At 41.5% G+C, this 72,089-nt stretch overlaps 1 long non-coding RNA gene across 1 annotated transcript; it reads left to right on the forward strand.

The window, feature by feature from the left end:
* Positions 1 to 20,386: 20,386 nt before the first annotated feature.
* Positions 20,387 to 53,652, forward strand: LOC132114773 (uncharacterized). Its single transcript, XR_009425356.1, has 5 exons — positions 20,387 to 20,473; positions 29,665 to 29,779; positions 32,147 to 32,258; positions 48,569 to 48,721; positions 53,597 to 53,652. It is a non-coding gene; the product is annotated as an uncharacterized LOC132114773 (long non-coding RNA).
* Positions 53,653 to 72,089: the final 18,437 nt, after the last annotated feature.

Raw genomic sequence — 72,089 nt, forward strand, 5'->3', positions numbered from 1 at the left:
GCCGCAATCACTGGTACACGTGTGCACACACTATTTTGTGTGCATGTGTGTGTGTGTGGTCAGTATTAAAATTTCAGAACCCTGGTGATTAGTATTCTCAAGGTTCACCTTTGTTTCTCTTACGGATCAAGTGGACAAAAGCAGCAAAAAAAGTGTAATGCCTTAGTATGAGGAAGTGAACTTAAATTTTTCCTGAGATCGGTGGTGCTCTGCTTCTAAAGAGATGGTTTTTTTTGTCTTTTTTTGTGGCTGAAAAGGAAAATACAAAAGCTTCATATAGGCCCAAAGAACTCTCATTTGCCAAAGCTCTGGCTTGCTTAGAGACTACTCTTCAACATGAGATGAAGAGACGTCAGTGAGCGAGAGCTGAGTACAAATGCCAAGAAAACAAACTAATATAGAGTTATTTTAAATCTCAGATCTGAAGATCCTTCCTTGTTCTTCTGTAAGCCTTTTCATGCTCATTCCCATGAGAGAATGGTTACCAAGACTGAGCTGGGTGCTTTAAAAGTCTCCAGGTTGGTTTTGCCAGCATTATTGGACATGAATACTGGCTCTTTGGATGTCACCCCTGTGGAGGGATTAAAGGCAGCTGGGAGTTACATTTGCTAAAGTCGGTGCTTAATAACAGCAGTCTGAGGGTTTTGTTTTGAATCACTTGAGGATTTTTGAGTGGTGGGCCGTGTATGTATTTAAGTGTGTGTGTGTGTGTGTGCTACAAGAGCAGGGTGAGGGAAGGGGAATGAAGAGATCTTTCTGTAGTCACAAAGGCTAAAGGGATGACAAGAGCCGACAGAAGTGGCCTTGATTGGCCTCCCAGAGAAACAGAGAGAGTCTAATGTGGAAAGAGGGAACAACTAAAAAGCCTCTGTCATATTTTTGCAAGTCTGCAGTTAGCACGCCTCAACAAAGACACTCACTTGGGTTCAAAAACAGCTGGGTGGAATGCAAGAGAATGGAACATATTGCAGCATTTTTAAGGTGTGTTTAAAGCACCTTTTTAACAGCGTCTTTAAAATGTGTGCTACAAGATGATGTAAAACTGTGGGATGTGATGCAATGGCCAAAAAAGGGTTCAGTATTATGAATGATCTTAATTTGTGGATTTTTTTTCCCTGTAAATCTTGACATAAATGTGATAAATTGTGATTATACTCAATTAATAAGCATGCTGTTATTCTTTTGATCAAAAGTTTTAAACAGGGTTATAACTGTAACTTTGTCTTTTTCACTAATAATTTATAGATTAATTATAGTTTACTATTAATATAATTGAACACATACATATTTGACTAAGCTATTGTCTTCTAAAACAAATAAATAAAGGCTAATTTACAATAAATAAATAAATACAATAAAAAATGTATAGTGGTAGTCCAACAAGTTAAGGCTGAGTTTGTTTCAATAAATTTACCCTGTAATATATGATGTTAATAAAAAAACGAGTTTAAATATATAACGCAGCATCATTTGCTTCAGTCAAAAAAGCGGCAGAGAAAAGCCCAATGCATTTCAAATTTAATTTCCCTCCTGCTGCATATATATCAGAGGTAACCATTTAAAACAATCATCTTTCAGTATCACACTATCAAACCTGCTTGTGGTTGCCATGACAGGTGAATGGAAACTTTTGCTTAAATATCAATGAAATATTAGCATACAGTATATAAGGACCTGAAAATGACACATATAAGGACGAACACATTAGAGGATGGAGTTCATTTACGAATATGTGAGTAAATGTCAGATGGAATGCAATTCTGCAATTACAGGATTTTAACCGCGATTAAAGTCAGGTGTCGCGATGAGCTACAGCCAATGAGAGAGCAAGCCATGGGTTTAAACATTACTTTAAACGTTGGCAGTTGTGTAGTCTGAACTAGGCCGATAACACGTTATTTATTATCGAGGCAGTTTTATGATATCGAGGGAATGTTATTGGTTCCATCAATATTAATTTACATATTTCTTGATAAAAAAAAAGTGTTGCGTGTCATGTCAAAGGGCCTGAAATGGAAAGAAGCTGATAAAAGCTAGGAATTATGAACCGATGAATTAAAGAAAGAAAACCCATATGAAAATGACTGATAGAAAGAAGCAGAGATCGAGTGAGATTGAAACAGTGTGACTGAACCGATATACTGTGTCCTGCGGGGGGCCGAATGAAAACACAAGCTGTCACCTCAGGTTTTGTCACACCACAACACACACCTGCCTCCCCTCCCACTGCACAGGACAAAGTAATGTCCCGTGTTGAGAGCTGTCATTGAGGGCTACGTGCTCTTGTTACTGGGCCATCTGAAGTGCTCTGACTGCTGTATGTTCTGGAGGTTTCTGTGGTGTTGACATGCGGTGCTCAAGTCTTCAGTGCTGCTTTGGTCTCTGCTCAGTGGACTTCAGCGAGTGCAGGGTAAACTATGGTTTGCAGCCAGTAATAACAAGTAGTGCTCAATTATGACTGGAGACTGTAGAATTGGCTGCTGAAAACTTAGCTTTGCCATTGCAAGAATATTTAATACATTTTCAAATATGTTACAGTATAAAATAAATAAGTGTGTGTGTTAAACATAATTTATTTATATATATTTAAAAAAAAACACTGACGCTGGTTTCCTGGTTTCTTCATAGGAGTAGAGCTGGGTGTATGGTTGCTGTGATAATTTTACACTAGGGTTTGATCTCATGCATGTAGGGCTACAGCAGTGTTGTGGTAAACTGTATGTGAATTGCTAGGAAGTGAGAGTGGATTAAAACCCCACAATCCCTTCAATTACTCCTACAACTGTCCCGTTATGGAGGAGGCACTGTTCAGGGATATCTAACATATCTACATATCTACATATGAGTGATTTTACTAGAATTGACATAGCAATTACATCCACACAGTTTTGTTTTCCAGTACATAAGATCTTTTTGTGCAGCTTGCTGAGAAAATATCGCCCCTGATCATAGAGAGACACAGCAGAGGTTTGGATAATGGTCAATCGTTTTCTACATTGATAATAAGAATGTTTCTTGAGCACCAAGTCAAGTCAAGTCACCTTTATTTACATAGCACTTCATACAATACTGATTGAGTCAAAGCAGATTTCACATAGAGCAGCTGTTACTACACAGAGCCATTGTTAACTGAGAAGCTGCGCAAATCCACGTTCATTTTCAGCATTTATTTGCGCATCTTCTCATTTAACAACGGCTCTGTGTAGTAACAGCTGCTCAATGTGAAACCACGCACCTGAGGGAATTTACTGCTGATTAGCGAACCGGCTTTACTGATGAGATGCGCATTAACGATTGGCCGATCGTGATCGGAGCACCCCTAATTCTAGTAGTTTTAGTGAAGTTTGCAGCAGCCAAAAGCTTAAAAGCAAAAGCAAAAGTTTAAAGCTCTTTAAACGGCTCAGTTTGTCTCCCATGCAGACGATAGCTGCGCTGTGTGTGGCAGTCAGAGGACTTCCTGCCGGCTGATTGGAGGAAAGCTGTTGAGCAGAACAGTCATGGATCAGGGCAGGTCAGAATGATGTGTCCCAGCGGATGACGGGCGTAAGACAAGAGTCAGGGGGCTCTGGGGTTTCTTCTCTCTCTTGATCTCTCCCCCTCCTTCACTGTCGCGGTCCCTCTCTCTCGACTGACAGTAAAGGTCAGGGCCTCCTCATCCTGTCTGTCTCACTCTCCTTCTCCTTCTTCCTCAGTCCGCTGACAGGTCTTCCTGTGGGAACCGGCCCGGGCTCATCTCGCTGACACACACGGCTAATAATTAATATTTCATTAGTATTTTGCGACAGTCCATAACATGGCCTGGGCTCTCATCCTGAATGTTGTTGGGCTAAGCTCAGATTCGGAACTCTCTCTGCAGTGCAGGACAGAACATGGCTGGCGAGACCCCTGGAATGCTTTTTATTTGTTCAGTCTGAGTGCCTAAGATAATTACAAATTTTCCATTGACTGTACTTTAAACCACTTGCATGTAATCCTAAGTCTCTGTCCCCCTCGTCTGTAAAATACCTCCTGCATCCCACTGTTTACCTCTGAGACTCAGTCTCCACAGAACGCTCATGAGCAGATACCTCAACAAATTCCGAGAGAGCAAAGGGGGTATTCATTAGATGAGATGGCATTCAACATAGCTGCAAGTAGAGCGTGTCTGCTCCGCTGCTGATTATATTAAACTCTAAAACATTGGGGGTTTTAATAATACTTTATCCTATCTGATGTTCCCTCTATGCAACTAAAAGCCTGCCTTTCCCACATTCTCTGTGGACCATGGTCCCTGGAAACTCTCAACAGGAAGAAGGGGAGACGCAAATCCCATATAGCACTATTTATTGAGAAGAAGATGAAGCCACTGACTGTTTATTGTAGCGAAGGACCACAATTAAGTTCTCTGGTGAAATCGGACTCAAAAGGCCATGTAATCCTGCACTGTATGCTTTTGGTCCATGTGAGCCTTCAAAGCATTCTGTAAGACAGAATGAGTGAAAGCAGTAATTCTAAATCGAGAGCATACACTTATAATTATGCATTGTTTTCTTATTAAGTGTTAGAGGGGACCATGTTCCCTTTTTGTTTAAGAGTTTGCTTGGGTGTTTTTAACAAGGGAACAATGTGATTTTGAAGCATGAGAAAGGGGCAATCAGTATCCTGCCTATGCCCCACCCGACCTGTGACCCTGCTGCACTCTGTCCTGTCCTGTTTTGTTTTCCGCCATCCTCGGCTTTGTGATGGAGGAGGTTAGGGGCTTTGGGTCACACCTACAGCACTAAAGTACTTCTGGCTCTCTCGCTGAGATCTAATGGCTTTAGTGTGGCGGCACCTTGCATATGGAGTTATTACACACCACACACTCGCACACCTACTGGCAGTTACCAGAACATACTCAATCACACACCCACTTATAGAGGAAGACGCGTGAAGTTGGAAAATTTACACTTAACTGCACCAACATGTGCCAATCACCCATTTGCTTTGTTTTTCAATGACATTTTCTAGTGTTTTAAGAGTTCCTGAATGGGAAACACACACGTGTGTGCTATGTAAGTATTTACTCTACAATGAATTTCATTTGGCAGCGTTTTTGTGCAAATATAAGGCTGGCACGCATAAGAATGGTAGAGTCAAAGAACATCTGCTCCCTCAGCAGCGTCTTGTTTTTCTTCTCTTTATCCTTCCTTCTAACGGTCCAAACGGAGCTCTTTCAGTCTTTTTTCCCGCTGTAATCTGCATAAAAAAGTCAGTAATTATCGGTTGAGGGTTTTTTCTGTTCCCTTTAGAGGCTGAACGCTACTGAACAGATAGCTGATCTTTCTGAAGTCCTGTTTGTTCTTCAGGTTTGCCCTCACTACAAACATCTCCCTGATCAAAGCACTATGAAAGGACTTACCACTTCAAACGTAGGCCCTTTTCCGCCCTATTCCGCCCGACCTACCAATCGCTATGGTAACGCTGTAATCACCAAATCCATACCCTCCCTCTGTGCCTGCCATCTCAGGTAACCAAGGGAATGAGAGTATGAAGAAGATTCAAATTTTTTTGTTGGATCAACCTTTTTTCTCTGTGACTTTTACATTAGAAGGAAGTTGTGTAATAGTACACTGTAAAGGTGAGGAATTCGCTGTCTTATTAACAAACTGCAACTTTGCATTGTCTTGACCAGCTGCCTCTAATATGCAAACAGACATTATCACAAACTGGCAGCCCACTATGTGTTGCTCCATATGGAATTGTATTGCCCTTAATGCATATTCATGTGAATGAGTGAGCGAGGAGCCTAGCCTTTTGAGAAAAAGAACGATGAGTTAATAGCATCTTCCCTGTGGGAGATGAACAACTGTTAAAGCAAAATCCCAACTGTACAACTATCCCACTGTGCAGGCGGACCAACGACATTACCATTCTATCGACTCTTATTCTTATTAGAAGCTCATTTAAAGTGAAATCTGTGCAGTATAAACATAGGAAAAAGGAAACGGATGCACACATTAACATATTAATTTAAAATTTGTATATTCAGCACATTAAACAAACTGTAAAATATTTTATAAGTAAAAACAAATTCAGCGTAAGTTTGCAATGCATTGCATTTTAGTAAAATAAGGAAGAGCAAACTTAAGTTTTGATGCATTGACTTTTGTATTTTATTTTGCACTTTCATCATTCATCATAATTACTGCATGCTCCATTTTTTTTTTTCATTTTCAGACAAAGCTGTAAAATATGCTTTGAGATAAGAGCAGATGTTACCAGTACAAATATTCTTGTGTTAATACCACATAGGCACATTATTAAGAAATTTATATAGTGGTCCTGAATATTCATATTTGGAAATATATATTCATGATACCAGTTTACTCTGCCCATCTTAAACCCTGTAATACCATATACACTTGAAAAATCGCTGTTCGTGTAAACATATTCGGTGAGATGTAAAGCTCTCTCCTTCAGGGCCCATCTTTTGTAGAACAGCTTCAAACTCTCTGCTTGTTTTAAAGCCTTTAGGTTTAAAGTGAATCTGCACAGACGAGGAGCACAGCATACTCCTCAGAGAGAAAAACACACCTCACAAGAGTTCTTTCCTTCCACATTCTGTTTCCCGCAGAAGAAAGTCCCACAACAGACATACCATAAAGTGTGAGCATGTTTCATGTGCTGTGGGGAAAAGTGGCTCCTTGGGCTGAAGAGAAACTCAGAGTGAGAGAGGGAAATGTTGTGTAATTGTGACCCGGTCCGGCACGGTCAACAGTCAACTCTATCAATCACTTCCCAGGCTACATGTGACACAAGGGCTGAAATTGGACCCTCTTTCAACAAGCAAATCCCCGTCAATTAATCAACATTTCATTAATCTGTATCAAATTCAGACTGAATGCATCCCACACAACTGTTGCTGCAGTAAGCCTTGGAGGCCGTTATTAGATTTGCTTGTATCATTGTAGAGGAAATGGCAAACGTATTCGACTTAAAGGGCACCTGGCATCTGTCTCTTTAAAACCAAACTCGGCTAAATTAAAAGTGCACATTTGGACATGCTAAGCACAAATTGTGTCTGTGCCCTTTACAACCACTCTTAATCAATTCTTAATATTGTCTAGCCAAACATTTTTCTGTGCCTTCAAGTAAATGCTTTCTGCCCTTTGAATTAAGAACTAAACATCTCATATGAACCAGAATATCAAGTATGTTTGCTCAGTATGTTGCTTTTTTACAGTTCAATAAGCAAGAAGTTAATACTGAAAGTTTTGCTCATGTAGTGGTGTTCCTGATTCTATGTGTTTTTAAACAAATATGTTGGGTGAATGTATCAGTGGCTGAATCTGAAATTGCATACTTCCCTACTATACAGTAAAACAGTATGTGTCTGAATTCACAGCTATTCCAAGCGAATCATCTGTGTGAATAAATGACTCAAAGTCAGTGACTTGTTCCATTTCTAAATAAATCAGTGTTTTTGATTGAATTATTCAAATTAATGATTCAAATGATTCACTCACTTATCAGCAACTACTGGAATAAGTATATAATAATAACTGGAACTTATATTGAAAATTCCCTTTAGAGTAGAGTAACAAGCCCACATGAATCATGCACATTTGTATGAAAAGGGTCAGTAGAGCCAGTTTTGATTTCATGTCTTAAATAGCAGCATAATGTTATTCATTTACATTAAGGGTTTGCAGTCAGAGCTGGAGTGGGCTGGTCAATTGCAGGTGTGAAGAGGTAATGTAAGTAGGTGAAAATGAGAGCTATTAAAACAATGGTTTAACACTCCTGGAGTGTGTTATTTATCTGTGTAATGTGCTTTGCTGATCTGCTGTTTGCCTGCAGTAATGGAGAGAGTATAAAGAAGTGTTAATAAAAAACTATAAAAATAACCAGCACTCTCTTCTAACCTCAATACCATGACTGAGGTGAGACCTTGTGCAAGGCACCAAACCCCCATCTTGTTCCCGAAGCCGCTGCAATTTGACTGCCCACTGCTCTGTGTGTGTGTGTGTGTGTGTGTGTGTGTGTGTGTGTGTGTGTGTGTGTGTGTGTGTGTGTGTGTGTGCACTTGGATGGGTTAAATGCAGAGCACAAATTCTGAGTATGGGTCACCATACTTGGCCACATGTCTCTTCAATTCACTTAATACTTAAAAGATGGATTTACTTAAAGTAGTGAACACATTGTGGGGACCAGATGACAAATTCACAAAGTAAAAACTTTTTTATATGTGTAATAACATGTTTATTATTGTTATTATTATTATAAAATAATAAAAAAGAATAAAATAAACTATTATTATTATTATTATTATTATTAATCAATTGTATTTATAATGTGATTTTCTAAGACCCAAACTGTAAGAAACAATAGCAAATAAAACAAAATACAAAGGTACAAAAATAATACAAGACAAGGAAACTGCAAGTCATAGAATATCATTACAGTGCTACACAATAGAATACTAATCATGACAGTCGATATAAGCAATTAATTTTGTATATTTTTAAGTTTTCAACAACTTCTTGAAACTTCTTATTATAATATAAATAATATAAATTCCAAAATTAGCAAAAGGTCTTTAAAATCATATTGTATAGGAGAAAACGTCTCTAGGTTACGTATGTAACCCTACGAGCCACGAGCCGCACAGCTGGCGTCAGCTACGAGTACCAGCAAGCGCCGGCAGGGGTGCTGGGGGTATGGCCTCGAGACGCAGCGTCTCGTTTCCTCGAGGAACTAGGATAACATACGTAACCTAGAGACGTTCCTCTTCAGGAACTCGAGCTGGGTCAAACAATGCTTTGGGGAACGAGTACCAACGCTGACAGACTACCAAACCCCTGCCTAGTGTGTATCCGAAGAGCACAGCTTAGGACGAGAGGACTGAGAGGGGGAAGTCGTGGCCTAATGGTTAGAGAGTCGGACTCCCAATCGAAAGGTTGTGAGTTCGAGTCCCGGGCCGGCAGGAATTGTGGGTGGGGGGAGTGCATGTACAGTTCTCTCTCCACCTTCAATACCACGACTTAGGTGCCCTTGAGCAAGGCATCGAACCCCCAACTGCTCCCCGGGCGCCGCAGCATAAATGGCTGCCCACTGCTCCGGGTGTGTGCTCACAGTGTGTGTGTGTGTGTGTGTTCACTGCTCTGTGTGTGTGCATTTCGGATGGGTTAAATGCAGAGCACAAATTCTGAGTATGGGTCACCATACTTGGCTGAATGTCACTTCACTAAAGTGCCTGGCATGTCTAAGCCATAGAATCTTGCAAAAGTAGAAGGCGTGGACCACCCCGCAGCATTGCAGATGTCCAGCATGGACGCACCTGCTAGAAAGGCCTTGGAGGCCACCATACCCCGAGTAGAGTGAGCCTTGGCTCCCGACATCGGGGGACGACCAGAGGACTTATAGGTGGCGTTGATAGCCTCGACTATCCAACAACTAATAGTCACTTAGAAGCAGGAAAACCCCTCTTGGGGGGACCGCAGCATACAAGCAATTGGTCCTTTTTTTCTCCACAGGGCAGCTCTGTGGACGTATGCATCCAGCACTCGAGCTGGACACATACAGTTTTGCTTCGTTTGGTCGGGTCCCGAAAGGGTGGAGGACAGAATTGTGTGACAGAGGGAACCTTAGGAACATATGCCGCTCGAGGGTATATGAACACTTTGGTCATGCCAGGTGCAAAATCAAGATAAGTAAGGGCCACTGAAAGGGCCTGCAGATCTCCTACTCTCCTCAGAGAGGTAATAGCCAACAGAAAGGCGGTTTTAAGCGTCAGATGTCTGTCTGAAATATCTTGAATAGGTTCAAACGGGGGTTTGCACATTGCCTCTAACACCACAACCAAGTCCCACGGGGGAATACGGGACCGTACTGGAGGTCTCAGCCTCAGTGCACTGCGGAGGAAACGTGTAACTAAGGGGTGTCTTCCCAAAGACTGGCCATCGAGAAGGGCGTGGTAGGCCGCAATGGCCGCCACATAAACCTTCAATGTGGAGTGGGTCGACCCTGCAGAGAGCCTGGCCTGTAGGAACTCCAGAACTGTACCAACTGGATAGTTTGCTGGGTCTAGCTGGCGGTCTCTGCACCATGAGGTGAAGAGTTTCCAACTCAAGGCATACAGTTTCCTCGTTGAGGGAACTCTGGATTGGAGGAGGGTCTTAACAACCTCGGTTGAGAGACCAGCTGCTAATAGTTGTGCCCCCTCGGGGGCCACACCACAGCTTCCACAACTCCGGGCGAGGGTGAATTATCGTGCCCTGCGCCTGTGAGAGTAGGTCTGTCCTGATCGGTATCTCCCATGGAGAGCCATCGAAGAGCTAGACCAGGTCTGCGAACCATACTCGGCCCCGCCAGAAAGAGGCCACTAATAACAGACGGACCCCGTCCCGGCGTACTCTCGCCAGAACTTCACTCGGGGGGAAGGACCGCAACACTCGGGCTTCCGCACCCGGAGATCGGGCAGATCTGGCGGGTGAGGTAGGAGATAGGGATGCGCCCGTCTCCATACCCTCCAGCAGATCTTATCTGCGAACCCAGCGAGTGCAGGCGCCGCTCCGTCTCGGCGAAAGCGGGACCGACACCGTGAGGAACGCTGGCGAAGACTCCCCCTCGAGAGAGTCCTCCGGGATCGAAGCGTCCACACTGGCTTTTACCAGTGCAGGCAGTCAGCTTCCTCAAGAGCCGAAACAGCGTGCCTCGATCCCAGGCAGACCGCGAACAGACCGTGTATTCCCACTCGTGATGAACACACAATCTGAAACGCGATCTGGATTCGCCTTTCAGATCTCTCGTCTTAGCTTTGCTCTTTGACTATTGCTTACTCTTTGAGGAGCTAATAGTGACAAACAACAATAAATAAGACTGACAAGACAGAATGACATTCACACACAGAGCGCTAGCTGAAATACGCAAAGCTGAAGCCAGCTGTGCGGCTCGTGCCTTTATAGCTTCCTGGTCGCTTACGTCATCCCGCCCGTGACGTCACGCTCTTCTATAAGACAGATTGGATATGATTTTCAGAGTCGCTAACGCTAAACGTGTTCCCCAAAGCGTTGTTTGACGCAGTTCGAGTTCCTGAAGAGGAACTATCAATGGAAAATCCAGTGTGACTGTTAGAAAACAAATGTGTTTTTGTGTTTTCTTATCAAAGTCCTGTCTTGTTCTGATCACTGACACCTGAGAAATGACAATGCTGAGTTTGTGCTTCATCCAGAAGTGCTCCCTCTCTCCTGATTAGTGTGGAGAGAGATCTGAAAGAACTTCTTCTCTCTGCTTAATCAATAAACCACTGACAACCCAGTGAGTTAGACAGCAGAGAAGAGAGAGAGAGAGCTCTCACGAAAATAGTTTTGCCATCTACAATTGCTGCCCCAGGATAAAAGCGAGGCCTGTGTTTGAATATATTTTTAGATAGTATTAGATTGAGATTGACAGAGATGGTGAGGCTGTAAATTGAGTGTCAGGGATCTCACTGTGTAGTGAGAAAAAGGAAAGAAAAAAGAAGGAATAAGAGCAGAAAAAAATCATGAGAGAAATTAAACCTGGGAGCTGTAACCACATAATAAAGTTTGATGCAGAGAGAGGTTTCCCGTCTGGACTTTTTTGGCTTTCAGAAATTGTTTAGAACTCTATGGGGGGTAGGAAACTAATAACCTACAGTATATTTAAAAAAGCCATCTTTCTTTTAAACTGCGCTTACAGTCCGTGCTTTTTCGGGAATCCGAGTGGGTGAAGTGTGTAAAATGACTTGCTTTGTCCCAGCCGGAGATGTGTTTCAGTGCATTTGTATCGAGCCTGACTAAAACCGAGTGACCTTTTGAGATTGCAGGGGTTTGTTATTGCATGCACAATGTTAGTTATGGCATACATAGTTTTAGACGGGACGCCCACTGTCTGTTCACTGACCGTCTGGTGCAAATATTGCTGACTAAAATGGCATGAACTGTTTGAAATCACTAGCTAAAAAAAACACCAGTGCAGAGGAAATATCATACTAAAATACTTTGAGAGTGTCCTGCAATATGCATCTAACAGCACTTCAAGACCATGAACACATCCTCAACCTGGAACTGATAGTAAGTGCAGTAGGTTGTTTGCAGAGTGACTCTTATGAATTGGGATCTTTTTGTGGATCAAAGCCATACAATGCAACAACCATTGCCATCTGACTCCTGAACCACTGACTCCTACGAACCAGTTTTTTTGTTGATGTTATTTTTTCTTTTTCAGCACAAGCAGTGATTTTTCTTTCCAGTGAATGAAGCACATAACCCATATTACTTGAATCAGTGTAGTTACTGTCTTGTTGTATTGAGGATTGTCTGTATTATACCTTCATTCTCTCTCTCTCTCTCTCTCTCTCTTGCAGGTATGCTGTACCTCAGCCTTTAAAAGTTCTTGAATGTCATGCTAGTTTTAGCCTTGTGGTTGCTCAATGCTTGTTTCAATCTAGGCTTGTTTCAACGGCAGCACCGGACTTGTTTCCAGGGTAGCAGCAGTTGGCTATGAAGTGGCGAGCAGTTCTCCACCACATGCTCTTCTAGACCCCACTGTCACATAAAGAGGGGGCAGCACAGTTAGGGGCATGTCCCAAAGAAATCACAAGTTTTTTTTTCTTCTTGTTTGTAATTCATCCTTTCAAAGCAAGGCAGCCATAAAGTTCAGTCATGCCTTCAAAAAAAAAAAACATTATGGCCTCTGTCTGATTCCCTGTCATTCAGAGAGCAGACCTGCATCTCTTCTTTCTTCTCTGTTTTTCTGTTTTGAAGGGATGAGACAGCAGTCGGGGAGAGCAGAGGAAGACTATGACCAATGCTTCCAAATCGAGGGCGAGCAATTTGGCAAAAGGGCTTTAAGCATGACAGATTTCTCCCTCTCTGTCTGTCTCCCTCTTTCTCTCTTGTTATTCTCCTTAATGTCAAGAGGCAGATCGCTGTTTTCTGTTTTCTTTCTTCTTTATTTTTTCAAGTCGCAATTTCACATGGTCTGTCATCTGTGAAAGCTCATATGTTAAAAGGATAGAAAGATGGTATTGGATTTGTCAGTTGACGCCAAAGGACATTTTTTAGCCACAATCATCAAGCCACTTTCTGTCTCTCAATAGGGCCTTTCTCACCACTTTAGTTCCAGAACTAAAAGTACAGTATTAAAGTACTGGGACGATTTTGCTTGAACTATTTCCCAGTATAGGGTTGCATTCGCACCAACAGCATGTACAGTCCTAGAATGTGACGTAAGCCAGTCGACTGCGATGTCATTTGTGCGCGGCGTTCAACAATGGTAACAAAGAAGAATAACGTTAACAACAGGAGGATGGAGGATGTGTTTTTGTTGTGTCTCACGGGTTTCACAATAATGGACATGTAATATCGACGTATACGTAAAGTGATTGAAAGAGCGGAAAGGAGGACCAATAATCTCCAATGACAACTATCAGTGCAACATTTTCTACAAGTGCTTGCACTTCAGCGTTCGTACATTTATCACTGTTCATCATAGTTGTGAAATAAGTTGACACAATGTTTACAGTATGTTACGCAGCATTTTAAATCATGGCATGTGAGAGTGTTTTCGTCTACTTATGTCACGGGTAGTGCCAGCTGTGCTGGTTAGACCCTGCACCAGAGTAGGAGCTAATTTGGTTCTCGAAAAAGGCAGACCAGCACCTAGTTCTGGTGGTGCGAAAACGCCCAAAAGTGGGTAGTTCCACAATTAGTTCTGGTACTATGAAAAGGTTAACCCTAATTAACCTTTGAAGATCAGGGTTAAAGAAAGCTTAATTTTATTTTTTATTTTTTTTAATTTTTTTATTTTTCTTAATTCGGTAAATTTCCACCTCCTGCCCTTTCAATTTGAACTTCCCAAAATTCATCCTCAAGAACAGGGAATTCTTCTTTTCTGAGTTTGCAGAACCTCAGCACAGGTAGTTCACTTTAACAGCAAAGTTTCCCTTTTCTCTTCATTTTAAATAGTATATATATATATATATATATATATATTGTTTTGGTATTTTTGAAACCTTGTAAACCTGGTTTATTTCAATGCAAAGACATTCATACATTTTAGAGCGTTCAAATTTTTTTTTTTTTTTGTTTGAATGACTCACTCTCAAAGTCCTCCATCTCTGCCAAAGGGGCTGGATTGCTGGTCGACCTTTCCTTTTTAACCAAATTTGTAGCCGTTTGTGCAACACAAATCTTCTAAAGATCTTTGACTAAATACTAAAACAAGCAAAGATCAGTGACCACCCACTAAATTTTTCTTTCTCTCGCTGCTTGATTCTCTTTCTTTGTCCCTTTCTTGCCTTTCAACTGACACTTCCTCCAGTTCTCTCAACCTTAATTGTTGTGAAATTGTCGAGAATAGAGATCTCTCCATTTCACGGAGATGAGCATGAGCGAGCGGGTTCTTGATTGCACTAAATCGATCTCTAATCACCCCGCGCTCAGTGCTTTTATCCCTCCGGATCCTCTATGGGGCTTAAGAGGGTTCAGAGTTGTATTTACGTACATGTTGAGTTTTGCCGTCTCTGTCATAACATGCCATTGTAATCCTCTGGAGTGACTCGCTGCTTACAGTGCATTGTGGGAATCAAAATCTCTCTGGCCTTTGGTTGCTCACTTCAGCTTCCACTTACAGGCTGAGATATGATTTAGGGACACGTATAGAGGGTTCTTGACCCGGGCGCGCACTTTCTCTTCCCTTTCTCCTTCAGTCTGACCTCTGTTATCCCCCCGACTTTGACTCAGACACGGTCCTTTCACAGTCCGGCTTTGTGGTGGCTCAAATCTGGCCCACTGCCAGCGAAAAACGCGATGTAAAAGAATGACAGGGATGTATTCTAGAGGTTTCTTTCAGAGAGGTGGCGTTTGAATAAAATCAGATCTCAGATTGAAGAGCTAGTCTGATGCCTTGAGGTGAGAGAGTAGCATTGAGGAGCCCAGGGGTGGAAAATGGTTTATGACCTTGTGGCTAGAGAAAATCCATGAGAAGACGTGAGGCATGCTGTCTGTTCTGCTTCCACCTGACCTGTACACAGGCAGGAATCCACAGGCGTAAAGCTCTATTTCTTTTAAAGCCCTGTCCTTGAAGAATAAAGTGAGATGGGAGTGAGAGAAAGAGGGAGGTTGATGACTGTTCGGCTCCAGCACCTTGTACAGCAGCCTGCACCCTGTATAAATTTAACACTACTGACAATTTACAGCTAGTCCGTGTCGGCTGATATGACGCACACACAGGCGAGCGTGTCATTCCACTGCTGCTACAAACTGATGCTAATTCACTCCAGCGTGAAGGTGCTGGGTGCCATTCGGAATAACTGAATGCTTTTGGAGGAAGAAGGCCCTCGCCTTCCTGGGGTGGAGGTTGGAGGCCACAAAACTAAGACTGTGTTCTCCTCTCCTACCACTAATGAGACTTTTCCTAAACACTCTTTTGGCTGCCATAAAAATAATTTGCTATATTTCTTATGGCATATATATATATATTAATTTACTGTATCTGTTATTACAGAAAAGTACTGACAATAGTATGGTGAAGTTATAGTATCAGATGTGTGATAGTATCAGATGTGAACTAGTGTGATATACAGTATATTACTTAATAGTAATGTGTATATATTATAAATTATAATTTTTATAGTTATGATCATTGTTTTGATAATTTATTTGTATTTATATTATCAAATAATGTATAATTAATATTAAAATTGTATATATATATGTGTGTGTGTGTGTGTAAACAGTGTACAATCTTTTATTTTAGAAATCTATCACAGAAAGTATGATGCATATGTTGTTTTCATAAAAACATCATGGACCAGCAGTACATTTTTATTTTTCATAAAAACAAAATGGCCAAAAAGCATCATTTTAGCATAGGGCCATCATGTCCAGAAAACTATGACAGTATAATGGTACAAGATGATAGAAACTGTTAAATGAGACAAAATTTTCACTGGTGTTTTCTGAATTACCTCACTATACATTTCTGCATGCCATTATAGTAATGCTAATAATAATAGCGGGCTTGTGGTTATTGAGCAGTAGATCCGGACTCTGGGTCGTCTGACCCTACAGAAAGGACACAGCAGAAAAGAATGCATCCTGTCTCAGGCCAGCATGATGAAACTTACTCTGCTCGTCTTGTACAGAGCCAAGCTGCCATTTCTGCTGAATTTGATCTGCTTGAGCTCCAGCTCCCTTAAAGATCCCCGGTAATTGTGTTACGTCAGGGCCCTTTCATGTCTTATCAGCTTGCATTAAACGTGGCACGTCGACCACAGGAGAAAAGCCGAACTGCACAATCTGCATAACCTTCAAAATCCATTAGATTTTTCACTTTTTGTCAAAGACACTTCTCTTCTTTTGACGCCATTTGCATATTTATCACACCTGATCATAATATACTCGTTAAATTTTTTTTTCCTTGCGTCAGGCAGCAACGTGGGGACTTGTGCTCTCAGGTGAGAAATATGCTGAGGCTGTTGTCTCAGACAAGGTTGTCAACATAAAATTTCTCCCCCGTCTTGCTGTCGTTTTCCCCTCTGCTTTTCATTTCTTTCCTAATGGAAGTGGGGAGCAGTAGAAGGAGCTGAACAGGGCTGTTGACCTTTCGTATGATTTGGAGTGGTGGGATCTTCTTTGAGATGAGGGATTCCCAGCACCACCGAGCCGGCAGCACCATTAAAGGAGATATAGAGCGTGCCTGTGGAGTCCTTTTAAAAGAGTCAGCCCATTACTCGTGCTTTATGGTCTAATTGGGAGCGTGTCTCGTCTATAGGACAGAGAGCTTGTTTATGTCCCACCAGATCCTTATAGGTAAATGGGAAAAGGGAGGTTATGAAATCGGTCAAGGTAAAGTTCATACATTAAGGAATCAGGATGCCTGATGGGTGTCAGAGGAAAACAGAGTCTAAGAAAGCACTGATGCAGTGAAATGGGTGGAGAAAAAACTAAAAGCACATTTGCCTTGTTTCATAAGACTTTTTTTCTGCCTTTTCTGCAGGGTTGGAGGTGGTGAATTAGACACCTGTTGTTGATCTTTAGCACCACCTGCAGGTCAAAGGATTCCATGTTCGACACGTGTTGTGTTTTGAGAGCAAGAGAAATGAAAAGAAAGAGAGCTCACACAGCAGTTCTCAACATAAAGATAAACGTTTGCTCTCTGCTAAGCTGGGGGCCCTCTGGAAAACGTTGATAAAAGCACTGATGCAAATGAACATTAAAAATACATCTTACAGTGTATTAATTCCGAAAAGAACCGTATGGAATGGCTGTGAGTGACTCGTATCAATCCAGGGCTGTTCTCTTTAATGGGGAGGGAGGTCTATAGGCACAAGGTAAACACACGGCTCATCCCATCTGTTCCGCACGTCTAAGTGTAGTGTTTGCCTCCAGGCTGCGGCATTCTTTTACATCCGCTGGCTTGTTTGCAGCGGGTCGGGCCCAAGGTGGGATTTATAACTGATGGAGCCGCACATCCAGAGCCTGCTGAAACGCAAGCGCTCACATTTCCAGCAAACACTCGAGCCTTTCCACAGAGACTTCTGAATGGCAAAGCCATCCATCTCTGTGAAGGACAGAGAGGGGGGAAAGAGGCGACAAGAGAAATTTTCCTGTGAAATTCAACGAATGTTTTATGATTGCAGCCCATGTTGAAATGGTTCCAGACCCCCAGGAAGGGGATTAGAATATATATGGCTGAACGTAGCATAGCAGCAATCAGCATTTCCTGCAGCTCAGCACAAACCCAGATGAGATCAATAAGATATTAGGCTTGTGTACATAGCAATGAGCTCAACGATCACCGGAGTCGTTTAGGACACAGCGAGAGAGGCCGTGATATATTATTGACCGGCCATACAAGACAAGGCAGTCTCATGGGAGGGCGGTGTGTGTGTGTGCGCGCGCACACACGTTCATCCATGTGGTAACAGTTGCTTTACATGACAGATAATCATCTGTTCACTGGAGTGGGGCTGTCTGCGGCACCCTCATCCATTTCATCGTCACTCTGTGCAGTGACCATGAAAACGATGAAAACTACCCTTACAAAAATTTACTATTGAAGACATAGTTGACATTCCACCAGCGTTGTCAACTATATACTAATACTACTCTATAATAATATACTGTAACACCAAATTTGCATATTAGATTATTTATTTATATATATATATATATATATATATATATATATATATGTGATTATATGTTTTTAAAAAATATTTTCTAAAATAATAAATATAAAATTAACTATATATTACAAAAAAATATAAATGAAAATTATTATTATTGTTATTATTAGATTAAATATTATCAAAACATTATTTTTAAGCAAATTAAATTTAAAGCAACATGGCAGAGGACAAGGGAGTGGGGAGATGATAAAAAAATTTAATTATAATGAATAGTTATTATAAATGTTATGTAAATTATTATGTTGCTTTCTAAATACTGGTTGGAAATCTTGAAATGGAACAGTAGCATTTATTTTTTTTGATGAAAGTGGTGGTGAATTTACCACATTTTTCTTGTAGCAACAATAACTGTACAGTAGATTTTTATAAATCCAAACCCTCTTGCTGCTGGTAAAAGCTGAGTTTGAGACGACAGGCTTTCTTAAACTGCTTTGAGAGCAAAATGATCTCAGGTACAGTTCTAATCATTTCTCTTCAGCTTTCACAATCCCTTACAGACTTTAAGGTGGCCCCACGGGAGCCAGAGTCACCATAGACATAATGTATTAGGCCATGCTTGTCTTTACAACTAGTGATGGATGGATATAATATTCAAGAAGCCTGCTGAATAATGCATTTGGATATTTTAATGTTTCATTCGTGGTCAAGTCTGAAAGTGAGGAGGATATCTTTGAGGACTGACCTGTGTTCTGCTTTTCCTCAGACTGCTGAGGCATCAGCAAGCATGTGCGTTTGTGCCTTATTAATTCTGTGATATTCCCCTCACTCAAACATGACCACAAGACAAGTGCATAATTTGTCATCCCATGTCCATTTTTCATCTTGATGCATTACTTCTGCATTGAATAGAATCATTCATATTAGTTTCATAGACATTCAGTATTTTTAGTGTATCAGTGTCTGTCCTTTTAAAACTCTGTATTTTATATGTGCCTGCTAATAGAAAGTGATAACAGTGGCCTTATATACTGCAAGTGTGTGTGTGCTTGTGCTTCTGTCTTCATACAGGTGTAAATTCTTGGTCATTATGTGATTTCCTTGCTAGAAAAAGTCTTTTCTGGCTTACCTGTTCGGACAACCCACGGCACACAAAAATGTGTGATGTGACTAAAAATGACTAAAATGTGTTCGCTTCTCTTCCTGGAAGCACATCAGACTTTAAAGAAGAGCTCTTGTTGGCAGTCCTTTCGCATTCGTCCAGCCTTTCTTTTCATTAACTTGAATGGTATTCCCATTCCATTCCCAACTGGCATCGCTTACAAAGAGGGACTGATTTGATTTATGCTGCATTAAATTCCTCTCTGTATCATTTTGGACATTGTAAAAGAGGAGAAGAGGACGAAATATCTGGAAACAGATCTAGGAGTTATTATTGCATCCATGATGAAGTATCTAGCATTGAATTAATTTAAATACACAGTAACCTTGAAATCCTGTCTACAAAAAGTTTTGAAAGGGACATAAATTTAGTTAGATGTTTGGTTATGCTTTCTAAATACTGGGTGGGAATCATCAGCTTCATTGTGATTTCATTTATTCTAAACTTGTTTTATTGACAGAATTAAATAGATTTAAATACAGCAACTTTAACATTTCAGTTTCCCAGAAAATGTAAAAGGAACAAAACATTTCAAAGGGTCCCGTTCTTCACTTTTGTGACATTTAATATTTTTCACTGAAGCCCGCTTATAAGGGTTTTCAGTTTTTTTTCAACCAAAACACTTGTAATTTAGTTTTACAGGACAATTTTACCCATTTTATAGCAATCCCACTTAAAATTTTTGTTTGGCAATCACAAAAAAAAAAAATTCCAATAAGCTTACACTGAAAGAGGTGTAGAACATTTTAGCGACTTCATGGCGGTTGCTTTTTTTATTGTATTTAAGTCCATATTAAATTGTTCGTAAAAGTTTTAATTGAAAGGATGTAGGCACTTGAGGATCCATGTGCATTTTTCGGCCACAAGATGTTTTTCTCCTGCTCTTGCAATCAGTAGCTCATTTTGTTTTATCCTCCTGTGGAGTCTTCATTATTTTTGACATTCCCAATCACTTCTGTCCTTGTCTTACTGGGTTTCCTGCTGCATGCCTGAGGTCTGAAACACCAGGGTCTAGACATATGGCTTCTGACCACACATACACTGTCCTGCCAAGACCCCTTTCTGCTGAGACTAACCTTTCTGTGTTTGTCTGTGTGTTTCAGCCAATCTGAACCAAGAGCGAGAAAAGCGGGCGGTGTTTCTCACAGCCCGCCTCCACCCTGGAGAATCACCTGCTTCCTTCATCTGTCAGGGTAAGACCTTGTCTCATCTCGACACACACATACACGACCCGATGATGTCCTGAGATCCTGTAATCTGCTGAAATACAAAACACTGACCAATGTTAAGGACGGCTGGCCTCGGTGGGCCTCTGCATTTCATCAGAATGCTTTTCCTTTTGTACTATAAGTTCTGTACGCCGCTGGGCTCTGCTGCGAGTGAAGGTCAACAGATGAGCGGAAACAGGAGGTCAGGGAGCGTACGGCAGATTAGAGGAAGTGTCAGCTAACCTTCTCTGCATCACTCCTATGATGCAAAGACCTTACCTGTGATGGGGCACAACACTTGCTGACACAGCAGTCTGACAAAATGCCCAGATTTCAAAGGCAATACCATCAATAACATCAATTCTTAAGAAAAAGTCTGCTTTCACTTTGCAATACAATACAAAGATGTGGCTTTCCTGTAAGTGTTCTTGACAAATGGTGATAGAATTCAGTCTTTTCACAGGTGGATAATGTTAAAGGTTTCCATAGCTTGATGTCAAATCATTATCGGCTGTCTTTGTCATCTTACTGTGTGTTACGCTGTGTTAAGTTTATCGACACAAAATCCATAACTTTTGTCACCACAGTCTGAAGATCATCTGACTTGATTTTGGTGAAAATATAACCAACAGTTGATGAGAAGTTCAAAAAAGTAGTTTTTCAACATAAATCAAAATGGCGGAAACAGGAAGTTTGGCTGACTATGGAAAAAATTGGTATCTATGTTGTCGGCAAGATCCAATGAATATTTTTGTACCAGTTTCATTACAATAGGCCAATGCAATCAAACGTTATTGGCATTTGTGGAAATTTAATAATTATCGGTTAATAAATGGTTTATTACTCTTGACCAATAGGTGGCGCTGTTACCAAATGAATGTTGGATGGTCAACGTGAGGTGATAATTGCACATACAACGTTTGGTATCAATATGTCAAATATTTGCAGAGATACAGCCGCAGATGCAGTTTGGCATCTTTCCAGCAAATTCATGCTAAACGAGAACCGTTTCATATATCGACACAAAATCCATAACATTTTTGCCAGCATGGTCTGAAGATGATCCGAGTCAAATTTATTGAAAATCGGACTGATGGTCTAGAAGGAGTTCGATAAAGTAGGTTTTCAACATAAATCAAAATGGTGGACAGGAAGTTTAGTCAATTATGGCAAAAATTGGTATCAAAGTTCTCTGCATGATCTAATGAATCTTTCAACATCAGTCCCATTACAATAGGCTAATGTAAGCAAAAGTTATTAGCAATTTTATAAATTTCTAACTTTTTGAGTTTCATCAGGGCATGATGTCAAAGATGCTTACAGAGTTTCACAACCATACGTCAATGTGTTCATAAATTCGCATTTTATGACAAAATTCAATACGGCTGATGCCCAAAATGTCTGACAAGGGAAAATTGAATATCATTTGAATTGGCATGATGCATTGGCATGACCAACTTCAGTAGTTATAAGCCAAACTGACCACTAGGCGGCTCAGTGACTAAACGCTGCAGGTAGTCTCAGGTCATGCTTGTCATAACACACACCGAGTTTGGTCTCAATCCGTTGTGGAGTTATTGTGTTATTGTGTCATGTGTTATTCGAGAACGGTTGGAAGAATCAATTTGAATACCATAATTTTTGCCAGCATGTTCTGAAGATAATCTGGTTCAATTTACATGACAATTGGATGCAACGGCCTAGGACAAGTTCGGAAAAGTAGGTTTTACGAACAATTAAAAATAGCGGAAAAACTTAACCTTGTGATTTTTGGAGTTCATTCCACTCAGTTCAATTCAATTCAATTCAATTCAAGTTTATTTGTATAGCGCTTTTTACAATACAAATCGTTACAAAGCAACTTTACAGAAAATTATGTTTCTACAATATTTAGTAGTAGCTAGTAGTTTGTGCACGTTTGACAGGATTTTAGAAAAATAAAAATAATAATACAAGACGTAGTCAGCTAGATGATGAACTATCAATATTATTAATTAATAGTAATTATATGATGCAGTCACAAATGTAGCAATATTTGTTAGTTCTGTTTGTTGATTCAAGGTTAGCGTCATCTGGGGTCCTCTGAGGGTCAGCATCATCTCTTCTCAGGTGTTCTGGATCCAGACTGGAGCTTGTGTAAATCCTAGTTACCACGGGATGTTAATCCCGTGGCAAAACATAGAAACAAAATAGAGACATCATTAGCATAGCTGCTGAAACTGAAGTAAAATTAGTTTAACCCAAGCTAAAGAATAAAAATGCAGATGCAACTACACTCACAATTTAAGAGATACATTATTCAAATGCTTGGCGAAAGAGATGCGTTTTTAATCTAGATTTAAACAGAGAGTGTGTCTGAACCCCGAACATTATCAGGAAGGCTATTCCAGAGTTTGGGAGCCAAATGTGAGAAAGCTCTACCTCCTTTAGTGGACTTTGCTATCCTAGGAACTACCAAAAGTCCAGCGTTTTGTGACCTTAGGGTGCGTGATGGGTTGTAGCGTGGTAGAAGGCTAGTTAGGTACGCAGGAGCTAAACCATTTAGGGCCTTATAGGTAAGTAATGATAATTTGTAACTGATACGGAACTTAATAGGTAGCCAGTGCAGAGACTGTAAAATTGGGGTAATATGATCATATTTTCTTGACCTGGTAAGGACTCTAGCTGCTGCATTTTGGACTACCTGTAGCTTGTTTATTGACGAAGCAGGACAACCACCTAGAAGTGCATTACAATAGTCCAGTCTAGAGGTCATGAATGCATGAACTAGCTTTTCTGCATCAGAAACAGATAACATGTTTCGTAGCTTGGCAATGTTTCTAAGATGGAAGAATGCAGTTTTTGTAACATTGGAAATATGATTTTCAAAAGACAAATTGCTGTCCAATATAACACCCAGATTTCTGACTGTAGAGGAAGTAACAGTACATCCGTCTAGTTGCAGATTGTAATCTACAAGATTCTGTGTGGTGTTTTTTGGTCCAATAATTAATATCTCTGTCTTATCCGAATTTAATTGGAGAAAATTATTTGTCATCCAATCTTTTACATTTTTAACACACTCTGTTAGCTTAGATAATTGGGAAGTTTCATCTAGTCTCGTTGAGATATATAGCTGAGTATCATCAGCATAACAGTGGAAGCTAATTCCGTATTTACTAATAATATTACCAAGGGGCAACATGTATATTGAAAATAGAAGGGGACCTAGGACGGATCCTTGTGGCACTCCATATTTTACTGATGATAAATGAGATGACACCCCATTTAAGTAAACAAAATGGTAGCGATCGGACAGGTAGGATCTAAACCATCTTAGAGCCTGCCCTTGAATACCTGTATAGTTTTGTAATCGATCTAGGAGTATGTCATGATCTATGGTGTCGAACGCAGCACTAAGATCAAGTAAGACTAGAAATGAGATGCAGCCTTGATCTGACGCAAGAAGCAGGTCATTTGTAATTTTAACAAGTGCAGTTTCTGTGCTATGGTGGGGCCTGAAACCTGACTGAAATTCTTCATACAGATCATTTTTATGCAGGAAGGTGCTCAATTGAGCAGACACAACTTTTTCTTATATTTTAGACATAAATGGAAGATTTGAAATAGGCCTATAATTTACCAGTACACTAGGATCTAGTTTTGGTTTCTTAATAAGAGGCTTGATAACCGCCAGCTTGAATGGTTTTGGGACGTGACCTAAAGATAACGACGAGTTAATGATATTGAGAAGCAGTTCTTCGGCTACAGGTAACAGCTCTTTTAGTAATTTAGTGGGTACAGGATCTAATAAACATGTTGTTGGTTTAGATACAGTGATAAGTTTATTTAGCTCTTCCTGTCCTATATTTGTAAAGCACTGCAGTTTATCTTTGGGTGCGATGGATGAAACTGAAGTGTTAGACGCTGTAGAATCTACAGTCGCTATTGTATTTCTAATGTTATCTATTTTATCAGTGAAGAAATTCATAAAGTCATTACTATTTAACGTTGGTGGAATATTTGAATCAGGTGGCGTCTGGTAATTTGTTAATTTAGCCACTGTGCTAAATAAAAACCTTGGATTGTTTTGGTTATTTTCAATGAGTTTGTGGATATGCTCTGCCCTAGCAGTTTTTAGAGCCTGTCTATAGCTGGACATACTGTTTTTCCATGCAATTTTAAAAACTTCCAAGTTAGTTTTTCTCCATTTGCGTTCAAGACTATGAGTTACTTTCTTGAGAGAGTGAGTATTACTGTTATACCATGGCACAGTACGTTTTTCTCTAACCTTTTTCAATTTGATGGGGGCAACAGCTTCTAATGTATTAGAGAAAATAGTGCCCATGTTGTCAGTAATTTCGTCTAATTCATGTGTATTTTTGGGTACAAATAGCAGTTGAGATAGATCAGGCAGGTTATTTGCGAATCTGTCTTTGGTGGCTGGAACAATAGTTCTGCCCAGACGGTAACGCTGAGACATATAGTTAATATCAGTTATACGCAGCATGCACGACACAAGGAAATGGTCTGTAATATCATCACTTTGGGGTACAATATCTATAGCAGTAAGATCGATTCCATGCGATATAATTAGATCTAGTGTATGATTAAAACGATGAGTGGGCCCGGTGACATTTTGCTTGACTCCAAAAGAGTTTATTAGGTCAGTAAACGCAAGTCCTAATGTATCATTTGCATTATCAACGTGAATATTAAAATCTCCCATGATTAGCGCCTTATCAACTGTAACTAGAAGGTCTGAGAGGAAATCTGCAAATTCTTTTAGGAATTCTGTATACGGCCCTGGTGGTCTATACACAGTAGCCAGAGCAAGAGATACATTAGACTTCTTTTGCATGTCTGACAGTGTAACATTTAGCAGAAGTATTTCAAAAGAGTTAAACCTGTATCCTGTTTTCTGGGTAACATTGAGAATATCACTATATATTGTTGCAACACCTCCGCCACGACCAGTCTGACGGGGCTCATGCTTGTAACAGTAGTTTGTTGGAGTAGACTCATTTAGACCAAAATAATCATTCGGTTTTAGCCAGGTTTCAGTCAAGCAGAGTACATCAAAACTATTTTCTGTGATCATTTCATTTACAATAACTGCTTTGGGTGTGAGTGATCTAATATTTATGAGCCCAAACTTTAAAAATTGTTTTTGTTCATTTACTTTACATTTTTCTGGTTTAATTACGATAAGATTTTTTCTAGATCCTACATTATATTTTGACCTCACTATTCGGGGAACAGACACAGTCTTAATAGTTTTTACAGCGCACGTACTTTTATCATTTAAGCGGGTGGAACAAAACTCATCATAATAGTTATTAGAGAATTGTCTTACTAGTCACATGGAGCGAAGTGTCCTGGAGATGTTGTCAGAGAGCAGCTCCGCTCCGATTCTGCTGGGGTGTAATCCATCAGCGCGAAACAGCCTAGGACGCTCCCAGAAAAGATTCCAGTTATTAACAAATAGCAGTTTCTGTTCTTTACACCATGACAACAACCATTCATTTAAAGCAAAAAGTCTACTGAACCTTTCGTGTCCTCGTCGATACGTGGGCAGTGGTCCTGACACGACGATCGTCGCCGCGGGCGTCGTGCTGCGAACCGTCTCGATCAGGCTGCTGAAGTCCCTCTTCAGCGTCTCCGTCTGCCGCAGCGTGGTGTCGTTAACCCCGGCGTGAAGCACGACCGCTCTGGGGCTCTCGTCGGCCTTCACGATCGCGGGTATCTGCGCAGAAACATCGAGAACACGAGCACCAGGCAAACAGTGAGTGTGCACTTTACCTTCGGCTAACGTAGCACTTACGTGTCGGACGATGGAGTCTCCGATGATCACAGCGTCGCATCCTGTCTCGCGGAGGGGAGCGAAGCGGTTCCGGATGGAGATATCGAAGGCAGGAGGGGGAGAATTCGTCGCCCGGGACCCGGCTCGCGTCCTCCGCTGTGGATGCACCCAGGGTCCGTGGTGTCCCGGCGTCGCAGTGAAGGACATCTGGGAAGATCGCGTCCTGGGTGCACCGGGCCTGTGCAGAGAAACACACAGAGTAGACGTGGTGGGACTGTTAGCAGATCGCTGTATACTTACCCCGGACTTGTGAGCGTCAGCCCGGGATGATTCCAGCGCGGCTCTCCGCTCTCTCAGCTGGGCCTGCCTCACCTCCAGGTCGCGAATCTGCTTTCCCACGGCCTCGAGCTCGAGCTGCACAGTGTGGAGACATTCATCTGCCATTAAAGCAAGTAACAGTGAGTACAGCAGTGGTAATGTGTGTGAATAGAGTATTAGCAATGTAAGCGCAGTTAGCTGCAACCACGCCGCTGATGCTAACGGGCTAAAAGCTAATAACGGACCCGGGAGATCAAAATAAAACTAGTGATAGCAAGGCGCTCTGATTGTTTTTGTTGTAGAATACAATAGAGGATATATTCACACGTTATATAAACGGAAACGATGATGTATAAAATTGATTTTTGAGTTAAAAATAGTCAATGAAAAGAATATAGTGACGGAGCTCAAACGCAGTACAGCCGCCAGCAACAAACAGGAAGTGAAACAGGACCTTCACTCAGCATGTAGCCAAGGATTCAGAGGAAATTTTAATCTCATTTTCTGTCTTACGGTTCTAAAGTTATTAGCATAAACATCAGTGCAACTTTAGACAAGTGGTGTTGTTAGAGAATTTGAGTTAGAGACTCCAAATTTGCTATGGTGACTTTTTCTCACTGTCCTCTATCACTGTGCCAAATTTCACAACATTCCCACAAGCGGTTCAATGGGCTGCCATAGACTTGTGGCTATATAATAATAATAATAATAATAATAATAATAATAATAATAATAATAATAATAATAATAATATATATATATATATATATATTTATATAAATAAATAAAAAAAAAATATATATATATATATATATATATATATATATATATAAAGTTTGGACACACCTTCTCATTCAAAGAGTTTTCTTTATTTTCATGACTATGACAATTGTAGATTCACACTGAAGGCATCAAAACTATGAATTAACACATGTGGAATTATATATGGAATTATATACATAACAAAAAAGTGGGAAACAACTGAAAATATGTCATATTCTAGGTTCTTCAAAGTAGCCACCTTTTGCTTTGATTACTGCTTTGCACACTCTTGGCATTCTCTTGATGAGCTTCAAGAGGTAGTCACCTGAAATGGTCTTCCAACAGTCTTGAAGGAGTTCCCCGAGAGATGCTTAGCACTTGTTGGCCCTTTTGCCTTCAGTCTGCGGTCCAGCTCACCCCTAAACCATCTCGATTGGGTTCAGGTCCGGTGACTGTTGAGGCCAGATCATCTGGCGCAGCACCCCATCACTCTCCTTCTTGGTCAAATAGCCCTTGATGCCTTCAGTGTGACTCTACAATTTTCATAGTCATGAAAATAAAGAGAACTCTTTGAATATGAAGGTTTGTCCAAACTTTTGGTCTGTACTGTATGTATGTATGTATTAATTGAAAATGTAATTAATTCCTGTAATGGCAAAGCTACATTTTCTGGAGTTTTTAGTCTTCTATGTCATGTGATCCTTCAGAAAGATATATATCTTTCAGGATTCTTTAATGAATCAGTTCAGAAGAACAGCATTAATTTGAAATAGAAATGTTTTGTAACATTATAAATGTCTTTGCCATCACTTTTTCATACATCCTTGATGAAATAATTTCTTTAAAAAAAATACCCTTAACCTTTGAACAGTAGTGTTAAATTTATACACTGAACAAAATTATAAATGCAACACTTTTGTTTTTGACCCCGTTTTTCATGAGCTGAACTCAAAGACCTTTTCTATGTACACAAAAGGCCTATTTCTCTCAAATATTGTTCACAATCTGTCTAAATCTGTGTTAGTGAGCACTTCTCCTTTGCAGAGATAATCAATATTTGAGAGAAATAGGTCTTTTGTATACATAGAAAAAGTCTTAGTTCTTTCAGTTCAGCTCATGAAAAATGGGGGCAAAAACACTTGTTCAGTGTAAATAATGTACCATATGCAAGTTATTTTAGGGCCTCTATATAGCCTGAAAAAGTTTGAAGCCCTGTCTTAAAATATTTCAAGGTAGTGCTGTGGGTTAGTGATAGTTGTTGGTCATCTTTCATTTTGAAATCGTCATCCCCTGATTAACAGAAGTTAGCAACTGCATTGAAACATGGTAAAAACACTCAGAACAACTTAGCAACTACATAGCCACACCCTGGCAACCACCCACATAACGAGTTTTGCTCAGAACCACTCACATAAAAAAAAAAAAAAAAAAAAAAAAAAAACTCATTTGCCAATAATACAATTTTTTAGCTTTTAGATGTACTGAATATTATATAATGATATTAAATTTGTGTATATCTGCCATCTGTCATCCTGCATTATAATTTGCCACTGAAAACAATCCAGTCATTCTGTCACTTCTGTGTGCATCCAAATGATTTAGGACTGTCATTTGATATGTTTAGTAGTGGTTTGTCACAGCCCAAATCTTCATGCAACTAATTATTGAGTTCTGCCTTGTTGTAATTCTGAAGAGGGCTTTTACGCTTAACTGAAGTTCAGTCAGTACAAAGCTTCAAAGTCACCTGCCCTGCCACCCTAATATCACACACACACATGTGGATATGCATGAATAAATATAAGAACTTCAAGCAATTAGATAGCATAGCAGTGCGGCCTGCCTCTGTGCCACATTGACTCAATTAGAGAGCTTGTTATGCCTCCATTAGCACTAATGAGCAGGACAGAGTGGGTGCGGGGTTGAGGAAGATGGAGGAATGAGATGGGGTCTGCCCTCTCTCACACACACACTCCTGCTATCCATTTCTATGCTTCTTGTTTACCTGTCAATTACTAGTGATCCCCACTATCCACATGCCTCACTCACTGCTTTCTCTCCGTCTGTCCTCTGTCTGTGTCTCTTTCTCATTTTGTTGCTCTAATTAGTATGATCTTTGATTCTCAGCTGTGTAAATCTCTCTCTTTCATTCGCTTGTCTGAACTATTCCATTTGTATTGACTGGAGATGTATGACTCAGATATCCTTCTCTGCTGTTTTAATGCCAAGTATTATTTTCTCTTTTAATCTCAGTTTGGTATGATGAACTTCTTTTGTGTGTTACAATTCTATTCTGTGCATTTGTCTTTTCCTGCAGGTGTCATCGACTTTCTGGTCAGCCGGCATCCGATCGCTCAGGTCCTACGTGATCATGTGGTCTTTAAGATCGTTCCCATGCTCAACCCTGACGGCGTGTACCTGGGAAACTACAGGTCAGCTGAAACAAACATAATATAATATTATATTTTAAATTACATTATACTTGCTTTTTTATTGCAACAGTAATATAATACTTTCCTGTATCACATAGTAAGTTAAATATAATAAAGATGTTAAAGTATGTTAAAGTATGTTATTGATATATAATGTATTTTTTTATTTTTTATATTTTATTTAATGTCATCATGGTTTCCACAAAACTAAAAAGCGGCATTATTATTTTCAACATTGATAAAAATAATACATGTTTCCTGTGCATGAAATCAGCATATTAGAATGAATTCTGAAGGATTGTGCGATGCTGAAGGCTTAAGTAATGATGCTGAAAAATCAGCTTTGCCATCACAATAATTCATTACATGTTAGAAAATATTTAAAAACAAAAAATGCATATAAAACTGTAGTAATATTTCACAATATTACTGTTTCTACTGTATTTTTTATCAAATAAATGCAGCCTTGGTGAGCATGAGACTTAAAACATTAAAAAAATCTTACAGAACATAAACTTTAGAATAGTCATATGTATGTATGTATGTATATGCTAATAATAATAATAATTATTATTATTATTATTATTATTATTATTATTAAGCCAAATTGTTCTGTACTATGCCATCATATGCCCCTAATCTGCCTGATTTAAGTGTTGTCAGTGTTGTCAGTAAGACAAGTTTACACAAGGGAAGTGAACATCTACAGAAGTGAATTATAACACAACTGTGTGTATGTGTGTGCAGTGGCCGGTCTACACTTTGACTTCAGTTGGTCATTCGTGGCAGGTGTTGTCTTCCCTCCTAATCCCATTATTGGCTTTTATATAATGGTGAAGACCATTCTGAATACATCAGTGGCTTTCTGCGTTTTTCCCATAGGCCCGCATAAACTGTGTTAGTGGCTGCCACCTTGTGACAGCTCTTATGAACTGCAGAGCTGAAGAGGTGGATCAATGGTTCAATGGTGGTGACAGGGCTGACATACGACATATGCCACCACTGACCCTTAAAGGTGCTCTCGGCAGCAACTTTAACCGATGCTGCCTTAACGAAAGCCATTGAAGTCCACAATTAGAGATCAGATCCATCCCTCTCTTCCTCGCTGTGCTGAATCAGTAGTTTCTCTGTAGAGAGAGAGAGAGAGAGAGAGAGAGAGAGAGAGAGAAGCACAAGCAGATGCAGGAGGGGACATGGGATCAATCCTTGCTGACTGGGGATTAGTGTTGTTTTGAGTGCAGCAGCATTGACTACAGGTTCAGCTCAAAGTCACAGTCACACAGTCTCAGCTGGAAAACAGCAGGGGCTCAAGCGTCTGTCCGTCCACTGCCTCAGGGAAAGGAAATAACAAACAGAAACCTGTAGGAAAGATCGCTTGAGATGGTACATGTCCAATGGTGCGGAAGAAGAAAACTCTTAATATCGCCCAAAACACCAAAGATCTGCCACTTCGTGTCTGTAAATGTTGAGCAGTATGGTTGCCTTTAGTGTGGACCATGATTGCTTTTAAAGAAATAATTCACCAAAAAATGCAAATCTGGCCATCCAATTTGTTTCTTCATCAGAACAGATTTGGAGAAATCTAGCCGTACACGAGTTCTATATCCATGATATGGCTTTCTCCAGTGAAAAAGTCGACTAGTCTGAACTAGGAGAGAAATCTGCACAGATCAAGCTCCTGTTTAAATGTGAAAACAGTCCTTTAATATATAGTCATTGAAGTATTACATATAAATTATTAAAGTATAGCCACAATGAAAGTGTGTGAATTCTTGGAATCTGAATTACAGTTATTAATATCTAATTAAATTAGATAAACCAACCAGAAATTCTAATGAATGCTGATTTTGAAATGTTTATGACAGACGTCACAGCCTTCACCCTCACAGCATTTTGATGTTTTTCACCTTTCATTTGCATAAAGTTGAATATTTCACAACTCTTTGACGCTTACTCCTCTCTGCTGTCAATCCCACAGTCTCCTTCATGAGTCTGCCTCTCATCTCCCATAGAGAATGAATTGAAAACAGTCACTCTGCTCTGCTCGCTCCGCACAAGTGGACACGTACTGCGTGCGTGATTTTCTGCAGTTCTGACCGCAGAATGTGTGTGGATTTCAGTTTGAGCTTATCCGTGATGTCCAAACCCAATATTCAAGTGCATAATATGAAAGCTTGTGGTTTCACAGCTTCGCCCACATGGAATCTCATTGTTCCGAAATCTCCCCATAGTAATAAATTAAACATCAGATATGTCCATATTCACTGTGATATTATCACTTTGCGCAGTATTTTGCTTTCTGTGAGGGTTGTTGTTTTGCCATTGTTTTACTGAGTTGAATTATTGATTTGTTTGTATTTATTTTAGGTGTTCTCTAATGGGCTTCGATCTGAATCGTCACTGGCAAGACCCTTCCCCTTGGGCCCATCCCACTCTACATGCCGTCAAATAACTCATTGTCCAAATGAACCAGGACCCAGTGAGTATCCATTCTGATTCTGAATCCATTCTGATTCTGAATAGAATATCTTATATATTAAATTAATATTATTAATTATATTTAAATATATTTATATATAATATATTTGAATGTAAATATTTACATTTACATTTAGTCATTTAGTCAGATATATTATATTATAAATATATAAATATTTTCCATCCATCCATCCATCTTCTTCCGCTTATCCGGGGCCGGGTCGCGGGGGCAGCAGTCTAAGCAGAGAACCCCAGACTTCCCTCTCCCTAGACACTTCCTCCAGCTCTTCTGGGGGGACACCGAGGCGTTCCCAGGCCAGCCGGGAGACATAGTCTCTCCAGCGTGTCCTAGGTCTTCCCCGGGGTCTCCTCCCAGTGGGACGCGCCCGGAACACCTTCCCGGGAAGGCGTCCAGGAGGCATCCGGAACAGATGCCCGGAACAGATGCCCGATTTTTTTTATTTTCATAAAAAATTTTTTTAACAAAACCATTTAGTTTACCATTTACCATTTCTTTATTCTTTATAAAAATTATGGTGTTTTTAAACTGAGTTTCAAATGTTTGTTCTAACAAATTGTCCTGCCCTAAAACCCATGGCATTAGTTAAGTCAGTGTTGCTGTGTTGGGCTGATCAGGAATCTTAAATTATTGTTTCAAAGCACCACTGAAATGCAGTGTATTATTATATTTTGGGGTAAAAACTTTTTGTTTCCGTACGTAACCCTCGTTCCCTGATGGAGGAAATGGAGACGTTATGTAGTGATGACATTTTGGGGTTCGCCATAATGTCATCATGACATAACTTGTAGTGACCAACAGATAAGGAACAACCTTCACATGGCTCACTTCTAAATGTCTCTATATATTTAACTAGGTTAGGGGAAAGTATTTTAACACTGAGCTTTAATAAAAACACACACTTGCTCACTGTCTTTAAAACACAAGGTTATGTATAGTATGGATAACAACCTGGCTCAGCATATAGAAACCAATGTACTATTCAAAGTAGATACAACTCAGCATTTTTCTCAGTGAGTGTATCTGTGTGAGTGTTTGCACTCCCTCTGCTCAGGTGAGTCTCCCACACACACTTTCACTCGTCTTGTCTTTTGTTTGAGAAAGCACTGCCTCAACATCCTTTATGTTAATTATAGCAGAACAGTGAGGCTGTTGGATTAGTGAAGGTCAGATGCTGTCCTGGGAATCGCCTGCCCTTTCCTGCTCTTTCACATCCTGATAAGAACGGCAGGCACACTCAGGAGCGGAGGGCAGCGCCACACGGCTTAACCTTTCCCCCAGGCCTGACACACTGATCAGTGTATTATTTCATGGCAGAGTGATCTTCTCATGTCTCTCACATCCTGACAAACATTCCATAGTTACACAGTTGAACACTTTCCATGGGTCCTCAATGGATGCAACTCTTACTTGATCACTTCATTTGACTCAATCTTCCCCAATCACCTTAAAGGGATAGTTCACCCAAAAATCTCAATAATTACTCAATTAATTGAATACTTCAACATCTTCTTCTCTTTCATGTCAGTCGTCAATGGGCGTTCACGACAGTACCACACTGTGTGTGATACTCTTGTGAACGCACGTCGAAGACTGACACGGAAAAGAAGAAATTGTTGAATAAAGTCATTATTTTTGTTTTCTTTGTGCACAAAAAGTATTCTCGTTGCTTAAAAAAATTAAGATTTGCCATTGATGTGTCATAGACTATTTTAAAGACTACCTGTCTGGGCCTTGAACGTGGTAGTTGCGTTGCTGTATATGCAGGGTCAGAAAACTTTTTTTTTTTCTAAACTGTGATACTGTGATAGGATTCAAATGAGCATTTTTATTATTATCATTATTATTATTATAAATATCTTTACTGTCACTTTTGACTGAGTTAATGCCTCTTTGCTAAATAGAATTTAAAAAAGAAAAGAAAAAAGAAAAGTTTTACTGACCCCAGACATTTGAATGGTGTATAATAATTTGATTTGGTGATTGTGAGTGTATATGTATATATATGTGTGTGTGTGTGTGTGTGTGTGTGTGTGTATATATATATATATATATATATATATATATATATATATATATATATATATACACACATACACACATACACACACACTCAGTATATTTTCACAGTATAATTGAATTGCATTTTCCATAGTTCTTGTTGAATTTCTCTGAATTGTAGTTCAGTAAAATTTAATTTCCTTTCATTCCAATTCACAATCAAACTCTCACAGTCTTACGGAGCTGAAAAGAAAATAAATTAAATGAAAGGGGCAGCTAATTTAGACAGATGTATAAGATGCTGGTTTTATGAGGAAAGAGTGTATGTAGGGAGGAGAGAGGGACTCTGGGGAGAGGCAAACATGTCATAGCTCTCTCTGGATCCCTCACTTTGTGTACTTGTTTCATTCCCTTCTGTCCTTTTAAAGAGATTTAGTGGGGTTTGGGAAATCATAGTGCCTCTTTCTCTTTTGTTTGAGTAGTTGCCAGTTTAAGCACATGAAGTCAGAAGTTCACCTATCACTTAGAGGGGTCACCAAGGGAACATACACAGGAAAATGTTATTTCCCTTGTATGTAATTAGTCATTAAGCTAATGCTTTTATCCAAAGTGACTTGCAGTACACTTATTACAGAAACAATCCACCTGGAGTTTAGTTGCTCAAGGCAGTGTAGGACGAAACCTGACAGCCATCCATGAACCACAAATAGTGACGTCACACATGAGCACTGAAATTAACAGTATTGATATGTTGGGCCGCAGTAATGCTTTTACCCTGCTGTGTATTAACAGTGTAGATTTAAATCTTGAACAAACAGTAAATGCAGAACAAGAATGTTCTAGAATGGATCTGATTCTAAAATCTTTCCTTTGCACCACAAAAGGAGTTTACGTGGCAAAATCTGCTGCAGTGTGTAAATATACAGCATATTTGTGACTTCTATCCAGTATAAAACTAGGCAATATGCATTTTGTTGGGTTGGGTATTAATATAGATTTCCTGATATGTCTGATTTTGATGCAATTTTGATTCAGTTCATATTTTAGTTATAATGTCCATTTTATTACATATGAAAGACATCTTAACTGTTGATGTAAATTAAACAGGGCAGGGGACACCCAAATACTGTACATTACAAAAATGTAATTTAAAAATAGGGCCTAAATTATTGTGTTTGTGTAATTTATTTTTCATAAAAACAATAGTGTTTTTATAACAAATATTCTGTGAGGATAACACCATTGAAAAACGTATTTTCTTGTCATTATCGTGTCTTCGTTATCTTATCACATACTATTTGGACTTCAAACTCAAGGGAAATTATTTTGTATCCATTCTGATGCCTCTTAGGCTTTATTTTTAAGATTCACCCCACCATGTGTTAATCTTTTGAAATCAAGAGAATTCCTTACTTGCAGAATGAGAGTATGGGGTATGCTATTGTGAGATGAGCCTATATGAGCTGCTAATGTCTGTGAAGAAGTTTAGATTTGGATGAACGTTTGGATTACTTGTGCATTTGTTGTATGCGCAGCTTTGGCGTTCACGCTCGTCAGCAGCGGGTCTCTCTCATTCTACTCCTGTTTCTCCTGGCGTTAAATACTCTCTCCACGGCAATTACTGAAACAAGAGACAGGTGTTGATTATTTCCGGTTAAACCGGATCACCGTTCGTCTCCCAATTCTCTCTCCGGCTGCAGACTTCGCTAAACCACGCCTCCGCCTCCACATACCCCCACCGCCTGACTCAGGCCGGGGAGCCATCCGGCCTGCAGCCACCCCCCCCCCCACTCCCCCCCCCCCCCATTTCTGGAGAGGTAGTCAGCCACAGCCATCTGAACACCCAGCCTGTGGATCACCTTGAACTTAAAAGGCTGTAGAGCCAGATACCACAGAGTGATCCGCGCGTTGGTATCCTTCATACGGTGGAGCCATTGCAGGGGGGCCGTGGTCCGAACAGAGGGTGAACTCTGTCCACTGGACTGTATCAGGTGCCTCCTTTTTAGTAAGATCAGTCAAGGGGCTGGTGAGGTCCGAATAATTAGGCACAAACTGTCTATATTATCCCGCCAGTACCCAAGAACTGTCTTACCTCCTTTTTGGTCTTAGGACGCGGACAGGTCGCAACCGCGGCTATCTTATCAATTTGGGGACGCACCTGTCCATGCCCCAAGTGGAAGCCCAGATACCTTACTTCCACATGCCCAACCGCACACTTCTTCGGGTTGGCCGTGAGTCCAGCCCCTCTCAGCGACTTCAAGACCGCCCTCAAATGCTGCACATGCCGCTGCCAATCATTACTAAATATAATGATGTCATCCAGATAGGCAGCAGCATAAACAGCATGGGGTCGCAGGATCTTGTCCATGAGCCAAGGTGGCTGGAGCCCCGAACAAGCCGAACGGAAGGGTAACGAATTGATGTAAACCAAACGGCGTTGTGAAAGCTGTCTTTTCTTTGGATAATGGAGACAAGGGGATCTGCCAATATCCCTTCGTAAGGTCCAACGTCGAATAAAAGCAAGCCGTGCCGAGCCGATCAAGTAACTCGTCAACCCCCGGCATTGGATACGCGTCGAATTTCGACACCGCATTCACCTTGCGGTAGTCCACACAGAAACGGACCGAGCCATCCGGTTTTGGAACCAAAACTATTGGGCTCGCCCAGTTGCTGTTGGACTCTTCTATTACCCCCATTTCAAGCATCGAGCCTAATTCAGCCTGAACTACCTTATGCTAAGGCAAACGATGCGGCCGGCTGCGAACTACCACGCCCGGCTCCGTCTCGATATGGTGCTGAATTAGGTTTGTACGGCCAGGTAGGGGCGAAAACACGTCGGCAAATTCAGCCTGCAACCTCATGACGTCAGTGAGCTGGGACGGCGAGAGGTGATCTCCCCCTGGGGCCAGGGTGAGGGATTGCGTTTTGACACTCGCCTCTGGCCCAAGATCGTCCTCTCCACTAATCACCGTCACCAACATCACTGGCTCCACCTCCTTCCATTTTTTAAGGAGATTGAGGTGGTATATCTGATGTGCTCCGTTCCTATCCGACCGTATAACCTCAAAATCGAGCTCTCCGACTTGTTGTGCGACCTCAAACGGCCCCTGCCACTTTGACATTAATTTGGAGCTTGACGTTGGGAGCAATACAAGTACTTTCTCTCCTGGTGCAAATTTGCGGAGTTTAGCGCCCCTGTTGTACAGGAGGCTCTGTCTGTCCTGGGCTTGTAACAAATTCTCCCTTGATAGCCGCCCCAAAGTGTGGAGTTTTGTTCTCAAGTCCAGGACAAACTGAATTTCGTTTTTGCTTTTAGAGGGTCCCTCCTCCCAAGTTTCCCCAGGACATCCAGCACCCCGCAGGGCTGTCGTCCGTAGAGAAGCTCGAAGGGGGAAAACCCCGTGGAGGCTTGTGGGAGCTCTCGCACGGCGAACAACAAGGGCTCTAACCACTTATCCCAATTTTTGGCATCTTCCCAGATGAACTTACGAATCATTGATTTAAGCGTGCGATTAAAGAGTTCGACCAGGCCGTCGGTCTGTGGGTGATAGACGCTGGTCCGAATCGATTTAATGCCCAACAATTCGTAAAGTTCGCGTAACGTACGTGACATAAACGCCGTGCCTTGATCGGTGAGGATTTCTTTCGGAACCCCCACCCGGGAGATTAAACGAAACAGGGCGTCCGCAACACTCTTAGCCGAAATGTTGTGGAGGGCCACTGCTTCAGGATATCGTGTTGCATAATCGACTATGACTATTGCAAAACGATGTCCCCGTGCAGATCGCTCTAATGGCCCGATGAGGTCCATACCAATTCTCTCGAAGGGGACCTGCATTAACAGAAGAGGGCGCAATGGCGCTTTTGGGGTGGCCGGTGGGTTTACCAACTGGCATTCAGGACAAGACGCGCACCACCTGTGCACATTCTCGTGAATGCCCGGCCAAAAAAAACGGGTCATGAGGCGATTCAGTGTGGCAGCCTGCCCCAAGTGGCCCGCCATTGGATTAGAATGAGCCGCTTGGAAAAGCATTTCCCTGCGGCTCCTTGGAATTAACAATTGGGTTGTAACTTCTTTTGTCTGAGCGTCTTGGGTCACTCGATACAACCGGTCTTTTAAAATGGCAAAATATGGATAGGTGAGCATTTGGGGAGGATGGAGAAGCTGGCCGTCGATGGTACGGACCTGTTGGAACGCATGTTTCAATGTCTCATCTCGAGACTGCTCCAGGGGAAAGTCATCGCACTCTGAGAGACCCCACCTCTCGACTTCATGCGTTTCCCCTGAAGCAGGGCTCGGCGGTCCCAGCTCAGTATCTCCCACCTGCACCCGTGCACCCCCAACCCGTGCCTTATTTCCCCAAGAGGCATCCGTGCATAGAGACCCCAATAGAGCATCGAAGGCAGGCCAATTCATACCCAAAATTATCGGATGCCGAAGGTGCGGGCTAACGGCCACCTCAACGCTATACTTTTGACCCCGAAATTGGATAATGACGGGCATTACCGGGTATTCCCTTATATCCCTGTGCACACACCGCACCTTAACCACGCGGCTTGTATCCAATGCCCCCGGTTGAATCAGGCTTTGAAGGATCGAGGTTTGGTTACATCCTGAATCCACCAAGGCCGGATAAATACCCCCCTTGATACTCACAGGTATTTGGTATTCGCCGGCCTGACCTGGGGTAACCTGTGGGGCGTCCGGGACCCAGATCATTGTCCCCACCTCCATCATTGGACACCTGTCCACCAAATGGTCTGGATCCCCGCAACGCCAACAGGCCAGCCCAGACCTCCCTCTGCCCCAGCGACGGGGAGTGGGCCGAACAATTGGCGTGGAGAGAGCGGAGAAACAGAAGTGCTGGCCCCTCCAGCGGTCATCAGTCAGGCTCTGGAACCCGCAAAGGATCCCTGGTCCATCCCGCCCCGCCCCCGGGGCGGAACTCGATGAGGGTCGGGTGGCCGGGATCTAGGGAGAGGTCAGGTCGCGACCGCGGCTATCTTATCAATTTGGGGACGCACCTGTCCATGCCCCAAGTGGAAGCCCAGATACCTTACTTCCACATGCCCTACCGCACACTTCTTCGGGTTGGCCGTGAGTCCAGCCCCTCTCAGCGACTTCAAGACCGCCCTCAAATGCTGCACATGCCGCTGCCAATCATTACTAAATATAATGATGTCATCCAGATAGGCAGCAGCATAAACAGCATGGGGTCGCAGGATCTTGTCCATGAGCCAAGGTGGCTGGAGCCCCGAACAAGCCGAACGGAAGGGTAACGAATTGATGTAAACCAAACGGCGTTGTGAAAGCTGTCTTTTCTTTGGATAATGGAGACAAGGGGATCTGCCAATATCCCTTCGTAAGGTCCAACGTCGAATAAAAGCAAGCCGTGCCGAGCCGATCAAGTAACTCGTCAACCCCCGGCATTGGATACGCGTCGAATTTCGACACCGCATTCACCTTGCGGTAGTCCACACAGAAACGGACCGAGCCATCCGGTTTTGGAACCAAAACTATTGGGCTCGCCCAGTTGCTGTTGGACTCTTCTATTACCCCCATTTCAAGCATCGAGCCTAATTCAGCCTGAACTACCTTATGCTCAGGCAAACGATGCGGCCGGCTGCGAACTACCACGCCCGGCTCCGTCTCGATATGGTGCTGAATTAGGTTTGTACGGCCAGGTAGGGGCGAAAACACGTCGGCAAATTCAGCCTGCAACCTCATGACGTCAGTGAGCTGGGACGGCGAGAGGTGATCTCCCCCTGGGGCCAGGGTGAGGGATTGCGTTTTGACACTCGCCTCTGGCCCAAGATCGTCCTCTCCACTAATCACCGTCACCAACATCACTGGCTCCACCTCCTTCCATTTTTTAAGGAGATTGAGGTGGTATATCTGATGTGCTCCGTTCCTATCCGACCGTATAACCTCAAAATCGAGCTCTCCGACTTGTTGTGCGACCTCAAACGGCCCCTGCCACTTTTACATTAATTTGGAGCTTGACGTTGGGAGCAATACAAGTACTTTCTCTCCTGGTGCAAATTTGCGGAGTTTAGCGCCCCTGTTGTACAGGAGGCTCTGTCTGTCCTGGGCTTGTAACAAATTCTCCCTTGATAGCCGCCCCAAAGTGTGGAGTTTTGTTCTCAAGTCCAGGACAAACTGAATTTCGTTTTTGCTTTTAGAGGGTCCCTCCTCCCAAGTTTCCCCCAGGACATCCAGCACCCCGCGGGGCTGTCGTCCGTAGAGAAGCTCGAAAGGGGAAAACCCCATGGAGGCTTGTGGGAGCTCTCGCACGGCGAACAACAAGGGCTCTAACCACTTATCCCAATTTTTGGCATCTTCCCAGATGAACTTACGAATCATTGATTTAAGCGTGCGATTAAAGAGTTCGACCAGGCCGTCGGTCTGTGGGTGATAGACGCTGGTCCGAATCGATTTAATGCCCAACAATTCGTAAAGTTTGCGTAACGTACGTGACATAAACGCCGTGCCTTGATCAGTGAGGATTTCTTTCGGAACCCCCACCCGGGAGATTAAACGAAACAGGGCGTCCGCAACACTCTTAGCCGAAATGTTGTGGAGGGCCACTGCTTCAGGATATCGTGTTGCATAATCGACTATGACTATTGCAAAACGATGTCCCCGTGCAGATCGCTCTAATGGCCCGATGAGGTCCATACCAATTCTCTCGAAGGGGACCTGCATTAACAGAAGAGGGCGCAATGGCGCTTTTGAGGTGGCCGGTGGGTTTACCAACTGGCATTCAGGACAAGACGCGCACCACCTGTGCACATTCTCGTGAATGCCCGGCCAAAAAAAACGGGTCATGAGGCGATTCAGTGTGGCAGCCTGCCCCAAGTGGCCCGCCATTGGATTAGAATGAGCCGCTTGGAAAAGCATTTCCCTGCGGCTCCTTGGAATTAACAATTGGGTTGTAACTTCTTTTGTCTGAGCGTCTTGGGTCACTCGATACAACCGGTCTTTTAAAATGGCAAAATATGGATAGGTGAGCATTTGGGGAGGATGGAGAAGCTGGCCGTCGATGGTACGGACCTGTTGGAACGCATGTTTCAATGTCTCATCTCGAGACTGCTCCAGGGGAAAGTCATCGCACTCTGAGAGAGCCCCATCTCTCGACTTCATGCGTTTCCCCTGAAGCAGGGCTCGGCGGTCCCAGCTCAGTATCTCCCACCTGCACCCGTGCACCCCCAACCCGTGCCTTATTTCCCCAAGAGGCATCCGTGCATAGAGACCCCAATAGAGCATCGAAGGCAGGCCAATTCATACCCAAAATTATCGGATGCCGAAGGTGCGGGCTAACGGCCACCTCAACGCTATGCTTTTGACCCCGAAATTGGATAATGACGGGCATTACCGGGTATTCCCTTATATCCCTGTGCACACACCGCACCTTAACCACGCGGCTTGTATCCAATGCCCCCGGTTGAATCAGGCTTTGATGGATCGAGGTTTGGTTACATCCTGAATCCACCAAGGCCGGATAAATACCCCCCTTGATACTCACAGGTATTTGGTATTCGCCGGCCTGACCTGGGGTAACCTGTGGGGCGTCCGGGACCCGGATCATTGTCCCCACCTCCATCATTGGACACCTGTCCACCAAATGGTCTGGATCCCCGCAACGCCAACAGGCCAGCCCAGACCTTCCTCTGCCCCAGCGACGGGGAGTGGGCCGAACAATTGGCGTGGAGAGAGCGGAGAAACAGAAGTGCTGGCCCCTCCAGCGGTCATCAGTCAGGCTCTGGAACCCGCAAAGGATCCCTGGTCCATCCCGCCCCGCCCCCGGGGCGGAACTCGATGAAGGTCGGGTGGCCGGGATCTAGGGAGAGGGACAGGGCGAGAGAGAGAAGGAGGGGGGAGAGGGGAAGAGAGAGAGGTAGAGGGGTAGGGGTTCGACCCCTGGGCACGCCACCATGTGATCCTCTGCCAGATGGATGGCCGAGTCCAGCGACGTGGGGTGGTGGCACTGAACCCACTCGGCCGTCTTCTTGGGAAGGCGAGCAACGAACTGCTCCAGCACTACCAGGTCGATGACATGCTCCACGTCACTTCCCTCGGCCAGTAGCCACTGGCGGCAGGAGTCCCGAAGCTGTTGCGTCATCGCGAAGGGCCGACCGGCTTCCCCCAAGACCGGAACCGTTGGCGATGTTTCTCGGGGGACTGGCCGACCTGCTGGATGATGCAGGGGGATGAGGCGCACCGGCCACTGCTCGCGGGGCCACCCACACGCCTCCGCCGAATTTCTGGAACAGCTCCAGGAACGCTTCCGGATCATCCTGGGGCGCCATCTTGTGCATCGGCAGATGCATGGGCGCGGCGGGCGGCCCGGCGGCCTCGGCGCGAACCTCCCGATCGATCCAGCCCCGGAACCTCTCACAGTCCTCCTGCTGGGCCTGGACTATGGCCTGGAACCGCCTCTCCTGGTCGGTCCTCAAGTCCAGCAGTGCCTGCTGTTGTTCGCGGTGCAGGACCGCGAGGGAGGCGATGATGTCCGCAAGCGGCGTGGAGGACGTGCTTTGCATGGCGGCGGCGGCGGTCCTTCTTCCTTCCCAGGTTTTCGGCACCAGTGTAAATGAGTTCAGGGGTTGGAAGGAAGAGGACGAGGGGTCGGCTTTACTGCTGACGACTTTAATTACAAAAATATAAAACAAAGACGGTGCCTCTCGCACCATAAACAGAAAACTCAGTCCGGTATGCGCAGCTTTGGCGTTCACGCTCATCAGCAGCGGGTCTCTCTCGTTCTACTCCTGTTTCTCCTGGCATTAAATACTCTCTCCACGCCAATTACTGAAACAAGAGACAGGTGTTGATTATTTCCGTTCAGCCCGCTCACTCACCGTTCGTCTCCCAATTCTCTCTCCGGCTGCAGACTTCGCTAAACCACTCCTCCGCCTCCACAGCTGACAAATACATAACAAATGTATTTACAAGCTAACAGGGTTGAAAAATTTTTTTTTGAAGGTTAAGCACCTGCTGATTTTTTTTATTTAATTTTTTTTAAAGAAAATGCATCCTTCCACACAGACAAACTCTCATATTCAACTGCACACAAAAACTGTAGCACACTTTGCATACCATACTAAGCCAAATATGTTTAAACCTGTGCTGGCAGAAAGAGCACTTAACACCACTGCTCAAATTATACCAGTTACTAATATAAAGTTTATTGTATTTCTGTTACTCTATTTCTATTAACAGTTTATACTGGCAGTGACTTTGTATTTGCATTGAGGATACAGCTATTTTGGTCTTAATTATTCAGTTTATTAATGCTAAGTGTTTTCGTTGCCTTTTTTCAGTGGTGTCATTGCAGTTTTTTTGGTTTGTGCCAGAAACAAGCCCATATTTAGGAACATTTTGAACACCTCATTGATGTGATTTTGTGTTTAATCTATCTCTTTGAGTGCTAAAGTCACCTGAGTGGTTTTTAAACTGAAATAATTCGCCATATTACACTCTCGAGTAAGCAGGTGAGAACATGACTTAAAGTTAGTGATGCAGGTGTATATAATCTGTCCATGAGCACCAAGTATTTGTTTAGGAAAAATGAAAGAGAACGAGAGAGCATGAGAGAGAGGGAAAAAGTAAGGAAACAAATGGACCCATCTCCCGTGTAAAACGCTACTTTTCCAGCACATTTATCATGGAGAGAGACGGATTCTTTTTGATTGGCTGATTACCTCGATCATTCATCATGGCCCAGATATCCCCACCAATCTGACAGCAGCATTTTGGATAATTTGTTAAAGATGACAAAGGGGCCGGTGTTGCCATGGTTCATTTCTGACCTTTTTAATATTAGAAAATTAATTTTCTGTCTAAAACAAATGTATTAAATCCTGTCAGACTGGCCAGATGAATATTGCACCTTGAAACCCCCCTTTCCTGTGTTCCTGCTGCTCTTTGTGTATGTGTGTGTGTGTGTGTGTATGAGCCATTGTGTGTGATTCTGATAGTGGCAGAAAGCGTTCTTGTGAGAGAATGAGAGAGAAAGAGAGAGTTGAGACGTCCTCTGGTGTCAGACGCACCTTTCGAAGCGATTGCTGAGATTTACGGGCAATTTACGTCCATCATCACTTCCTGTCCTCTGTCCTTCCATCATCTCACATTCAGTGAATCTCTGAAATATCCAGACTTTTTTCTCTCTTTCTTTCTCTCTCATATTTTTTATAAGAGAAGTCAGAAACAAATCAGATGAGCTTTTAATGTTTGGTCAGAAATGGTTGATTATTACATTTACCAAAAACCAAGTTCCACAGTTACTCCCTCATATATATTTTTCAGCATCATTACTCCGGTCTTCAGTGTCACATGATCCTTCAGAAATCATTCTAATATTCAGATTTTTGTGCTCAAGAAACATTTCTTATTATTATCAATGGTAAAAACAGTTGTGCTGCCTAATATTTTAGTTTAAACTGTAATCTTTTTTTTTCAGGATTCTTTGATTACAATTCAAAAGAATATAATCTGATATAGTAACAATTAAAAAATATTTACATAAAAGTTTGGTCAATTTCATGCGCCCTTGGTGAATAACAGTATTAATATTATATATTATATATACTGTTTGTGTGTGTGTGAGAGAGAGAGAGAGAGAGAGAGAGAACATATGAATCTTATAACAACATTCAAAAATATTTATTATTGTAGCTATTTTACACAGCTCGAATCTGAAGCCACATCTGTGTTGAGTTGAAGAGCTGTGTAGCATCTCTAATGAAGGAAGAAAGGAGAATGAAAACTGTCGCACTATGGAACGCTGCCATTTTCCACCCTGGCAAACATCTGAAAAGCAAGATATAATCTGAACTCTGTCTGATGAGCTGTCTTTTCAAAGATCACACACACAGGCGCCTTCCGTCTTTCCTTCTCTGCTTTCGCTTTGCAAGTATTTGTGTGTTTTGACCTCAATCAGAATATTTTCCACATCACACAACAACTGTATCAAGTACATTATCAAAAACAGCTCAGGCTCTTTCTTTTCCCCTCTTCTGTGGAAGATGGACAAACGTCTGAGCGGGCAGAATCTGTTGAGTCCTCTCTTCCTAGGTATTGCTGATGCTAAGTGCTCTGTGGTTAAATGCATCAGCTTCTAATCCTGCTTAAATCAGCACCATTTCTTAATTTATACAGATAAGCAGAGCATTTATGGGCCTTAACAGCCCAGACTAATTACTATTCCTTAAGATAAGTGCTCGTCCAACTAAATTCTTTTGACCTTCCATCTCTACTCCAAGGAACAGGTAGATGTTGTCTGCTATCCTCACATGGATAAAAAAGTTTGATGGGCATTTTTTTATATGTACTTGAATATTCAACACATCAACACTGAAATAATGCTCTATTTTCATATTCCTAAATTCTTAATTGCCCTTAATTGCTTAATTACAAAATCAAATGAACAAATCTGGAGGTCAGAAACGAATGCTAATTGAACAATCAATCAGTATTAAGCTAGCGTAGTATTGTCCCCATTAATTGACAGCACATTAAGAGTGTGTGATTGGCTGTCTGTTTGTTGACACTGAGGGCTGTAGATGGTGACTGTACTTTTCTGTCATGAACGTCCTTGATATTGCATAAGGAAAATCAAGTCGGAATTTCAAGACGGATGTAATTTTCACCTTGAAAGATGATGTTTCAATACCACAGGAAGAGTCGTCCTTACTATGCAGTATGTTTTCATGTTTTCATGTCTTTATATAGGGGATAATTCTCAGTTCACATTGAATATGGAAATCATATTTATGGGATTTTAATAACCGTATTTGAATTATGTGATACTATTAATTATCATAATATTATTTAAATATTAAGTATTTAATTATAAATTCAAATTCTAAAATAATTAAAATGTAAAATAATTATTTTTAGTTAACAATAACAACACTGATTTGTTGACAAGCAATGTACCATAGATTTCATTTATTTTTTGTATCGTGTATGAAGTTATAATATTATTTTAATGAATCCATTTGTTGTTGTTTTTTTCCATGTCCTCAAATTCATTTTCATCTTCGTCTTTTGTAAAAGGCACCTGGTCCCAGATCAGTGTTGAAAGGTTACTTCTAACCTGGAGGTAGAGAACAGCTCTTGCAGAGTGGAGCACTCTTAATTATGTTGTTAACGGTGCTAAATGAGCCAACGGACCTTGCTGAAGGTGCATGTTATATATAATCATGCATACCGTGCCATTAGACAATGTGTGATCTTAAGCATCTCTTTGAGCACAAGAAAAGGTCATGAATGTGTGTGTGAAGGTGTGAGTAAAGTCAGTGGCCCCACCACGAATTTTGTAATGCACGGCGAATATGTGGGCGATTAGACAGTTACGCACACACTGGGAACCCCTTAAAGGAGCTGATGGAGCTACCTTAACAGTGACCAGAGCCTCTCTCTCTCTCTCTCTCTCTCTCTCTTTCTCTCTCGTTTTCCCTCCTTCTCTTTTTTTTTTGTCTGTGTGTTGTTTCTCCCTCTTCCTTGCAGGCTCCATCCATCAGACTGGCATGCGTGCAGCCGCCCCGCTCTCAGCCACCATATTTCACCGCCTGCCATCAGAGGCCTGACAGCCCTGCGCTCAATAGGAAATTGCTTTGGCTGTGAGCAGAATTTCAAGCACCGGGTACTGCCCGATCTCTCCCCCCATTTGCATCTCTCTCTCTCTCTCTCTCTCTCTCTCTCTCTCTCTCTCTCTCTCTCTCTCTCTTTCTCTCGGCCATTGATTCCTGATGGTTCTCTTTCTTTCTCGCTCTCTCTTCTGCTTTACCTCCCACTCGAGACGACCCGCGGGATTCGAGGTGTGCTTCCGAATGCGTAATGAAAAAAGAAAAGGTTCAGTGTAGATGGAGAGAGCCTGGGAGGGGGTCAAAGGGTAGAGGATTCGGCCCTATTATGCCTGCATCAGATGCATACAATGTACACAACAGATCGAGAGCGATAGGCAGCCTCAAACAAAATGGCCATTACTATGTTGCTGTATAGATGCTCCCTTTGATGTCTTGTCACCGAAGTGCTGTGACTCACTCTTTCTATCTCACCCACACAATAACACACACACGGCGACGAGTCCCATCAAACGGCAGCCCTCCGCGTGGCGACACATCTCGTTCTGATCCTCTCTCGACACATAAAACCACACACAAGTGTCTCTCTCATCATCTTGCTAAGTGCAAGCTTAATGATATGGCAGCCGTGATGGAGCAGCAGTTTCCTTCACTGCATTGCTGTTAGACTGTAACTGAGACAACACAGAGCCAAAATGGCGTGTGGGAGGCATATTTGAAGGATTTTCCATTGTCTGAGCACTTTAAAGGCTTTTTTGAGGATGTAAACACTTTTCGCTGCGTCTGTTTATACTGTTTTCACAGAAGTATACACATTTTCGATCTTCTTTGTTGAGATGTTTCTTTATGGTGACACCTTGCCATTTGTTTCCCGAATTGAATTTCTGCTATGTGAGTTTGTTTTTTGTTTTTGCTGACAAATATGATTGTATGTGTTTCTTGGTCCATATTAATCATTTATTCTGCGTTAAACGTCTGAAATCCGGCTGATGGTTGAGGTAGTGAGGCGTACCTGCTTCGCTTGCTGACTCAGGAACTTGTATGAATCCCTCTAAACTATGGCAGTTGTGACAGCTGTTCTATAAAACGCCCAGGAGTGTTGTTGCTCTTTCACAGGACCGGGATGAATAATGCTGTGCTTATTTTTGCACTCAGAACATTGGTGGTGTGAAACCATAGCATAGGTTGATAGTTTAATATTTAAGATGTTGGCTTGCTGTTTTTCAATGGACAGTCAATCCCCTGCTGTCTATGTTGTCATCAAAATAGTAATTTTGTTAAATATTATTATATTTTAAAATAACTGTTTCCTTTTTTGATAAGTTTAAAATGCTATTTAATTCTGTAATGGCAACGCTGAATTTTCTTTCATGTCTTTTGTCACAAGATTCTTCAGAAATCTTTTTTTAAACTGTATTCACAATAAAAATCTTTTACTTTGTCTTTACTGTCATTTTGGTCATCCTTTGCTGATTAAAAATAAAAATTTCTTAAAATCCTTTCTGACCCTAAACTTTTGAACTGTAATATATATTATGAATATCAATGTACATATTTTTTATAAAGAAATTTTCTCTTGTTGATAATGTGGTGATTTATTTCTTTCTTTTAAATATAGTTCAGAGTATGTGTTCTGCTTGTTTATCTTTCTACTTGTCTGTCTGATCTCTGTCAATCACTGTCTCTCTCCATCTGATTTACAGAAAGTGAGTTTGGAGTTCTACATCGACGTGCACGCACACTCCACCATGATGAATGGCTTCATTCATGGTAATGTCTTTGAGGAAGAGGAGAGAGGGCAGAGACAGGCCGTGTTTCCTTGACTCCTGTGCCAAAACGAACCTGACTTCTCTCTTGTGAGTTTCATGGGTATTACCATTTTAGCGCCTTTTACCTTTTAAGGTCCGTTCACACCAAGCATGATAACTATAAAAATAACAATAAAAATATAGCTCTAAAAATCTTTCTCAGTATTAAATAATAGCGAGTTCACACCATAACTATAACAATTAAGGCACAGAGAAACTATATCATTGGAATCACTTTCAGAATGTTTTTTTTTCCAGCTGATGAACGATAAATACACTGACAGCCTTATGTGACGAGCTTGAGTGTTTAAAGAGGCAGACGCACGTGTGCCAGAATAAACAGGCTTATGACAAAAGGGCTGGTGTTGCCATGGTTCATTTCTGACCTTCTGACCTTGGCTGGTGTGGACGTAATAACGTTATCTTTATAGTTATCGCTCTTGGTGTGAAAGGGGCTTTAGTGCTCTATTGTAAAAAAAAAAAAAAATAAAAATAACCCCACAAAGAAGTCCCTCAAACTGTTGTAAGATTGCCAATTTGTTAGCCTGTTTCATCTGTGTTTACTCCTATTACATTTTTTTACTTTTTGCTACTTTTATGTATATAAAGAAGTGTAAACGCTTCCTTCATAAACACCTTGGCTTAAAAAGGGATAGTTCAATCAAAAATGAACATACAGTAATGACATAATTTACAAGTTGTTGCAAACCTATATGACTTTCACGGCCCTATAATACACCTGGCGCAATGCGACGCAAGGCACAGCGCAAGTGTGTTTGCTAGTTTCAGTCCGACGCTGTTCGCATTTTACCATCCAGCGCCACGTCGTTTAATTAGCAAATGCATTTGCGCCCATTTGTGCGCCCATGGCCATGCTGGTCTAAAAAAGAGCTGTGTTCAGGCACATTGTTGGCGCATTGCTATTAAGGAGTTGAAAATAGACTGCGCCATAGACCAACTCAAACCTGGTCTAAAGTCTGGCGTGATATTTTTTCTTTGTTATTTAAAGAGCATGTTATTATAGGTGGGTCTGCAACGCACGTACATGCTGCTTATTAAACAGGGATGCACAAAAGCTCACAAACGTGCCAAATATTACAAATTAAAGAATTGCAATACATAATAATTTTTGTAGGCTAATTAAATATATAAATATATTTCATTTATAAATATCCACAGAAAGCCCTTTGTCTCTGTCAACGTTTTGAACCACAACATTCTTTCAAATATTTGTTGTTGTTGCAAAAAAAAATTATTTTTGGTTGAACTGTATTGTTTTGGAGCATATGCACTAACCACTAGGCTATAGATTTACTCCAGTTTCTGAAAAATACAGTGTGAAATATATTATAAATTGTTAATACGTGACTATTGCATTATTTGTTACAGCATGTAGATGAAAATTAAGAATAGCAGCATAAATGTAGAGCATGACATTACAAGATAACATTGAGGTTCCAGTCTGTAGTTACACTGATGGGTTCCCTCTTTTCTTTAGCAAAAGAAAATCATTGGCTGAACTTCATCTCCGTCAGCCTTTTCCCTCTCAGCTCTATACTCATTAGCAAACAGCGCATGGAAAAGCGTTATTGGTATTTTCTCTAAAAATTCAATACAAGCCCATAAATTAGCAAATATTTTGTTTCCAAGATGAAGCACATCAACACAAGCTATTTTTCCAGGGGATGGCAAGTAACCTTTTCAATTCTGCAGAGCAAGACAATAACCAGACTCAATATTGCTGATGAGGTGTCTATATGAGAGGAGCAGAGACACTTTAACCATTTGCAACGGTGAATCTCTTTTGGATGAGTCATGTACCGCATTCTGATGAGGACACGTTTATATACGTCTGAGAAGATACATGAACCATTCGTGCACCCAGTGCCTTCATAACACAGAGCTAGAGAGACATTATTGCATCTACTCATCGGCACAGAGCGAATCCTCTATATCTCTGCCCCCTTCTCATTTTTTCTCTTGACAGCTATATTAATTGGTAATTTCCATACCTTTTTCAGTGTCAGAATGGGATAACATGAATCAAAAAGATTGGTTGGTCTTTGCTTTGTTTGTTTACAAATTTACTTCTGGTTTATTTGTCGTCTGAATTCAAAAGGATTGTTTGGATGGATGTGTCTTCCAGCTCATTGCACCCCTTCTACTCTTTCAGCATTCTTCTTTCTTGTCCTACTATTCATCTGGGCTCCATTATAGTTTCCAGAGGCTGTTTCTATCTTTGGCCTCATCATTATGATCATGGTGTTGTGATTAAAAGCAAATAGATGGATGGAAAAACCAAAGATTGATAGCAGATTGATTGATAAACTTTTGGATGATAGGTAGCGAATAGATGTATGGATAAATGAATGGACAGATGGATGGATGGATACAAAATTATTGATTAATAAATTAATATGTTGTGTGGTTGGTTGGATAGATTGATAGATAAATGGATATATGCAAAATGGATAAACTAATTTATGGATAGATTGATGGAGGGATGATACAAGGGAATGTGGGTAAATGGCTAGTTAGGAAGATATGGACCAAAATATGGACCAAACCAGCTGTTGGGTTAAATCAGGGGTGTCAAACTCAGTTCCTGGAGGGCCACAGCCCATTTGTATTTTGGAACAAAACTTTGTAGGGCTGTGGCCCCCCAGGAACTGAGTAAGACACCCCTGGGTTACATTTTTGTATTAAAATTTTAACTCAAATTTGAGTAAAAGGCATGTGTGTGGTGCTGCTGATGGCATTGTTTGCAAGCAGAGAAATGCACATACATGCATGAACTAATGATGTGCTTACTACCTTCCTGGACTTTGAACGTGGTAGTTGCATTGCTGTCAATGCAGGGTCTTAAAGCTCTCGGATTTCATCAAAAATATCTTAATTTGTGTTCCAAATTTGAACAAAGGTCTTACTGGTTTGGAACGACATAAGAGTGAGTAATTAATTACAGAATTTTCATTTTTGGGTGAACTAACCCTTTAACAAGCAGGTTGTTAAATTATCATGGCAACTGCTTGCACGTAAATATTGAATGCTTTTCTCATGTGTAAAAATTAACTGTAATGTTACACATAAGAGGCAGAAAGATGCCAATAACTATATATTATTTAAGGTTGTTTCTTTTCATAATTACATTAATATATATATAAACTGTTGCATTCAAGCCTTTATTCATAATGCTTTATGCATTAAACAGTTTTACCATTTACTGCACTTTATTCTTCTTGTTCTTTCCATACAGCGGATAATGAACCGGAAGTCTCACACATTCACAGAAAGTGGCTTACTTCCAGGTTAAAAAATAAGGTGGATAAAAAAAAAAAATCTGTTAAGTGACTTTTTATATTGTGGTAACGATATACACTGTCATACCCTCCAGATGGGGAGAAAGGGAGTGGGTGGAAGGATGGAACAGACAGGTAGATAGACAGGTAAGAAGACGGATGGAAATATGGATAGATAGGTAGATTAAAAGAAATGTGTAGATAGATAGATGGAAAATTGCTAAAGTGATTAATAGATAGAACAAGTGAATGGATGGATGGACAGATGGATGTGCTTGTTTTCTGGAGGGCGGTGAGTGGTGGTAGCTGTGTAACCTCAACACAGCAATGTATTTTGCCTACCTACAGTTTTACTCCAATAATGGTCCCATTGTGGAGGTCCCCCTCTCCCCTCCCTGCGGCCCTAATGCTGTCACTCTCTTTGTCAGCATGCAGTTCCCCCAGCCTGCAACAGTGACCTTCAGCATGCAGGAAGTGTGACATTTCAGTAGCTCAGCCAGCAGAATGCAGGCAGAGGACTAACCTTTACTGCCCAGTCACCCATCTAGAACTCGCAGACTTCTATCATTCTTACACAAAGAGACGCTTTTCACAGCCCATGACTATTCTCTACCTGAAAAAAATGGCACCACATTTTTCATGATCCTCTGTAAATGCTGTTTGTGTTTTGTGCATGTGTGCATGCACAATTTAAGGTTAAGCTTTTGGATCTAATGCATCTTGTATTTTGAAGCTAAGCTCTCTGAAGCAGCATTATGAGTTTGTTTGTGTGTGTGTGTGCGTGCGTGTGTGACAGGAGAGCATATAGGGCAGGTCTCCAGCTGGCATGTTGCCTCCTCTCTCTGCCTATTCAGCACAAAACCATCCTAAAGTTCATCTGGCATTTTTAAGGGAGAGCTGCCTCTGGAGAGAGTCATGTCTCAACTGCGCTTAGCCACCAGCTACACTGACACTAGATCAGTCACCTTTCTTGGGCAAAAGCAAACATTTACTAACCATTATAGCTGAGCCATGAAAAGATGCAGAGAGTGCAGTGTAAGCAAGCACACAGCTGCAGGAAAAGTAGAGAGCAGGGAAAAGTTGCCAGCATACATAAAAACTTCTGTAATGGGCAAAGTGGCATAAATTATCAGGCCAATCCGATGCAATCCATAATTAGTTTCCTAAATCCAATCAATAGCTTCTTATTCGTGGCAACTCTGAGCCTAGTGTATGATAAAATCGGTTTGTGGGGGGAATCTTTTCAGGCGGAGTACTGTGCTATTTGTATTTTTTATCAGTCACCAAAAGTTGCTGATATCTTCTGAGCATATGTTTGTAGTGGTCATGAATTGAGGAGAAAAGGAAGTCCCTTCTGCCGCAAATTGGACTATCAACACTATAATTTTTATTAACAATTTTTCTTTTGTACTAGTTTTACATATTGATCTATATTATATGTGGTGGTTTCTGAGTAAGTGAATTGTTTACTCCATCCATTTTCACAAATTTGACCCATTCATGCAGATTTTTGTGGTTTCCCTACACAAACAACATCCCTGCTCCCAAGTATGTCTCTTTGTTTGTCTCTATTTTTACTGTGTTCGTTATTCTGTTGTGTTATGTCTGTGTGTGTCCTCTCCAGTCCAGTACATCGTTTAACCGTGATGTGGTCAAGGCTGGTACCGGCCGACAGTTCTTGGGTGGTCTGTGGTCACGCTGGAGGTCTCCTTCTACAGCTACATGACAGCAGAAAGCACCTCACCTGTCCCATAACTGAGGATGGCTGTATCCTTTCATTCCTCCTTCACCTGATAAAATAACACTAAACTCCAGTTGTTTTTGGCAGTTGAAGTTGTAAGTATTTCAAGGCAAGTAAACTTTATTGTCATTCCTCCACATGTGGGGACATGCCGAGAAATGAAATGTCATGCCTCAAATGACCACAGTGTAAACATGTATAAACAAACATGGGAAGTAGTGTAAGAAAATACTACTTCAGTCTTTAATTCAGTCTTTAATACAGTTTAATTCAATGTGTTAGTTGCTGTTTCTTTGTAATTATTTGTGAAATTTACTGGAATCTTCTGAGCGAAAATTGTTTCAGAGTAAATTCTACACAATAGTTTTCAGTGTACTGTTCAAAAATGTTGGTTCAGTATGATTTTTTATGCATTTAAATATTTTGTTATTTTGAACTTTATCAAAGAGTAAAAAAACACTTTAAAAATTATTAAATAAAAAAATTATTCTATATTTAAGTTTTCAATTGATTGATGATAAGAAATGTCAGCCTATACTAATATTACAATTATTTCTGAAGGATCATGTGACACTGAAGACTGGAGAAATGATGCTCAAAATGCAGCTTTACCATCACAGAAATTACATTTTAAAATATATTACAATAGGAAACAGTTATTTTAAACTGTAATAATATTTCACAATATTACAGTTGTAGCCGAAATGACTCGAATAGACAAATTAAAGAGTCGATCAGGGCTGTGTTTGAAACACGAGCCGAATTCCTCAGGAGTCATAAAACATTCTGTGCCACAAGTCCCAAGCAAGATAACCAACCAACCAAAGCTTTCACAGAACAGCTTTCAACATTAACACCACTAGAACAATTATTGACAATTTCAATTCGGAGAAGAGATTTGTCAAATTTGTTGTTCGTAATTGAAATGCAACGCTGGACATCACATGTAAACCCATGAGAGGTAAACACTTCCATGGACTTCCCCCACCTAACAGAACCAGACTGAAATTCCTAAGGGGGAAGGGGCTTTGAACCTCCGGTCTCTCCACAGAAGTCTTTGTGAAGAGAATGGCAAATAAACTGTCTTTTGTACATATATATGGACCAGAATGAACTCAAAAAGACTTATAAATGAATATGGAGTTAAGCGATGGACTGATTCATTTATATGTAACCCACACCTTTGACTATCATGTTATAGTCACTTATTGTGTATGTCTTTTAATAACTATGGGAAAACTTAAGGATTTATAATCATGTTTGGTATGTTTGTGATGGAAACTGTTTGCTTGAATTAGTCCTGACAATCAAATATTTATCAAATGTATCATATTCGTGTTATAAGAATCATGTCCAAAATTATACCCTACAAGAGCAGGAAAATTCGGACCACATGCTTGGTAAGATAACAGATGATTTGTGATACCCCCGAGCCAAGACTATATCTGATTGGTCAAGACAACTTTTGAGGTGTGGCCAACAGGCCAGTTTAAATACCCAGTACACCATAAAATATAGCTTTTAGTTGTAAGCTTTTAGTCTGTAGCTATGCTTCTGCTACTAGCCATGCCTGCTTTTAGTTCTAGCCTTGCTTTGGCTATCAGTCATGCCAGCTTTTAGCTTTGCTTCTTAGCTTTAGCTTTTAGCCATGCTGTTTGTCATCACTGTTCTTTGAGCGCGGTTCCAGCGTGCTTCAGCCTGCACGCCTGCTGCTACTTAGCCACGATGAGGAAAAACACCACCTATAGTCTCGTCAAACTTTACTTCTTTTCTTTTCCGTTTGAGAGTTTCGTGTTCTGAGTTAAGTTTTGTAACGTCGAGTTCAACTTCAGCCAGCTACACACAACTCTCTGCATCTTCAGCCAACGCCCAACACACCACGGGCCTTCTCAAGATGTCACTTCAACGACTACTGAACTTCCAGCCAATCAGCGACAACAAAGCGACACCTTCAGGCAATGTACCTTCAGACATTTGTGCTGGTGTATCTAATATAATTTTAACCTCATTGAGGAACTCAGTGCGAGGGTTAATTACGTGATTGATGGTTGTTCATGTCTATGCAATTTAACATATTGCTGTAAACTTGGGATTCCATATTTCCATTCTCTTAAACTCATCCTTCCCTAACTTTCGATCTTCCTGCAACTTGTGTGAATGTGTGAGTGCATGCGTTTATGTGTTAGATTAATTTATATGTCTTAGATTTATCTAATAAAGCCTTATTCATATTGAAAAGAGAAGTATCTTGTGTTTTGTGCTTACAAGTTAATGTCTTAAACTGCCGATCTTGTTACTGTGCTAATTGATAGTGTTTTCACTATAGTTTGGATATTAATATCCAGCGCAGATTTTATGTTAAACGGCTCGTTCAGTGCATCGCAGGGCGTCTCAGTGATCAGCCGTGAAACAGTGATTCTGTTCAAATTCCCTTTAAAATCTTAAATGATTCCCTTTGAGCTAAATTGACCTGTTTCCTTTACACAGTTTTTGATTAAATAAATGCAGCCTTGGTATGCATTAGAGTCCTCTTTGAAAAACATCTTGCATCTTGCTGACCTCAGACTTTTGAATGGTGTGTGTGTGTGTGTGTGTGTGTGTGTGTGTGTGTGTGTGTGTGTGCTCTTGTTTTTGTGACATATCAGGACACAACTCTGTATAATGGCATGGATATGACACAGGTATTACAAGGAGAGGGTGAGGACATAACCCATGTCCCCATTTTTCAAAACGCTTATAAATCATACAGAATGAGTTTTTTGAGAAAGTAAAAATGCACAAAGTTTCCTGTGAGGGTTAGGTTTAGGGGTAGCGTTGGTGTAGGACCATAATTATACAGTTTGTACAGTATAAAAACCATTACACCTATGGGATGTCCCCACTTTTCACAAAAACAAACATGTTTTTTAGTGAACTGAATAAGTTCTGGGTGTTTAGATACAGTAACCAAGGGTTGTTTTATTGACAAGAGAGGCTTTGAAGTGGAGCTGGATCCTTTTGGTTTTAAGTTGTTTGTGAGTTGGTTTGTTCAGTGGCGAGCAAACAGCCTAGTCACTATGTATCTTCCCTGAAGACTCTTGCTCCAACTAGAGTGATCGAGAACTCCATCTCATTGAATTTTCCCTCTCATGAGGAACATATGGCTGGTGTAAAGACCCGATTTTCTCAAATCGATGCTGCAGCTCGGTAGACAAAAGCCAATGACTTGTGCTGCTGTCTCACTTTCTGAAATTATCTCTCCAATGTAGGTGCACCAAGTGACATACTGAGGCAGCGTCATGGTTCGATAATGAAGGCTGGGGTGATAATGTCACTCTATTTAAGCTTGGCTCTCTTGCCTGCATATAAGCTGGATGCTGGTCATACAACTCTATCCTCTTATTTACCACGAGCAATGCTTACTCATTGATCCTTTAATTATTCTAGAAATCATTATCAGAGAGCGAGGCTTTGTTGACCCGGTTGGCTGTTAGACACACAAGAGACGTTGGCAAGCCAACGGAATTGCGCTGAAATGCTCTTGTCGTTGAGTCATGTCAATGAGGATGTGGTGTGAATATCTACTTCTGTGCAAACACCAACAGGTAAACAATCCATTAGTAAGATCAGGGTCAATTCTAGGTTTTTAGTCCCAGATTGATGCATTTATGGAATATTTATTCCTTGAATTGGAAGAGGATGGGAGTTTGAATCATGTTTGGCTGACTTAAAATACCTAAAATTGAACTTAAACAATTGCCCTAAACACACACGCAACACACTTGTGTGCAGGTGTGTGCACTTGTCAACTATTGCTACCCAGAGTCCGCTCTGACTGGTTTCAGCATTGACTAGATGGAAAAATAATATTTAATAAGTACTTTCAATGACTGATTACTGAAGAATTCAAGTTAATCACAGATTTTATGGGGTCTGAGCTTCATGCCCTTCATGCCACTTCCCGCCGAAAAGGGTGTGGCCTTACCCTATAAAAGGAGCTCGAAAAGGCTGACTCACCTGATTTATTTAATCGCCGAAGTGAACCAGAGTGAATCGTACGCACGGCAGAGAACGCAGTACTCGTTCCCTCTTCTTGAGAGAACCGAGGTTACGTTAGTAACCGAGTACGTTCTCTTACGAGAGTTCTCTCGTACTGCGTCTTAGCTAAGACGCTACGGGAACCCCATGTAAAGCGCCGTGCGCATAGGGATCACACACTAATAAACCTGGAAGCAACGCCCAGGATTTACAGTGCACAGTCACCCGAGGGACTCACAGAGAGTCCAGGACAGGAGGGGGGGGGGGGCCTCCGTCCCATATCTAGCAGCGCCCGTAGACGCGGCAATATGACATCACACAGTCGAGGCAAGGCCTGACCAATGTGGTAATGCGGTGAATATGCGCGAGGAGTTTCCTGGTCGTAAGCATTCTGAAACTGTGTTTCACCAATGCCTTGTTCAGCTGTCGTAGATCCAGTATGGGCCTGAGACCCCCGTCTTTCTTGGGCACTAGAAAGTATCTGCTGTACAGCCCCCCTTCACTTTGAGCTTGAGATACAGGCTCCACAGCCCCTTTGCTCAACAGTTTTGATATTTCGGCCCAAAGTAGGTGTGCTACTTCTGTTTTGACCGTAGTTTCGACGCATGCTGAAAAGCGCGGAGGGCGTCGAAAAAACTGTAGCGAGTAGCCTCTCTTTATAATGTCTAGCACCCAATCCGAAACCCCTGAAAGCGCTGACCATGCATCTGCATGAATGGCTAAGGGCTGGATGCGAAGCGCGGTCTGTTGACTGGGCAACGGCGGCGCTTCGATGTGCTGCACCATGGGCGTTATGCCTGTGGCATTTGAGGCGGGGAGCGCGCTGATCACAGCGGGCAGATCGCTCTTCCTTGACCCCGCCACGGTGCTTAACCGATTGAGGGAGGGCTGAGCGGGTCCCGTGGGACTCGTGATGTCTGCGAGTAACTGTGGGCTGTAAGCGTGCACATTTACTGCTTTCGACTCGCTGTCTGCCTGGGCAGAGCGTACGTGCACGGGTTTCGTTTTTACAGAAACCGCGCCTTGTGTGACATAGTGTTTGTGGGCACTGAGGAGTGGGCACGTTTACTATGTAGCGCGCGCGACAGACCTGAGTCAATCTTATGGGCGCGAGCCCTGTGTGCAGGGCTGTGCTTATATGTGGAGATGGGCACTGAGGAGTGGGCATCGTCACTACATTTATAGCACCATCGGCCGTGGCCGGAACACCAGAAATAACACTCTTTTCGGGAAATATCTGGGTAGCCGTGATAACAGCTTTTGTGTGCAGGCAAGTGGGCAACTGTGCAGGCTTGCGCGTTGTAGAAAACGCTGAGACAGTCACAATTCCTGGAACTGCAACAGCGGCGTGCCTGGGTGAGAGCTCGGCCACAGCGGAACTCGTACACCGGAGCTTTCCTAGAAGTGCTAGGATGACTTCGGGGCTTCCGGCTTCACCGTAATCCTCTGTCGTGACTCCCGCGGCGTGGGGCGACGGCTTGTAGAGCGAGAACGGGGTCCCGAGCTGCGTTGCTGATGCTGTCGCGATGAAGCAGCTGGAGGTGGGGGGCGTGACTGAGAGCTGTGCGGGGCCGGTCTAGCGCGACTCGCTGCAGAACCGGAGCGCTTCGGTAAGAAGTGCTTAAAAGCTTGTGACGCTTTCTGGTCCTCGACGAATCTCTCGACAAACTCGTTGACAGACGATCCGAAGAGGCCAGCAGGAGTCAGCGGGGCGTCGAGGAACGCAGCGCGCTCAGACTCTGCCATGTCCGAAAGCGTTAGCCACAAATGTCTCTCAGCCACCGTAGCGGAAGCCATAACCTGTCCCATGGCCTGAGCAGCGGACTTAGTAGCGCGGAGGGAGATTCGAAGCACTCCTCAGATCCGCGAGGCAGATAGCTTCAGGTCCCATCTCATCCAGCTTGCGGAGGAGATCGCCCTGGAAAATCTGCAGCATGGCCATGGTGTGTATCGCAGACGCAGCCTGCCCAGCAGCAGAAAAGATACGTGCGAGCAGAGATGACGTCATGCGGCAGGCTTTCGATGGCAATGCCGCTTTCGTCCGCCGTCCAGCAGAGGGCGGGCAAAGGTGCGTTGCTATAGCCTGTTCCAGCGGCGGAAGTGACTGGTAGCCTCTTTTTTAGCATCGTCCAGTGTGGAGAATGCTGGTGAAACAGACAAACGAGTTCGCGCCGAGAATGGAGCGTTCCAAGCTTTCGCCACTTCTTCATGAAGCTCAGGAAGAAACGGGGCGGGCTTCGAGCTGGGAGAAATACGCTCATCCGGCAGAAAGCTACCATCCAGCCGGGAACGAGAGGGGGGCGCTGGTGCAGACCACTCGAGACCGAGGCTCGCCGCGGCCAGCGTGAGCACTCGCATCAGCTCTTTCTCGATAGCAGCCCGTCTGCCGGGCCTCTGAGCAGAAGGCGCGAGATCCCCGGAGCTCGCCCAACCCTCACTGCCCGAAGCTAGCAGAGAGCACGTGTCCTCTTCCTCCCACGCGGCCCTGAGATCCACTTCCTCGGCTGACCATCGGGAATCGATGCAGGGGAGGCCGGTGAAGCAGGGAGAACCGGCGAGCTCGGTAGAGCTGGAGGCGGTTCCGGTAATCGCTGGGAACGGCGGTTTTTATGGCGCTGCGGCGCAGCGGAGGATGCAGGCTCGGAGAAGAATGCCAGGCGAGTCCTCAGAGTCACCATCGGCAGTAGCTCGCAGTGAGGGCAACCGCCGTCAGCGAGCGCGAGCGCTGTATGATCCTCACCCAGGCAGGAAATACAGATGACGTGACGGTCTCCTTCGCTGAGCGGGGCTCTGCACGAGCCGCACGAGGGCATCTTTAAAAAGATGCAGCTCTTTTACGAGTGTGTGTTGCAAGGCGAACACACACAAGGATATAAAAGGATATAGGCGCCGGAGAGCGCAGCAGGAACGGCAGTGGAAGGCGGCGAAGGCCAGCGGCTTCAGAAGTGGCTCGTCCCGCTGAGATGCTTATCAGACGGCGCTTGCTTCCTTCGTGATCCAACGATGCGTGAGCTTCGCTGAAGAGATGAAAAATCAGGTGAGTCAGCCTTTTCGAGCTCCTTTTATAGGGTAAGGCCACACCCGTTTCGGCGGGAAGTGGCATGAAGACCTTATTGGTCTGATGTTGCATCAGCCTGCGCTCGATAGGCTTGTGCAGTTGCCGCAGAGCAGCCAATGAGCGAGCGAGCCGTCTCGCCTATGGCTGTGTGCTGCTGCAAATGCGCTCTACAACAATTCAAAATTAAGGATAATTTTTTGCTTCAGTATTTCGTGAAAAGAGACTTTTCTCGTAGCGTCTTAACTAAGACGCAGTACGAGAGAACTCTCGTAAGAGAACTTGAAAGCGATTAGGCAACTTTTTTTTCTTTTTTTTTGGTGCTCTGTGCAGAGTCATATCTGAATCTGAGGATGAAAGCCACTTTATATAAAGAAGTGAATTCGAAGGCTAAAAGGTCTTTGTGCAAACCCGAGATGTGTGTAACTTAAGTGCCCTCTAGTGATCGGAAAAGGGTTGGTTAAACTTTGAGCATGTGTGTGTGTGCGCACATGTATGAGCGTTTCACCCCTGTATCACTCTGTCATGCACCTAGCTGTTAGACGTTCATATTTACAGGCCTTTCTTGCACTAATTTATTTATTTGCTGGGTGTTTATCTCAGAGCGAGCAGTAAAGCTGCTGACTGATGCCTCATCGCTTTCACTGTTTCATTCCATTCGCCTGCTGCCTCGCTGGGCTGTCATCTCCAAGGCCCAGCCGCTCCAGTCGCAGTAATAAGAAACCCATCCATGTAGAATTACTTCACAGCCCTGCAGACTATTTTCGCTTAGTGACAGAGAAAAGATAGAAACAACAAAAAAGACAATTTAAAGCTTGCTGGATAGAGTCATAACTTACCTGTGTGGCCCTTCTCCTTGAAACAGCATTTTTTCCCCCATCACTTAAAACAGCTGTGCCATGAAGTAGCTACAGGTTAAAGCCTATTTGTGAGCTGTGCTATTTATTAGTTGTGCAAAACACAAGCTAACAACGAGGAACCTGCCACGGAAGAACATTGTACACATTTGGGCACACACACAGACATTTATGAGCTTTTCATATAGTGAGAATATCATTATTTGTGTGTATATATTGTATATTAATATTTAACATTTTTAAAGAACTATAAATCTTGCATAAATGAGCCAAAGACAGGGTTATTGCAGTTAACTAAAAGAATAAAAAAGACATTTTCATTACTTTAAATAAAACAAATGTTAATTGAAATAAAGTAAAAAAAATAAAAAAAAATAAATAAATAAATAAATCAGCCAAGGAAACATTTCTCATTTTAATTTAGTTTAACTTTATGTAAATAACAAAAACAACTAAAACTAAAACTAAACTAAAACTGAAGTCAAATGGATTAAAAATTATAGAAATGAACTAGTAAAATTATAAAAAACACAATAAAACTAAAACTTGTAGATATTAAAATAACTGATTCAAAATATGAATCAAAACTATAATCGTATGTCAGTGATACTAAAATAACCCTGGTCTGAAAATATATTCTGTAGCTACCTTTATATTTTAGAAAATATCATCGTTTGTGAGGCCTTCATCATATTTTGGGGTCTTTGACATTAAAAGGTTTTAAAACCTCTGGTTTTAAAGTGTTAGTGTAATAGAATGGAATAATAGTTGAAGAAAAACTGAATATGGTGTGACTTTTTAAAGGTTATTTCGTTGTAGATCTGGGAGTGTGTGTTAGTTTGTGTGTGTGGCATGCCAGGGTTGAGGGTGTCAGCCTCCAGTAGTGGAAGGGTATTTGTCGTGGCATGTAGTGCAAAGATTGGGGGCAAAGAGGTTACCAGAATGTGGCATGCCACTTTTTACAGGCCAGTTGGCAGGTCTATGGAGCGTGCAAATTATCAGCAGAGACCTTTACACATATGACTTCACTCCCTGATAAAAACCAAAACAATGACAACATTATAATTACCTGCAAAGGAATTCATTCACCTTTCCTAACCTCACTAAACAAACACACACATGCATAATGTACTGCTAATGTTGACAGTGGCACCACCTGGATAGAGATCTCACCATGCTCCCTAAAGCTGTATTTCATGACCGAAGACATTGAAAGATCCTTCAGTCAAATGGCTAAATTCCTCACATTTTTGCTCCACCTTTGTCTCATTATATCAAGCATATCGGCAATATAGAACAGAGGCACTGAGGGAATAATTTAACACATTTAATGATTTATCACCACCTGTAATGTCACACAAAAGGAGGAAATTTATGATGGATGCACGGCCCAGTCGTTGGTAACCTGTAACTGGTTTTTTATTGTCGTCACAGCATCCCCCGGGCGATATAAGCTGGTTAATACCTGTGGCAAGGTGCCTCTCTACGAAGCTGCTGCAGGTGGTTATACTTTCTTATGAATTTAGATTGACCACTTGAGTCACTTGAGTTAAAAACCTTAACTTATAAGGAACTTAATGTTTTAACTGAAAAATTTTGAATTTAAGAGAAAAAAAAGAATACAAATATATTTAATAAAAGATTATCGATCTATACATACATATAGAAAACTTTACATAGAAGGTTACATAGAAAGACAAAATTGTATAAACAAAAAGTGTGTGTGTATAATAAATTGTTTATTTAAAATTGTATATATACAGCAGGGGTGGCCAACGTCGGTCCTAATTAATCCTATAATAATAAATCCTATTACTAATGATAATACATTTGATATGTTTACAGTAGGAAATTTGCTAAATATCTTCATCTTCTTTACCCTAAAGGATTTTTGGCATAAAAGAAAAATCGATAATTTTGATCCATGCAATGTATTTTTCTCTATTGCCATATACAGTATATATATATATATATATATATATATATACATAAAATTTATTGATTTATTTATTTCCTAAAAAGTACATCCTGATTGGGAATAACTGAGTTATGGTTATGGTATATACTGTTCCCAAATTCATTTGAAAACATGGGAGAGAAGTTCTGATTACACACGGTCATTAGAGTGTCGAAAACAGGTGAACGCTGAGTGAGTCTGGGATCTCGTTCAACACCCAGCTGGATGCTTTGATGGAGCAAGCTCGCTCTGTGACTTTCAGATCACTTTGTACAGATGTCTCAGAGCCCATCGTTCTTAGAACTTCAGAAAATGTCCAATAAAGTTATGGTTTGTTGAGTTCAGCAGACATCTGTGGTGCAGACACATTCATTTTGATTTACTTTTTCTGGAGATGACATGAGCAAAGTGTGCTTGGGGATTGGTTAGAATTACGATAGCTAGTCATCCTAAGCGATGAAATTATGCTGTTTTTGTTTGGAATTGGCCATACATAGTAAACCCATCAGTTTAGCGCTTTATTTTTAAAACTGTGTACTATTTTGAATTACTAGTATTGGTCAGAAAAGTATTATTTTGTTGTTTAATGATTAATCATTATGTAGAATTTCTACATTATGTAGAATTAATATATATATATGTAGAGATGTTGTTCCAAGACCAACAAAGGTTTACCCAAAAACATATCCTAGTTGGCTAAATCAGATCTGTGTGAATATCTTCAATTACATAATCAAAGCTTTGTTTGGAGATTGATTAAAATTACAGTGGCATTTAAAGATGTGGTGTTTGAACGAAAGCTTAACTTTTGGGTAAAGATTAGTGTTAGGCTTAGTGCTAGACACCCGAAATGGGGAATGTTTCAGAGAGACATTCATAATAACCTTGCCTCTGCCCTTTACCGACTGACAGATTAACAAGTCTTCTACTTCCTGTCATCAGTAAAGGGAGAGAGAAGGAGTGTGAGAGAGAAAACCCGCACTGTGTTATGGTGACCATGTCATTTTCTTTTGTCCTTTAGGCTACAGACGGCTACTGAGAGAGCTGTTATCCCTGGGCTAAGCTATAAAAGTCCCACTCAATCAAGCTCCGCCCTTCAATGTCAGATGCTTCGGTTTGGATCCAGCAAGCTTAAATGTTGCACTGCTGTCTTGAGAACAAGTCGTACATATAAAGCGTTCCACTACAGGCACAATGTCGGATCAGGCAGCACAGAAGATCCAGCTGCCTTTAACATCAGTCAAAGCCTTTTCTAAAGACAGTTCTAGTGATCCTCAAGTTAACTGCCAATGGCTGAAATGAGATCAGCCCGAGCAATAGCCTGATTGGCAGAATTGTAGAACACAAGTAGGGCTTTTTTTGGATGCCAAATTAAAGCATTTCAAACATGACAATACAAGACCATATTGAAATGTAGCCCTTTCAATCAAACTAAAAAGGATGAGAGGTCTTAAAATCCTTCAGAAAACTGAGTTATCAGTAACCTGTAATACAACAATGCAGGGATAAACAGGCCTCAGCAAGACTGTGGTAATCATATGCATGCTTTGCAGAAGGCTTAACGTGATTTACCCAAGACAGACATATTCCTGGATCAATGTCCTTTCTTGATCCAGGAACAACAATCTGTAACACTTTACAATAAGGTCTCATTTGTTAACATGAATTAATGCATTAGCAAACATGAACTAACAATGAGGAATATTTTTCACAATGCTCATTCATATTTGTTAATCTTAGATAATAAATTACAGTTGTTCATTGTTTGTTAACTAAATGTATTAGTAAATGTTGAAATTATGATTAACTACGATTAGATGCTGTATAAGTATTGTTAATATCTATGTTCGTGTTACAGTTCATTTTAACAAATGAGGCTTTATTGTAAAGTGTTACCCAACATTTTTCTCAGCCTTTCAGATTTTGAGGATAGTAATAGTCAAGAAGGTTTAAAATACTCTAAAAGCTATCTGTTAACATTCCCAAAGCATTTTTATGTAATTTTCATGCTTTTGTGTCTATTTCAACTTTGAAAGCTTAATTTTTTTATTTATTGTAATTGTACAGAAAAAGCAGCCAGTTAATTGCTCCTTTTGTGTTCCATGAAGAAAAGAAAGAAAGAAAAAGCCAGAAAGGTTTGGCATGACAAGGGTATTTATTTAAATTTGATGCTGTCACTCAAATTCATTCTTAAATCAGCCTTTATTATCTTTTAATCTGATAATTATATAATTTAAAAGATAATGCCCCTTAGCTTCAATGTAATTAGCTTCTTTTTGTTATCTTGTGTGAGTTAAAAAAAAAAAGCTTTGGCTATATTTAAATGACATTATGAATAGCTAGTAACTTTACGAGCTACAGTTTCAGAGTGGCTTTCTCACTGCAGCACTCTTAATGCCTCATTAACTGTTCCTAATTTTTATGTGTAGCATGTCTGCCGCAGAGATAAATTTAGAGTTTAATTACTTACTATTATGAACACTTAAAGGGACAGATCATCATTTACAAACACTTGTGTTGTTCCAAATTCTCATGACTTCGTTTTTATTCTGTAGAACATAAATCTTGGCAAATATCTCATTTGTCCATTCAATGAAAGCCAGTCCAATGCTTTTTGGACCCCATTGACTTTCATTACATGGACAAAAATGGTTGAAACACTTAAATGTTAGGAATGTAAAACAGAATATAAGATGACAGAACTTTATTTTTAGCTCAACTATCCCTTTAAAATGATTTGGATGTCTGGAAAGGAGATGTTCTGTCATCAGTTGTCAGTTCTCAATCAGATCATCTTTGGCTGATGGTTTAAAAGGGCTTAGATGTATTCATTGTTTTCCAGTGTGAGTTAAGAAACGTCTAATGGTCATAACAGAATAGATATGGTTGTCTCTTGCTCTCTATCTATGGAGTAGATTGTCTTTAGAGGTCATCAGATACGGCAGTGTTCTGGTCTTTGAGAGCTTTAAGGCATGAAATGGATTTGATTGTGTGGATGCAGTCAGATCTGGCCTGTGGTCAATCCAGCCACCGTACCTCTACATTGCTCTTAAAGCCAATACTTCATACCAGAGTGCTTATCTCATTCCTTTAGCACCACTGCTCATGGTCATCTCCTTCCTATTAACACTACACCAGGGCCTGATGGGAAAATGGCAGCAAGTGGTCTGCCAAGTAACATCATATACGTTGTAGATTGCCTGGATGCATGTATGTGTGCGTGACACATTGATGTTTTCGATTAAATACACAGATGAATGTTGAGGCACTTTAGTAAGCATCATTCAAATTTCCTGCTCAGATTCCTGGCAAATGCACTTCCAAAGCCAGAGTTTGTCCTCTACAGCTGTTAACTTCGGTTTTGCCCTACAGAGGCTGGACGAAAGGTCCTTACTTGAGAGTTTGAGCAGCAGGGAGACAATGCCTGTGTGCTTTATGTGCTCTTGTTTGCTGTTTTAATTAGCATTGTTAATTGGCACTTTGTGACACCCCAGTGACAGGCCTGTCACTCCACTGTATTGATGCCACTCTTGTCCCTATCTGCTTGTTAACACACGGCCGGCTCCAGACCAGGGTGCCTTGTTTCTTGTCATTGGACCATCAATGTCCGTTTGTCTGTACAGAAGCGTTTGCGTGTGAATACACAGTCCCGTAAACAGTTTATTCGTCAGGCCATGGAGACGTCCATCTCCGTCTTGTCTCGTCAGCCCCATGGAGACCTGTCCTTGAGTCGTAACAAAGACGGCAATCGATCCAAACATCCTAGCATACGCCCATGACATTAAAAACCTCACACGCATCAATGACACGGACTGTTCAACCCTTTAAAGCCCACGGGAAAGTCTCTATAGCTCAATCTGTAAATACTTTGTGGGTGACTTTAGAAAGATCATTTGGAAACTTGACTTCTTGAAAATGTGTCGTGGTGGTATTTAATTCATGCTGCTATTTACAAAAACTTACATTATCACAAGGTACAGTATGCAAACATTTCTGTTGGAATTTCTATTTAGACTTTTAGAGATAGAGAATTAGCTTACACATGAAAACACTTAAAATTGCACAATATGTTACACAGATTGAAACATTGTGCAAATGATCCTTACTATGACATACCTGGAAAAAAACTGGGCATATTAATATGTTAACTGAAACCGCCATACTTCTGGAATACAGTGTGAAGACACATGCTGAGATTTTAGACTTTACAGCCTTTTGAACTGTTGTATTTCGATTCCTGCATATAGTAAATTTTCATAAAGGTACAAATAAAACTGCTTTGTATTTAACCATTTAGAAGACAAAAACATTCAAAGAATACATAGAAATTTGGGGGAGATTTAGATTTAGTTTCTGAAGAGAAATAGTCACAGACCCAATTTTATATATAAAAATGACTGACAACATCTGGTTTATGGGTTTATTTTCATGATTTTAAATTGTTTACTTCTAAAGAAAATTTCCAACATTTATTAGAATTCTCTTCACATCTGAGTGATTAAATAATATGAAGCGTAATTCTGTCTAATGGTGTTTGCAGTCTGGCTTCTGTTGTGTGATAGTCATCACCTCACTACACGGGATGCCTAACCTTCATGTCTCTTTATTATGCAACAGCTCTCGTCTACTGTCCAGGTGGAACGGTGGATGTTTTGGAAAATTCCGGCCCTCTACAGGTCACATTCCACGTTCTGGCAGTACCTTGCATTTCCCCAGGTTGTTCTAGGCATTCTGGTTGCTGCTGGGCCATGGCCAACAGCCAATCAGAGTGAAGGAGAGTCCCGCTCACAGCTGTGATGCTGATGAAGTCTTCTCCCCTTCTTCATCAGACCTTCCATCACATATTTCCTGTTATAAATGGTTATGATGTGACATCACAAGTGGAGAGGCCATCTGCACACGGCAGGGTCCTGGGCTATTTCTGTCAGGGTTCCATGTACACACACACACAAGCTGGCTGGAAGAATTTCCGTTTAGCAAGGGGGAGCATGAAACTTTTTATGAGGTCAAAGCAAAGATGTCATGGATGAGAGAGATTTGAGGACACTTTGGCATAATATTTTGTTACTTCTGCCAGACTAGGCCAGTGGTTCTCGACTGGTGGGTTACAAGTCAAAAATGGATTGTTGGTCTGTTCTAAGAAGTGCTAAAACAAAACTATTATAAAAGCTACTTATTATTATTATTATTCATGTATGTTTAATTTTGCATAGTAATATTATTTGGGATTTATTATAATTTATTATATTATATTATTTGGGAAAACAATCTTCTTTTTTTGCATATCATTATATAAAATACTTTTCATTTTGCAAAATTTTATCTTAATGACTAATTTATTCCTATTATTATATTCCTATTTTTTTCCATTTTGTTAGATAATCCTGTGTTTATTTCATTTATTATTAATATTATTATTATTATTGTTATTATTATTCTAATACATGTTCATATTACAATATTTTGCATAATAAACTATTTTGGGATGGTGTTGAGTCACCACAAAGCAAAACCAATTGAGCACCACTGAAGAAGCCATTTTCTTTGCAGTCTTTTACCCCATTCTTAATCTATAAGGTGCGCAATAGAAACATAACAGAAATGCCATGTCATGCCATGTCTTCTGTGTCATCCTTTCAAAGTGAACTGTGCCATCTACCCTGCCTGGCATCCAAAAATAGCTGTTGTTTTTGGAGGGCTGCAGTGTTTGCAACCCTGGCCAGATGGGGTGTGAAGACAGGGGCTAGAGTCATGGAGAGAGTTCCCATTAACCCTGCTGGGTGAGGGATGGAACCCAGAATGGCTCTGTACACTGCAGTGGCTGTCAAGGCCACAGAGAGGAGGGAGGAGAGTGTTGGGGGGGGGGGGGGGGGGTGAGCAAACGGCTGGAGCCGAGAGTCCAGATGGAAGGTTTAAACACAGACGCTTTGACCTCTCTACTAATCAAGGTCATGTTGAGCGACTGTTTATTTCACTGACAAATGGTCATAATATATTTGGTGATTGATGCGGTAATGAATAACACAGTAGTGCACAAGTAAATCAGAGTAGAATATGGATTGAATTGTAATTTAGGGTGTGAATATGTGTGTCATTTACATGCACTAGACATGACATAAAGTCCTTTGGTTGGTGCATTCCTATCAAGGAGGGATTGTTTATGAGTTAACAGCTTTGGATAATAGGATTCCAGCCATGGCCTCAGGATTTATGTGACCAGGAAGAAATTGGAAAAATAAAAATAAAAAAACGACTGAATCGCTTTGCACCTTGTTTTTCTTCCAGGGCTCTTGTTTCAGTCCAACAGCCCTGACAGTCAGAAATGTCATCTCAGAACATCAGTAAAGGGCTGACAGCCAAAGGTGAAAAATAACATCTCTGTGTTCATTCATCAACAGTGTCCGGACCCAAAAGAGCAGCCCGTTAACCACAACACACAGCTGGAGAAAACCTTCCCTATCAGATCCTGATGGAACATCAATTCTGAGCCAATGTTCTGCAACACAGACATCCATCATAGTCCATAACACACAGATTGTATGATCTGTATGATCACAAGATGTTGTTCCAAATGTGTATCATTGACCTTCTTCTGTGGAATGCACAAGAATATATTTAAAGTAACATAAATGCAGCTGTGGCCTAATGGTGATAGCGATGGACTTGCAACACAAAGGTCATGGGTTTGCGTCTCAGTACCAGCAAGGATTGTTGGTGGGAGGAGTGAATGACCAGTGCTCTTTCCACCTTCAATTCCATAGTGAGTTTCTTGAGCAAGGCACCGAACCCCCAAATGCTCCCCTAGCACTGCGGCAAAAATGGCTGCTCACTGCTTTGGGTGCGTGTTTACTACTCACTGCGATGTGTGCACACTTGGATGAGTTAAATGCAAAGCACAAATTCTGAGTATGGGACACCTTACTTGGCTACATGTCACTTTCTTTCACTTTCGTAATGGAGCTTCTAAGCTTCAAAAAAGATGCAGAAGCTAATGATTCACAAAAGTAGTTAATGTGACTCCTGCTTTATATATATTCTGTGAGAAACAAACACAAATAGATGCTAATATTCACAGATAATATTAATCTTTAGTGAGATGTTAACCACTGATCATTGAGCGGATCATTGAGTCAGTGATTGATCTTGAGAACTTTATCAGGCCAATTTTGGAATGAGTCATTCAGACCACTTTTGTGGACGAGATCAGCCAAAACTATGTTTGACTCAAAACAATGATTTGTTCAGTTTGTTCAGTTAAACATCAGGCCACTGTTCATTTATGATCATTATATTCTATGTCATCAGAGTTGTCGTCATATGAACTACTACTTAAGTGCATTTGCATCTTTTTTTTTAAAGCTTGAAAGCTCCAGTTTCAATTATGTGTGGTTACAGATTGGATGTGCAGTACATTCTTTGTCTCCTCTTGTGTTTGGCGAAAGAAAAAAAGTCTGGTTTGGAACGACATGAGGGTGAGTAAACGATGACAGAATTTTCATTTGCGAATGAACTATTCCTTTAGGTTAAAAGAAAATTATTTCCGTTTTAACGTTTGTCTGGCTTGTGGTTGTTGGAGTTAAGCGGCTCCCACTCTTTCAGCTGCATTGTAAGTGCCCTCACAGCTCTTTAATGCAGTTCTTTTGGTAATTGATGTGCTCTGTAACATGGGCATGGTGGAAGAAAGGCTTGTGGGGGGCTGTGGAGTAGATGCATGAATTTAAATAAAGCTCCGGCTGTAAGTGACTGCAGAAATGAGATGCATTTTTTTCCCGACTTGACTGAGAGGCGTGTGATTTATCCTCACGAGGAGATGAGCGCTGGCTCGCCTGTCCTGCTTATTTACTCTCCGCATTGCTCTGCTGGGTATTGGCCAGTTATATACTGCAAATGGTCACATTGGTATGAGATTGGAGAAAATCGGGCTCTTATTTATTTTTCAATTAAAAGTGGCACGTCAGAACAGAGATTTAAAGGTTCTGAGGGATCCGACGCTCTAACTGTGACGGGGCCTAGGAGGCGTTCCAATATCGCTTTGTTGTCGACTGTCTCTTTAGGAATACAGAGACAGACTGCTGGAGTGGGCTCAAGGTATTTGACTCTTAAATGCTGGCAAGTTTAATAAAACAGTCAAAAGACCAATGCATATGAAGGTCACCTTATATGGCTTATATGGTTTTACCGAGCAATAAATAAATAAATGTGTGTGTGTTTTTTTGAATCAGTGTTTCCACAGCTGAGAGGTGCAGTTGTAGTACAGTAATAATCTGTGTAATGTGAGCTCGAAGGTTTCTTAATTTCCTCATACCGACGTAAAGCTTGGTAGAAACGTGGCCCGAACTTTCCTGGATTACTACAAACTGAACAACCTGATAGATGAAAGCAAGCTCACAGGACACATCAACAGATGATTATATATCATCTCACAGCAATGTCACTGATCTTAGGTTTGTTTTCCATATCCTTATGAATAATATTGCATGAGTTTATACT

Source organism: Carassius carassius, chromosome 34, assembly GCF_963082965.1.
Source record: "Carassius carassius chromosome 34, fCarCar2.1, whole genome shotgun sequence".
Taxonomy (NCBI): domain Eukaryota; kingdom Metazoa; phylum Chordata; class Actinopteri; order Cypriniformes; family Cyprinidae; genus Carassius; species Carassius carassius.